Genomic DNA, 71684 nt, shown 5'->3' with positions numbered 1-71684 from the left:
CTGTATCACCCCCTCTCTCTCCCCTTGTCTCTGTATCAACCCCTCTCTCCCCCCTTGTCTCTTTATCAACCCATCTCTCCCCCCTTGTCTCTGTATCAACCCCTCTCTCCCCCTTGTCTCTTTATCAACCCCTCTCTCCCCCCTTGTCTCTTTATCAACCCCTCTCTCCCCCTTGTCTCTTTATCAACCCCTCTCTCCTCCCTTGTCTCTTTATCAACCCCTCTCTCCTCCCTTGTCTCTTTATCAACCCCTCTCTCCTCCCTTGTCTCTTTATCAACCCCTCTCTCCCCCCTTGTCTCTTTATCAACCCCTCTCTCCTCCCTTGTCTCTTTATCAACCCCTCTCTCCTCCCTTGTCTCTTTATCAACCCCTCTCTCCCCCTTGTCTCTTTATCAACCCCTCTCTCCTCCCTTGTCTCTTTATCAACCCCTCTCTATCCCCTTGTCTCTTTATCAACGCCTCTCTCCCCCTTGTCTCTGTATCAACCCCTCTCTCCCCCCTTGTCTCTGTATCAACCCCTCTCTCCCCCCTTGTCTCTTTATCAACCCCTCTCTCCCCCTTGTCTCTTTATCAACCCCTCTCTCCCCCCTTGTCTCTTTATCAACCCCTCTCTCCCCCTTGTCTCTTTATCAACCCCTCTCTCCCCCCTTGTCTCTTTATCAACCCCTCTCTCCCCCTTGTCTCTTTATCAACCCCTCTCTCTCCCCTTGTCTCTGTATCAACCCCTCTCTCCCCCCTTGTCTCTTTATCAACCCCTCTCTCCCCCCTTGTCTCTGTATCAACCCCTCTCTCCCCCTTGTCTCTTTATCAACCCCTCTCTCCCCCTTGTCTCTGTATCAACCCCTCTCTCCCCCCTTGTCTCTTTATCAACCCCTCTCTCCCCTTGTCTCTTTATCAACCCCTCTCTCCTCCCTTGTCTCTTTATCAACCCCTCTCTCCTCCCTTGTCTCTGTATCAACCCCTCTCTCCCCCTTGTCTCTGTATCAACCCCTCTCTCCCCCTTGTCTCTTTATCAACCTCTCTCTCCCCCTTGTCTCTTTATCAACCCCTCTCTCCCCTTGTCTCTGTATCAACCCCTCTCTCCCCTTGTCTCTTTATCAACCCCTCTCTCCTCCCTTGTCTCTGTATCAACCCCTCTCTCCCCCCTTGTCTCTTTATCAACCCCTCTCTCTCCCCTTGTCTCTGTATCACCCCCTCTCTCTCCCCTTGTCTCTGTATCAACCCCTCTCTCCCCCCTTGTCTCTTTATCAACCCATCTCTCCCCCCTTGTCTCTGTATCAACCCCTCTCTCCCCCTTGTCTCTTTATCAACCCCTCTCTCCCCCCTTGTCTCTTTATCAACCCCTCTCTCCCCCTTGTCTCTTTATCAACCCCTCTCTCCTCCCTTGTCTCTTTATCAACCCCTCTCTCCTCCCTTGTCTCTTTATCAACCCCTCTCTCCTCCCTTGTCTCTTTATCAACCCCTCTCTCCCCCCTTGTCTCTTTATCAACCCCTCTCTCCTCCCTTGTCTCTTTATCAACCCCTCTCTCCTCCCTTGTCTCTTTATCAACCCCTCTCTCCCCCCTTGTCTCTGTATCAACCCCTCTCTCCCCCTTGTCTCTGTATCAACCCCTCTCTTCTTCTTTTTCTCTTTCTCTTCATGCATTACAGTACGTTTGTAGAGTACATGGAATGTGTAAAAAAAAACATTTTAAGATAAATCGATTTTGGTGTGTATAACTTACTGTATGTAACCGATGTGAAATGGCTAGCTAGTTAGCGGTGGTGCGCGCTAATAGCGTTTCAATCGGGTGACGTCACTCGCTCTGAGACCTGAAGTAGTTGTTCCCCTTGCTCTGCAAGAGCCGCGGATTTTGTGGCGCGGTGGGTAACGATGCTTTGTGGGTGACTGTTGTCTGTGTGCAGAGGGTCCCTGGTTCGAGCCCAGCAGAGGGTCCCTGGTTCGAGCCCAGCAGAGGGTCCCTGGTTCGAGCCCAGATAGGGGCGGAAGCTGTTACATGTACAGTACCAGCAATTATGCTGGATAAATAAATCAAATGAAAATCCAGGCCTATCGTCATGGTTTCTCTCAGTAAATCCAGGCCTATCGTCATGGTTTCTCTCAGTAAATCCAGGCCTATCGTCATGGTTTCTCTCAGTAAATCCAGGCCTATCGTCATGGTTTCTCTCAGTAAATCCAGGCCTATCGTCATGGTTTCTCTCAGTAAATCCAGGTCTATCGTCATGGTTTCTCTCAGTAAATCCTGTCAGGACCCGGTGCGAGAAACAGTCACTAAATCGGCAGAACCCAGAAGATGAGGCAGACACAGCAGTACTAGAGATGGTGGTTTAATAAAAAAATAGATATCTTCCAAAATACAAAGAAAATCCACAAAGTGGTAAAAACAGCAAGGGAAAAACAAACCTCAAAAGACTAATACAAAATACAAAAGAACAAAACCAGAGAACCTCTGGAAAATCCAACAAGAGAAAAATATATGTTCACAACAAGGCTTGGCCTGGGGCTGGGTGCTAACATACAAACACTGAGCAAGGAACTGAGGAACACACAGGGATTAAATACTAACAAGGGAACGACATACAGGTGCAAACAATAATTAGAGCAAGGGAAAAACAAAAGGTACAAAAAAGGTGCAATGGGGACATCTAGTGACAAAAAACCAGAACAGTCCTGGCCAAAACCTGACAGAATCCCCCTCCTAGGAACGGCTCCTGACGTTCCTACCAGCCTTCTCAGGGTGGAGGGCCCTGAACTGACGAATGAGGTCAGGGTCCAGTATGTCCTTGGCAGGAACCCAGGAGCGCTCCTCGGGACCGTAGCCTTCCCAGTCCACCAGATACTGCCAGGACTGCTGCACCCGGCGGGAGTCCAGTATCCGGTGGACGGTGTAAGCCGACTGGCCTCCGATGACACGGGGCGGAGGGGGAGGTCTGCCTGCCGGAATAAGGGGAGAAAAAACAACAGGTTTTAATAAAGAAATGTGAAATGTGGGATTGATTTTAAGGGATCTGGGTAAGTGCAGGCGAAAAGTAACGGGATTGACTCTCCTGGCAATCTTAAAGGGTCCGATGAATCTCTGGGACAGCTTGCGAGACTCCACCCGTAGCGGTAAGTTTTTTGTTGAGAGCCATACTCTCTGGCCGGGGTACAGGGTAGGACCGGGACGGCGACGTCTGTTGGCTTGTCGTTGGTACTGCTGTGAGGAACGCAGAAGATTAAGACGGGCCTTCTTCCACGTAAGCCGACAGCGTCTGATGAACCTCGAGGCTGAAGGCACTCTGACTTCTGCCTCCTGGTCCGGGAACAATAGAGGAGCATAGCCAAACTGACACTCGTGCGGGGATATACCAGTGGAGGAGGAGCACAAGGTGTTGTGCGCGTACTCGGCCCAAACAATGAAGGATGACCATGTGGATGGGTTGTTGGAAACCATACATCTGAGGGTGGTTTCCAGCTCCTGATTCATCCTCTCAGTTTGGCCGTTGGACTCCGGATGGTACCCTGAAGATAAACTGGCCGTGGCCCCTATGAGTTGGCAGAAGACCTTCCAAAACCTTGAGGCGAACTGGGGACCTCTGTCGGAAACCATATCTTGCGGGATGCCAAAGACTCGGAACACATGGTTAATCACCAACTCAGCTGTTTCCTTGGCAGAAGGTAATTTGGTCAAGGGAACAAACCTGGCCGCCTTAGAAAACCTGTCGATGATGACTAGGATCGTAGTATTACCATGGGACGGAGGAAGGCCAGTAATAAAGTCCAGCGAGATATGGGACCAGGGTCGGTGGGGAATAGATAAAGGGTGAAGGAGTCCTTGAGGGCGGAGGTGAGAAGATTTGCCCTGGCAGCACACGGAACAGGCCTTGACGAAAGTGGCAACGTCTTCTTTTATGGTGGGCCACCAGAACTTACGCTGGATGAACTCCAAGGTGCGACCTACGCCCGGGTGACAGGTGAGGCGAGAGGAGTGCCCCCACAGAAGGACTTGGGACCTTGCTGCCTTGGGAACAAACAACCGATTAGCAGGACCTCCTCCAGGGCCCGGTTCGATGGCTTGAGCTTGTTTCACGGTATCCTCCACTTGCCACGAGATCGGAGCCACGATCTTAGCGGCAGGAAGAACAGTCATGTCAGTATCTTCTCGAATGGCAGGAGAGTAGACTCGTGACAAGGCATCCGGTTTGAGATTCTTCGACCCGGGTCTATAGGTGAGAATAAACTGGAATCGGCTGAAGAAAAGAGACCATCGAGCTTGTCTGGAGTTCAACCGCTTCGCCTGCTGGATATACTCCAGATTTTTGTGGTCCGTAAGCACTTGAAACGGTTGAGAAGCCCCCTCGAGCCAGTGTCTCCATTCCTTCAATGCCATCTTAACCGCTAGGAGTTCACGATCCCCCACATCGTAATTCCTCTCGGCCGGGGTAAGCCGGTGAGAGAAGAAGGCGCAAGGATGAAGCCTCTTGTCTTCACCCCTCTGAGACAGGACAGCTCCAACACCAACCTCTGATGCGTCTACCTCCACCACAAAAGGTTCATCCGCCGTCGGTAGTGTCAGGATGGGAGCAGAGAGGATGCGCTGCTTGAGCCCTTGGAAGGCCGTCTCAGCTTCTCTTCCCCACAGAAACCTTGTGTTGCCACCCTTGGTTAAAGCTGAGAGAGGGGCTGCCACCGAGCTGAAGTTCTTGATGAACTTGCGGTAGAAGTTAGTGAAGCCCAGGAAACGCTGAACTTCCTTAACGGACTTGGGGGTGGGCCAATCTGCTACCGCCCCTACCTTCTTGGGGTCCATCTGGACTCGACCGGGTTCCACTACAAATCCCAGGAACTGTACTCGAGAGGAATGGAATTCACACTTTTCCGGCTTAACGTACAAATGGCTGTCTAGGAGGCGTTTGAGCACTTGTCTGACATGCTTAGTGTGTTCTTGAAGGGAGCTCGAAAAGATGAGGATGTCATCCAAGTAAACAAACACGAAAATGTTAAGCATATCCCTAAGCACATCGTTTATGAGCGCTTGGAACACAGCCGGGGCGTTGGTCAGGCCGAAGGGCATCACCAAGTATTCGTAGTGACCAGTAGGCGTGTTGAAAGCGGTCTTCCACTCGTCACCGGGTTTGATCCGCACAAGATGGTATGCGTTCCGCAGGTCAAGCTTAGTGAAGACCACTGCTTCCTGGAGCAGCTCAAAGGCTGTGGCCATAAGGGGTAGCGGGTAGCAGTTACGGACGGTTATGGCATTAAGTCCCCGGTAGTCAATGCAAGGACGTAATCCCCCGTCTTTTTTGGCCACAAAGAAAAACCCTGCTCCCGCCGGCGAGGTGGATGGACGCATGAGGCCTGCTGCCAGAGCGTCCTTGATGTAGGTATCCATAGCAGCTCGTTCGGGAGGAGATAGGGAAAAGATCCGACCCCTGGGGGGGCAGGTGCCCGGAAACAGGTCGATGGGGCAATCGTAAGGTCTATGGGGTGGTAGTTTGGTGGCCCTCTGTTTGCTAAATACCGGTTTGAGGTCATGGTAACACTCGGGAACTCGGGACAGGTCGATGGATTCTAGAGACTCGGGAGGGGAACTCGGGGAACTTGGGAAGATACAAGTGGCTTGGCACGTAGGACCCCACTGCTTGATAGTGCCCACAGACCAGTCGATGTGAGGGTTATGGCTGTGAAGCCAGGGGTATCCAAGGACGAGAGGGAACTCGGAACACGAGGTCAGATGAAAGTTCATCACTTCCTGGTGTTGGGAAACTGAAAGACGCAAGGGGGTAGTGACACGAGTGACAAGTCCAGATCCCAAAGGGCTTCCATCCAACGTAGTAACCCTTATGGGGTCACTTAGAGGTTCAGAGGGAACGCCATTCTCCTTCGCCCAGACACCATCCATGAAGTTACCTGCAGCTCCAGAGTCTACCAAGGCTTGAAGGGGAAGCTCGTGGTTGTCCCAGGAAAGGGTAACTGGAATGAGCAGGCGGGAGTTGGATGGATGAGAGGAGGTTATGTTTCCCGTTACCGTCCTCCCAGGCCTGCACGGGAGAGTGCGTTTTCCCTGGAGCCCGGGACACGTGGAGAGGAAATGGCCCGGTTTGCCGCAATATAGACAGCATCGCTCCCTCATCCGGCGGTCTCTCTCAGCCTGGGAGATGCGTCCAACCTGCATGGGTTCCGGTGGAGTCAGCGGGGATAAAGGTGGAGACTCGGAGCTGGGACCGATAGGAGCTAGGGTGAGAGATCTACGGTTGAGCTCTCTCTCTCTCAGACGCTGGTCTATGCGTGAAGCCAACTTGATCAGGGACTCGAGGTTGTCCGGTGGTTCCCGAGTGGCCAGTTCATCTTGGATGGTGTCGGAAAGACCCTTCAAAAAGCACACTGTGAGCGCCTCGTCATTCCAGCCACTCGCTGCTGCCACCGTGCGGAACTGGATGGCATAGTCCGTCACGCTGCGCCGACCTTGGCGGAGAGTCAGGAGCTGTTTGGCTGAGTCAGGACCGCTGGTAGGACCTTGAAACACTCGCTTGAATTCTTCAGCAAAGGTAGAGTAGCTGGCACAGCAGGGACTTTGGGCATCCCACACAGCAGTAGCCCAGGCTAGGGCTTTTTCCGACAGCAGGGTGATGATATATGCTATCTTGGACCGGTCGGTGGGAAATGACGAGGGTTGCAGCTCGAAGGAGAGAGAACATTGGGTGAAAAACCCCTTACAACCACTCGGATCACCTGAGAACCGTTGGGGAGGCGGCAGACGAGGTTCAGCCAGGGGGTTAACTGCCACGGGCACTTGAATCTGATGAACTGGAGCAGAAGCGGTTGCAGGAGAAAGTTGATCAGAAATCTGCTTTATGGAAGTCATCATCTCCAACAGAAGTTGAGAATGTCCAGCCATTAAGGCCTCTTGCTGAACCAGAGCAGCTTCGTGACGTTGGACAGTCCCCTCGTGGTGGGACAGCATGGGGAAAAAGTCCTGGGTACTGGCTGCCTCTGGGTTCATTTTAAGGGCTCAGTGTTTCTGTCAGGACCCGGTGCGAGAAACAGTCACTAAATCGGCAGAACCCAGAAGATGAGGCAGACACAGCAGTACTAGAGATGGTGGTTTAATAAAAAAATAGATATCTTCCAAAATACAAAGAAAATCCACAAAGTGGTAAAAACAGCAAGGGAAAAACAAACCTCAAAAGACTAATACAAAATACAAAAGAACAAAACCAGAGAACCTCTGGAAAATCCAACAAGAGAAAAATATATGTTCACAACAAGGCTTGGCCTGGGGCTGGGTGCTAACATACAAACACTGAGCAAGGAACTGAGGAACACACAGGGATTAAATACTAACAAGGGAACGACATACAGGTGCAAACAATAATTAGAGCAAGGGAAAAACAAAAGGTACAAAAAAGGTGCAATGGGGACATCTAGTGACAAAAAACCAGAACAGTCCTGGCCAAAACCTGACAAAATCCAGGCCTATCGTCATGGTTTCTCTCAGTAAATCCAGGCCTATCGTCATGGTTTCTCACAGTAAATCCAGGCCTATCGTCATGGTTTCTCTCAGTAAATCCAGGTCTATCGTCATGGTTTCTCTCAGTAAATCCAGGCCTATCGTCATGGTTTCTCTCAGTAAATCCAGGCCTATCGTCATGGTTTCTCTCAGTAAATCCAGGCCTATCGTCATGGTTTCTCTCCAGATAATCATTTCTATGTATTAGTACGATGACCCACATCCACTCTCATTAATATGTGTCACACAGGCTGTAAATGTGTGTGTGTGTGTGTGTGTGAGAGAGACACAGAGAGAGAGACAGAGAGAGAGAGAGAGAGACAGAGAGAACCAGAGAGAGAGAGACAGAGAGAGAGACAGAGAGAGACAGAGAGAGATCTTTATGCACACTTTATGCACATTATGACAATGCCAAGCGTATACGCAAGGGGGAGAGAGGGGTTGTTAAAGATTCATTGTGCTTTAACAAGGGGGAGAGAGGGGTTGTTAAAGATTCATTGTGCTTTAACAAGGGGGAGAGAGGGGTTGTTAAAGATTCATTGTGCTTTATCAAGGGGGAGAGAGGGGTTGTTAAGGATTCGCTGTGCTTTAACAAGGGGGAGAGAGGGGTTGTTAAAGATTCATTGTGCTTTAACAAGGGGGAGAGAGGGGTTGTTAAAGATTCATTGTGCTTTAACAAGGAGGAGAGAGGGGTTGTTAAAGATTCATTGTGCTTTAACAAGGGGGAGAGAGGGGTTGTTAAAGATTCATTGTGCTTTATCAAGGGGGAGAGAGGGGTTGTTAAAGATTCATTGTGCTTTAACAAGGGGGAGAGAGGGGTTGTTAAAGATTCATTGTGCTTTAACAAGGGGGAGGGGTTGTTAAAGATTCATTGTGCTTTAACAAGGGGGAGAGAGGGGTTGTTAAAGATTCATTGTGCTTTAACAAGGGGGAGAGAGGGGTTGTTAAAGATTCATTGTGCTTTAACAAGGGGGAGAGAGGGGTTGTTAAAGATTCATTGTGCTTTAACAAGGGGGAGAGAGGGGTTGTTAAAGATTCATTGTGCTTTAACAAGGGGGAGAGAGGGGATGTTAAAGATTCGTTGTGCTTTAACAAGGGGGAGAGAGGGGTTGTTAAAGATTCATTGTGCTTTAACAAGGGGGAGAGAGGGGTTGTTAAAGATTCATTGTGCTTTAACAAGGGGGAGAGAGGGGATGTTAAAGATTCGTTGTGCTTTAACAAGGGGGAGAGAGGGGATGTTAAAGATTCGTTGTGCTTTAACAAGGGGGAGAGAGGGGTTGTTAAAGATTCATTGTGCTTTAGCGGACGTACCAATGAATAACATGTCAGTTCCAGTATCCTGGGTTATTATTTAATGAACAATCTCTCCTTTACGGTTAAGACGTCATATTGATTCTAGATTATTATTGTTCATCTCAGCAGGAAATGTGTTGTTTTTCTACTGTATCAGTAAACTTCATGTTTTTTTTAAAACTAATACTCCACGCCACAAACTGATACAAACATCTGTGCTAGTATTGCAGTAGGGTCTATAAAGCAATTTATTCAGTTTCATTGCATTTTCTTCCAGTGTAATGCACAAACCGTGGCATAAGGAAGTGAAACAATTACTTGACGTCCCACAATTTTATGTTAATTACAGACTATTACAATTAACATTTAAATGTTTTTTAAAATGTAAATACATCATCCAATAAACAGGCCTTGTGACTCGTACACAGGCTTTTCTCTCTCGGAGTCCTGTGCTATTATCAGTCATTCACATGGCAGAGTACAACACACAGAGAATGGTACTTCCTGTTCATTTAGAGAAGAGTGAATAAAGACCTGAGGAACTATAGCCTGCCGTCATCCGTCCACAGTCTAACGGGCCCTATCTGGCTTCGTATTTCAAACATGCCTTCTGTCCATTTTCTTTCCAATTGTACATATTCTAAAACGATGCAGCCTCTCTCTGCTTGCAGTATGTCTAACGGTATAGTTAACTACGGACCTCCTAAGGCATATAGTGAGAGTTATGCAGCTGTCTAACTGGCTGTAGGCCTATGAAGAGGAAGTAATCAATAGGCCAAAGGGAATTAAAAGAGGCAGAATCTACCCTAAAGAAAGCCTACAGAAATGTTCTGAAAATAGAGATCCCTAAAACAGAGGTTATTCAACTCTTACCTTACGAGGTCTGGAGCACTGCTGTTTTTTCTGTTCTACCTGATAATTAATTTCACACACCTGGTGTCCCAGGTCTAAATCAGTCCCTGATTAGAGGGGAACGATGAGAAAAGAAATGCAGTGGAACTGGCGTGGATGTCCACAGTTGTGTTCGAGGGGTCTAGAAGGTAGAAAGTTCAACGTTTAATTTTCTTTCCACCTCAGTTCATAGAAAGTACATTGTCTCTGACTATACTGTGATGTGTTAGTAAGCTGAGTCTTGAGCGTGCATACAACTGCATACAACTCTATCACTCTCACTTCCATTTTCACTATGACAGTAGAGGAATTCCAAAGAGCTCTTTAATGTGTTAATAGGAAGTGTCTGTGAGACTAGCGGCTAAACTGTGACACTTCTGTGTCAGGGATTTTCTACTGATAATCACCTTGACTTCCCCCTCAGAAAGTCAAATAAAAAAAAAAAAACGACTTGTATTACTTTGAGGTAAATGTGTGGATGAAAGGATGTATTGTCTATCTAGTCTGAACCCATGTTTGGTACCCACACAAGGCTTTAAACAGCATGTCGTTTACAGAGAGCAGATATATTTTGTGATATGTATGATATTTATGTCACATCAGCTGCTGCAGGAAGAAAACCGGTGTGTGACACAGGAAGAGTGTTCGTCTGTAGCCTGCTGGGTGCGTCTCACAGACGCAGCCTAGCGATTCAGCCTAGCGATTCAGCCTAGTGATTCAGCCTAGCGGAACCTAGTAGTGGAACCTAGCTTTCAGAGGCCATCTTCACATCAGTGTGACAAGCACACTGACAGCTGGAACAGAGAGCAGAGGAAGAGAGGAGAGGAAGAGAGCAGAGAAACAAGAGGAGAGAAAGAGAGGGGAAGAGGGGAGAGGAAGAGAGGAGAGGAAGAGAGGAGAGAAACGAGAGGGGAAGAGGGGAGAGATGAGAAGAAGAAGAGACAAGAGAAGAGACGAAGAGAGGAGAGAGATAGGATAACAGAGGAGGAGAGAGGAAAGAGCAAGGATGATAGAGGAGGAGAGAGGGGGACAAAGAGAGGGTAGACAGAGAGAGAGGGTATTCAGAGAGGGTTGACAGAGAGAGAGGGTAGACAGGGTGAGGGTAGACAGAGAGGGTTGACAGAGAGAGAGGGTAGAAAGAGAGAAGGGAAGACAGAGAGAGAGGGTAGACAAAGAGAGATGGTAGACAGAGAGAGGGTAGATAGAGAGAGAGAGGGTAGGCAAAGAGAGAGGGTAGACAGAGAGAGAGGGTAGACAGAGAGGGTAGACAAAGAGAGAGGGTAGACAGAGAGGGTAGACAGAGAGAGAGGGTAGACAGAGAGAGAGGGTAGACAGAGAGAGAGGGTAGACAAAGAGAGAGGGTAGACAGAGAGAGAGGGTAGACAAAGAGAGAGGGGTAGACAAAGAGAGAGGGTAGACAAAGAGAGAGGGTAGACAGAGAGAGAGGGTAGACAGAGAGAGAGGGTAGACAGAGAGAGAGGGTAGACAGAGAGAGGGTAGACAGAGAGAGAGGGTAGACAAAGAGAGAGGGTAGACAGAGAGAGAACGTGAGATGGAAGATGGAGAGAGAAAGAGAGTAGTTGACAGTAATATTAGAGCCTTCAGAAGGGAAGACTGATATCAATTGAATTCAATTCCATTTTAGGGCTTTATTGTCATGGGAAACATATGTTTACATTACCAAAGCAAGTGAAATAGATAATAAACAAAAGTGATCAGAAATTAACAGTAAACATTACATTCAGAAAAGTTTCAAAGGTCATATTATGGCAATGTACAGTGTTGTAACAATATCTCACAAAAAGGATCTTTCATTTTCTTACACATGAAGGAAACAGACTCTCAATTAGCATTAGTAGAAAATGTTTATTGAGGGTTATAGAGAAAAGGCAATGCCTTTAGGACGACATGGGTCCCATTATGCCTGGTGAAAACATAACACTGCATTCCGCAGTAAAAACCTCATACCAACGGTCCAGCATGGTGGTGGCAGTGTGATGGTTTGGGGTCATCATGGTGGTGGCAGTGTGATGGTTTGGGGTCATCATGGTGGTGGCAGTGTGATGGTTTGGGGTCATCATGGTGGTGGCAGTGTGATGGTTTGGGGTCATCATGGTGGTGGCAGTGTGATGGTTTGGGGTCAGCATGGTGGTGGTAGTGTGATGGTTTGGGGTCATCATGGTGGTGGTAGTGTGATGGTTTGGGGTCAGCATGGTGGTGGCAGTGTGATGGTTTGGGGTCAGCATGGTGGTGGCAGTGTGATGGTTTGGGGTCATCATGGTGGTGGTAGTGTGATGGTTTGGGGTCAGCATGGTGGTGGCAGTGTGATGGTTTGGGGTCATCATGGTGGTGGCAGTGTGATGGTTTGGGGTCAGCATGGTGGTGGCAGTGTGATGGTTTGGGGTCATCATGGTGGTGGTAGTGTGATGGTTTGGGGTCAGCATGGTGGTGGCAGTGTGATGGTTTGGGGTCAGCATGGTGGTGGCAGTGTGATGGTTTGGGGTCATCATGGTGGTGGTAGTGTGATGGTTTGGGGTCAGCATGGTGGTGGCAGTGTGATGGTTTGGGGTCATCATGGTGGTGGTAGTGTGATGGTTTGGGGTCAGCATGGTGGTGGCAGTGTGATGGTTTGGGGTCAGCATGGTGGTGGTAGTGTGATGGTTTGGGGTCAGCATGGTGGTGGCAGTGTGATGGTTTGGGGTCAGCATGGTGGTGGTAGTGTGATGGTTTGGGGTCAGCATGGTGGTGGCAGTGGGATGGTTTGGGGTCATCATGGTGGTGGCAGTGTGATGGTTTGTGGTCAGCATGGTGGTGGCAGTGTGATGGTTTGGGGTCAGCATGGTGGTGGCAGTGTGATGGTTTGGGGTCATCATGGTGGTGGTAGTGTGATGGTTTGTGGTCAGCATGGTGGTGGCAGTGTGATGGTTTGGGGTCAGCATGGTGGTGGCAGTGTGATGGTTTGGGGTCATCATGGTGGTGGCAGTGTGATGGTTTGGGGTCATCATGGTGGTGGTAGTGTGATGGTTTGGGGTCAGCATGGTGGTGGTAGTGTGATGGTTTGGGGTCAGCATGGTGGTGGTAGTGTGATGGTTAGGGGTCAGCATGGTGGTGGTAGTGTGATGGTTTGGGGTCATCATGGTGGTGGTAGTGTGATGGTTTGGGGTCAGCATGGTGGTGGCAGTGTGATGGTTTGGGGTCAGCATGGTGGTGGTAGTGTGATGGTTTGGGGTCAGCATGGTGGTGGCAGTGTGATGGTTTGGGGTCATCATGGTGGTGGTAGTGTGATGGTTTGTGGTCAGCATGGTGGTGGCAGTGTGATGGTTTGGGGTCAGCATGGTGGTGGTAGTGTGATGGTTTGGGGACAGCATGGTGGTGGTAGTGTGATGGTTTGGGGTCAGCATGGTGGTGGTGGTAGTGTGATGGTTTGGGGTCAGCATGGTGGTGGCAGTGTGATGGTTTGGGGTCATCATGGTGGTGGCAGTGTGATGGTTTGGGGTCATCATGGTGGTGGTAGTGTGATGGTTTGGGGTCAGCATGGTGGTGGTAGTGTGATGGTTTGGGGTCAGCATGGTGGTGGTAGTGTGATGGTTAGGGGTCAGCATGGTGGTGGTAGTGTGATGGTTTGGGGTCATCATGGTGGTGGTAGTGTGATGGTTTGGGGTCAGCATGGTGGTGGCAGTGTGATGGTTTGGGGTCAGCATGGTGGTGGTAGTGTGATGGTTTGGGGTCAGCATGGTGGTGGCAGTGTGATGGTTTGGGGTCATCATGGTGGTGGTAGTGTGATGGTTTGTGGTCAGCATGGTGGTGGCAGTGTGATGGTTTGGGGTCAGCATGGTGGTGGTAGTGTGATGGTTTGGGGACAGCATGGTGGTGGTAGTGTGATGGTTTGGGGTCAGCATGGTGGTGGTGGTAGTGTGATGGTTTGGGGTCAGCATGGTGGTGGCAGTGTGATGGTTTGGGGTCATCATGGTGGTGGCAGTGTGATGGTTTGGGGTCATCATGGTGGTGGTAGTGTGATGGTTTGGGGTCAGCATGGTGGTGGTAGTGTGATGGTTTGGGGTCAGCATGGTGGTGGTAGTGTGATGGTTTGGGGTCATCATGGTGGTGGCAGTGTGATGGTTTGGGGTCATCATGGTGGTGGCAGTGTGATGGTTTGGGGTCATCATGGTGGTGGCAGTGTGATGGTTTGGGGTCATCATGGTGGTGGCAGTGTGATGGTTTGTGGTCAGCATGGTGGTGGCAGTGTGATGGTTTGGGGTCAGCATGGTGGTGGCAGTGTGATGGTTTCGGGTCAGCATGGTGGTGGTAGTGTGATGGTTTGGGGTCAGCATGGTGGTGGCAGTGTGATGGTTTGGGGTCAGCATGGTGGTGGTAGTGTGATGGTTTGGGGACAGCATGGTGGTGGTAGTGTGATGGTTTGGGGTCAGCATGGTGGTGGTAGTGTGATGGTTTGGGGACAGCATGGTGGTGGTAGTGTGATGGTTTGGGGTCAGCATGGTGGTGGTAGTGTGATGGTTTGGGGTCATCATGGTGGTGATAGTGTGATGGTTTGGGGTCAGCATGGTGGTGGTAGTGTGATGGTTTGGGGTCAGCATGGTGGTGGTAGTGTGATGGTTTGGGGTCAGCATGGTGGTGGTAGTGTGATGGTTTGGGGTCAGCATGGTGGTGGTAGTGTGATGGTTTGGGGTCAGCATGGTGGTGGTAGTGTGATGGTTTGGGGTCATCATGGTGGTGGTAGTGTGATGGTTTGGGGTCAGCATGGTGGTGGTAGTGTGATGGTTTGGGGTCAGCATGGTGGTGGTAGTGTGATGGTTTGGGGTCATCATGGTGGTGGTAGTGTGATGGTTTGGGGTCAGCATGGTGGTGGTAGTGTGATGCTTTGGGGTCAGCATGGTGGTGGTAGTGTGATGGTTTGGGGTCAGCATGGTGGTGGTAGTGTGATGGTTTGGGGTCAGCATGGTGGTGGTAGTGTGATGGTTTGGGGTCAGCATGGTGGTGGTAGTGTGATGGTTTGGGGTCAGCATGGTGGTGGTAGTGTGATGGTTTGGGGACAGCATGGTGGTGGTAGTGTGATGGTTTGGGGACAGCATGGTGGTGGTAGTGTGATGGTTTGGGGTCAGCATGGTGGTGGTAGTGTGATGGTTTGGGGACAGCATGGTGGTGGTAGTGTGATGGTTTGGGGTCAGCATGGTGGTGGTGGTAGTGTGATGGTTTGGGGTCAGCATGGTGGTGGCAGTGTGATGGTTTGGGGTCAGCATGGTGGTGGTAGTGTGATGGTTTGGGGACAGCATGGTGATGGTAGTGTGATGGTTTGGGGACAGCATGGTGGTGGCAGTGTGATGGTTTGGGGTCAGCATGGTGGTGGTAGTGTGATGGTTTGGGGTCAGCATGGTGGTGGTAGTGTGATGGTTTGGGGTCAGCATGGTGGTGGTAGTGTGATGGTTAGGGGTCAGCATGGTGGTGGTAGTGTGATGGTTTGGGGACAGCATGGTGGTGGTAGTGTGATGGTTTGGGGACAGCATGGTGGTGGTAGTGTGATGGTTTGGGGTCAGCATGGTGGTGTCAGTGTGATGGTTTGGGGTCAGCATGGTGGTGGTGGTAGTGTGATGGTTTGGGGACAGCATGGTGGTGGTAGTGTGATGGTTTGGGGACAGCATGGTGGTGGTAGTGTGATGGTTTGGGGTCAGCATCGTGGTGGTAGTGTGATGGTTTGGGGTCAGCATGGTGGTGGTAGTGTGGTGGTTTGGGGACAGCATGGTGGTGGTAGTGTGATGGTTTGGGGACAGCATGGTGGTGGTAGTGTGATGGTTTGGGGTCAGCATGGTGGTGGCAGTGTGATGGTTTAGGGTCAGCATGGTGGTGGTGGTAGTGTGATGGTTTGGGGACAGCATGGTGGTGGTAGTGTGATGGTTTGGGGACAGCATGGTGGTGGTAGTGTGATGGTTTGGGGTCAGCATGGTGTTGGTAGTGTGATGGTTTGGGGTCAGCATGGTGGTGGTAGTGTGATGGTTTGGGGTCAGCATGGTGGTGGCAGTGTGATGGTTTGGGGACAGCATGGTGGTGGTAGTGTGATGGTTTGGGGTCAGCATGGTGGTGGTAGTGTGATGGTTTGGGGTCAGCATGGTGGTGGTAGTGTGATGGTTTGGGGTCAGCATGGTGGTGGTAGTGTGATGGTTTGGGGTCAGCATGGTGGTGGTAGTGTGATGGTTTGGGGTCAGCATCGTGGTGGTAGTGTGATGGTTTGGGGTCAGCATGGTGGTGGTAGTGTGATGGTTTGGGGTCAGCATGGTGGTGGTAGTGTGATGGTTAGGGGTCAGCATGGTGGTGGTAGTGTGATGGTTTGGGGTCAGCATGGTGGTGGTAGTGTGATGGTTAGGGGTCAGCATGGTGGTGGTAGTGTGATGGTTTGGGGTCAGCATGGTGGTGGTAGTGTGATGGTTTGGGGTCAGCATGGTGGTGGTAGTGTGATGGTTTGGGGTCAGCATGGTGGTGGTAGTGTGATGGTTTGGGGATATTTTGCTGCCTCAGGACCTGGACGACTTGCCCTAATAGAAGGAACCATGAATCCTGTTCTGTATCAGATAATTCTACAGGAGAATGTCAGGCCATCCGTCTGTGAGCTGAAACTGAAGAGTAGCTGGGTCATGCAGAAAGACAATAATACAAAACACACAGTCTACATGGAAATGGCTAAGAAGCAAAAATGCTGGAGTTTTGGAATGGCCTAGTCAAAGTCCAGACCTAATCCCAATTGAGATGTTGTGGCAGGACCTGAAACGAGCAGTTCATGCTTGAAAACCCACAAATGTCGCTGAGATAAAGCAGTTCTGCATGGGAGAGTGGGACAGAATTCCTCCACAGCGATGTGAGAGACTGATCAACAACTACAGGAAGTGTTTGGTTGGAGTCATTGCAGCTAAAAGGTGGTACAACCAGTTATTGAGTGTAAAGGGGGAATTCCTTTTTCACACAGGGGCATTGGGTGTTGCATAATGAAATACATTAAATAAGTATGTAATTGTTTTCTTATTTGTTAACTCAGGTTCCCTTTATCTAATGTTCGATTTTGGTTAAGATCTGTTTCAACATTCAATATCAAATACAATATATGCAGAAGTAGAGAAAATTAGAAAGGGAGCAAATACTTTTTCACTGCATTGTATGTGTCTTACATATACTGTAGCTCCCCCTATGTAAACAGAGCTCCTCTCCACCCTCCCCCCTCTGGCCTCCACCCTTCCCCCTCCAGCCGCCACCCTCCCCCCTCCCCATTCCTCCTCCACCCTCCAGCCGCCACACTTCCTCCTCCCCCCTCCCCATTCCTCCTCCACCCTTCCCCCTCCAGCCTTCCCTCCTCCACCCCCCAGCCTTCCCCCTCCACCTCCTCTCCTCATTGATCTCCAGCAGATGACATGTCCCTCTCAGCTTATCTCTGAAAGGGGCTTTCCCACTGGACACAGACGTCAATGAATTGAAATGACCAGCGTTGATTCAACCAGTGTGTTATGATGGAACCATCTGAAATTCCACACCCTAGGGTCCCCTCGATCCTAGGGTCCCCTCGATCCTAGGGTCCCCTCGATCCTAGGGTCCCCTCGATCCCAGGGTCCCCTCGATCCCAGGGTCCCCTCGATGTAACAACCACACCGGCAAGTCAAACAAAGGGAGGCAGTGGAAGGTTGAATTTGTATTTACATAGAAGTAAAAAGGAATCTCTATTGTCATGGCTCTGTGATGTGGCACAAAATGGCTGCCGTGGTGGGTGAATGAGGTGGACTAGCTAACCCAATGCATGTAAAGGGCTTGGACATGGAGTGAAAAAGCTTTATAAGTACAATCCATTATCAAATTGATTACATGAAAAGCAATATCAGTCCACATTAAATAGAAGAGTGATGTCTCTCATCCTCCCTTCCTCCTTCTCCTACATCCCCCCCTCGCTCCGTCCCTCCTAGTCTATCTTCTCTCCTCCCTCCTACCCCCGTCCATCAGTCCCTTCCTCCCCCTTCTCCCCCCTGCCCCCCGGCCTCCTGTCCTCATCCATAAAGCCCTAGTGCTTACCCCTCAGACAGCCCCGGGACAGGGCGGGAGGGAGGGACTGATGGAGGGGTAAGCAAAAAAGTGTTAAACAAATGAAAATACATTTTATATTTGAGATTCTTCAAAGTAGCCACTCACAGCTTGGCATTCCCTCAACCAGCTTCACCTGGAATTCTTTTTGAAGTCTTGAAGGAGTTTCAACATATGCTGAGCACTTGTTGGCTGCTTTTTCTTCACTCTGTGGTCCAACTCATCCCAAACCATCTCAATTGGGTTGAGGTCGGGTGATTGTGGAGGCCAGGTCATCTGATGCAGCACTCCATCACTCTCCTTCTTGGTCAAATAGCCCTTACACAGCCTGGAGGTGTGTTGGGTCAATGTCCTGTTGAAAAACAAATGATAGTCCCACTAAGTGCAAACCAGATGGGATGGCGTATTGCTGCAGAATGTTGTGGTTGCCATGCTGGTTAAGTGTGCCTTGAATTCTAAATAAATCACTGACAGTGTCACCAGCAAAGCACCTCCACACCATCACAACTCCTCCATGCTTCACAGTGGGAATCACACATGCGAAGATCATCAGTTTACCTACTCTGCATCTCACAAAGACACAGCGGTTGGAACCAAAAATCTCAAATTTGCACTCGTGTTCGTGTTCCTTGGCCCATGTAAGTCTCTTCTTATTATTGGGGTCCTTTAGTAGTGGTTTCTTTGCAGCATTTCGACCATGAAGGCCTGATTCACACAGTCTCCTCTGAACAGTTGATATTGAGATGTGTCTGTTACTTGAACTCTGTGAAGTATTTATTTGGGCTGCAATTTCTGAGGCTGGTAACTCTAATGAACGTATCCTCTGCAGCAGAGGTAACTCTGGGTCTTCCTTTCCTGTGTCAGTCCTCATGAGAGCCAGTTTCATCATAGCGCTTGATGGTTTTTTGCACTTGAAACTTTCAAAGTTCTTGAAATTTTCAGTATTGACTGACCTTCATGTCTTAAAGTAATGATGGGCTGTCGTTTCTCTTTGCTTATTTAAGCTGTTCTTGCCATAATATGGACTGCCTTCCTGAAGACAAACAACGTATACGAAATGCTTCAGTCTTGTTTTAGACCCCACCATAGCACTGAGACTGCACTCGTGAAGGTGGTAAATTACCTTTTAATGGCGTCAGACCAAGGCTCTGCATCTGTCCTCGTGCTGCTAGATCTTAGAGTTGCTTTTGATACCATCAATCACCACATTATTTTGGAGAGATTGGAAACCCAAATTGGTCTACATGGACAAGTTCTGGCCTGGTTTAGATCTTATCTGTCAGAAAGATATCAGTTTCTCTGTGTGGATGGTTTGTCTTCTGACAAATCAACTGTACATTTCCGTGTTCCTCAAGGCTCCGTTTTAGGACCACTATTGTTTTCACTATATATTTTACCTCTTGGTGATGTCATTCAGAAACATAGGACTGGCCACCCCTCAGAGCCATAGGGAAACATGTTAACTTTCACTGCTATGCAGACGACACACAGCTGTACATTTCGATAAAACATGGTGAAGCCCCAAAATTGCCCTCCCTGGAAGCCTGTGTTTCAGACATAAGGAAGTGGATGGCGGCAAATTTTTTACTTTTAAACTCGGACAAAGCAGAGATGCTAGTTCTAGTTCTCAAGAAACAAAGAGATCTGCTGTTGGATCTGACAATTAATCTTGATGGTTGTACAGTCCTCACAAATAAAACTGTGAAGGACCATGGCGTTACTCTGGACCCTGATCTCTCTTTTGACGAACATACCAAGAATATTTCAAGGACAGCTTTTTTCCCATCTTCATAACATTGCAAAAATCTGAAATTTCATGTCTAAAAATTAATCCATGCTTTTGTCACTTCTAGGTTAGACTACAGCAATGCTCTACTTTCCGGCTACCCGGATAAAGCACAAAATAACCTTCAGTTAGTGCTAAACATGGCTGCTAGAATCTTGACTAGAACCCAAAAATTTGATCATATTACTCCAGTGCTAGCCTCCCTCTGATTTCAAGGTTTGACTGCTAACCTAAAAAGCATTACATGGGCTTGCTCCTACCTATATTTCCGATTTGGTCCTGCCGTACATACCTACACGTATGCTACGGTCACAAGACGCAGGCCTCCTTACTGTACCTAGAATTTCTAAGCAAACAGCTGGAGGCAGGGCTTTCTCCTATAGAGCTCAATTTTGATGGAATGGTCTGCCTATCCATGTGAGAGACGCAGACTCTGTCTCGACTTTTAAGTCTTTACTGAAGACTCATCTCTTCAGTGGGTCATATGATTGAGTGTAGTCTGGCCCAGGAGTGTGAAAGTGAACGGAAAGGCTCTGGAGCAACGAACCGCCCTTGCTGTCTCTGCCTGGCCGGTTCCCCTCTCTCCACTGGGATTCTCTGCCTAAACCCTATTACAGGGGCTGAGTCACTGGCTTACTGGTGCTCTTCCATGCCGTCCCTAGGAGGGGTGCATCACTTGAGTGGGTTGAGTCACTGACGTGATCTTCCTGTCCGTGTTGGCGCCCCCCCCAGGGTTCGTGCCGTGGGGAAGGTCTTCGTGGGCTATACTCGGCCTTGTCTCAGGATAGTAGGTTGGTGGTTGAAGATATCCCTCTAGTGGTGTGGGGGCTGTGCCTTGGCAAAATGGGTGGTGTTATATCCTGCCTGTTTGGCCCTGTCCGGGGGTATTGTTGGACGGGGCCACAGTGTCTCCCGACCCCTCCTGTCTCAGCCTCCAGTATTTATGCTGCAATAGTTTGTGTGTCGGGGGGCTAGGGTCAGTCTGTTATATCTGGAGTATTTTTTTCTCTCACTCTCTCTCTCATATGACCTGAGCCCTAAGACCATGCCTCAGGACTACCAGACCTGCTGTTTTCAACTCTCTCTCTACCGCACCTGCTGTCTCTAACTATGAATGATCGGCCATGAAAAGCCAACTGACATTTACTCCTGAGGTGCTGACTTGCTGCACCCTCGAAACTACTGTGATTATTATTATTTGACCATGCTGGTCATTTATGAACATTTGAACATCTTGGCCATGTTCTATTATAATCTCCACCCGGCACAGCCAGAAGAGGACTGGCCACCCCTCAGAGCCTGGTTCCTCTCTAGGTTTCTTCCTAGGTTCTGGCCTTTCTAGGGAGTTTTTCCTTGCCACCGTGCTTCTACATCTGTATTGCTTGCTGTTTGGGGTTTTAGGCTGGGTTTCTGTACAGCACTTTGTGACATCAGCTGATGTAAGAAGGGCTATATAAATAAATTTGATGATTTGAACGATTGACTTGGTCTTTTATCCAAATAAGGCTATCTTCTGTATACCACCCCTACCTTGTCACAACACAACTGAATGGCTCAAACGCATTAAGAACGAAATAAATTCCACAAATTAACTTTTAACAAGGCACACCTGTTAATTGAATTGCATTCCAAGTGACCACCTAATGAAGCTAGATGAAAGAATGACAAGAGTGTGCAAAGCTGTCATCAAGGCAAAGGGTTGCTACTTTGAAGAATCTCAAATATAAAATATATTTTGATTTGTTTAACACTTTTTTGGTTACTACATGATTTTCATGTGTTTTTTTATAGTTTCGATGTCTTCAGTATTATTTTACAACAGTAAAAATAAAGAAAAACCCTTGAATGAGTAGGTGTGTCCAAACTTTGGACTGATACTGTGTGTATATATATATACACACACTACAGTTCAAATGTTTGGGGTCACTTAGAAATGTCCTTGTTTTCCATGAAAACATACATGAAATGAGTTACAAAATGAATAAGAAATATAGTCAAGACGTTAATGATTGTTAATTGAAATAATAATTGTGTCTTTTCAAACTTTCATCAAAGAATCCTCCATTTGTAGCAATTACAGCCTTGCGGACCTTTGGCCTTCTAGTTGTCAATTTGTTGAGGTAACCTGACGAGATTTCACCCCATGCTTCCTAAAGCACCTCCCACAAGTTGGATTGTCTTGATGGGCACTTCTTACGTACCATACGGTCAAGCTGCTCCCACAACAGTTCAATAGGGTTGAGATCCGGTGACTGTGCTGGCCACTCCATTATAGACAGAACACCAGCTGACTGCTTCTTCCCTAAATAGTTCTTGCATAGTTTGGAGATGTGCTTTGGGTCATTGTACTGTTGTAGGAGGAAATTGGCTCCAATTAAGCACCGTCCACAGGGTATAGCATGGCGTTGCAAAATGGAGTGATAGTCTTCCTTAGATTTGTCTGTCCATAACAGACAAATGTTCTTTTGCCCATCTTAATCTTTTATTTTTATTGGCCAGTCTGAGATTTGGCTTTTTCTTTGCAACTCTGCCTAGAAGGCCAGTATCCCGGAGTCGCCTCTTCACTGTCAACGTTGAGACTGGTGTTTTGTGGGTACTATTTAATGAAGCTGCCAGTTGAGGACTTGTGAGGTGTGTGTTTCTCAAACTAGACACTCTAATGTACTTGTCCTCTTGCTCAGTTGTGCACCGGGGCCTCCCACTCCTCTTTCTATTCTGGTTAGAGCCAGTATGCGCTGTTCTGTGAAGGGAGTAGTACACAGCGTTGTACGAGATCTTCAGTTTCTTGGCAATTTCTCACGTGGAATAGCCTTCATTTCTAAGAACAAGAATAGACTGACAAGTTTCAGAAGAAAGTTATTTGTTTCTGGCCATTTTGAGCCTGTAATCGAACCCACAAATGCTGACGCTCCAGATACCCAACTAGTCTAAAGAAGGCCAGTTTTATTGCTTCTTTAATCAGAACAACAGTTTTCAGCTGTGCTAACATAATTGCAAAAGGGTTTTCTAATGATCAATTAGCCTTTTAAAATTATAAACTTCGATTAGCTAACACAACGTACCATTGGAACACAGGAGTGATGGTTGCTGATAATGGGCCTCTGTACGCCTATGTAGATATTCCATTAAAAATCAGCCGTTTCCAGCTGCAATAGTCATTTACAACATTAACAATGCCTACACTGTATTTCTGATCAACTTGATGTTCTTTTAATGGATAAAAAATGTGTTTTTTCTTTCAAAAACAAGGACATTTCTAAGTGACCCCAAAAGTTTTGAACGATAGTGTGTGTATATATATATATATATATATCTCAATGCATTATGGAATACATGCTGAAGGCAAGGAGGGTCATGTGACTTGTTCCCCAAGTGGGGGGGTGAACTGATTTGGTGCACCAGTTTCCACCCATCATACACCAGCAGAACAGCCAGAGGGCATTCTCTAGTCTAGATGGATGCCTTGAAAGTTTGAAAAAAAAAAATCCCTGAAGAATCTGTAAGCATTTTCCATAATGAGCAGAAATATATTGTATTGAGTATTTATATATTTTACAGAAGAGCTGTAAAACTAGCATTTCAGCGTGCACCCTTGACACAACATTGGAGTGTGCCCCCCTTCACGCTGATCCCAGACCTGTGCCTGCGGGGCAACTTCTATCCAGAACCATGTTTGCACATGCCTGGAGATCAAGAACGAGAGACACACAGGAGACACAGGGCTGTCCCAACAGATGTTTCACATTCAACACGTGCGGTGAGCGATAGCTGCAGCTGTATCCTTAAATCATGTATGCAAATATTCCCAAATGAAGTTCAAGAATGCAGCGAGGGTTCACCCAGAGTTTGTGACGATGTAGCGCCATAAAACATAAGTCAATGTTGCAAACACAGACATAAATCCATTTCTATAGTTTAATACGTTATTAGTTCCTTATTGGCCAAATGCCTCAAGTAACATGATGGAGGGATGCTTTCATTCACACAACACTGTACAAGAAACAGTGACATCAATCTGTATAAGTCCTGTGTAGTTCAGTTGGTAGCACTTGCAATGTCAGGGTTGTGGGTTCGATTCCCATGGTGGACCAGTATGAAAACGTAACTCGTTAAACTGTAAGTTGCTCTAGATCTGTGTGTCTGCTAAATGCGTATAATACATAGTTGTTTTAATTAACTTGCTTTCAATGTCTAAGATATATTATTATTATTGACAAAGACCTTTTGAAATGCATTGCCCACGTGTTCTTTTGGCAAAGGCCAACACTCCAAAAACATACTTCCTTTATTAGTCAAGAACATCAAAACCACAAAAAGCCACATTTGATGCCATTTGGCACACGCTCTCTCCTGACTGACTTCATCACTCTTATTATGTCTGTGTCTGTGGCGTTCAGGGTCTGTGTTGAATCGGGGAGATAGCCTTACCTTGTATGCCACCTGACAAAGCAGACACAACATGAGAGAATGGGGACTACAGTTAATAAAAACTGAGACGAAGAAGAAGGGGGGGGGCGGACCTTAATGAAATCTGTCAAATGTAAATGGAGAGAAGATGAGTCACAGAAAAGAGGGCGATAGGGACTAAAGGAGAGGTGTCAACAAACAATAAATATTCATGTTTGCTCACAGTACCTGTGTGCTGTATTTACATATTCAGGCTGAACCAATGCACACGGGAGAAACCATTAAGGGAGGAATAGAGGGGTGCAAGAAGGCTTAGGAATGTGCACCCATTGGCCAGTGGTGACCTTCGAATGCCTTCAGTATAGCAGAATAATGGTTCCCGAGTGGCGCAGCGGTCTAAGGCATTGCATCACAGTGCTAGAGGAGTCACTACAGACCCTGGTTCGATCCCGGGCTGTATCACAACCGGCCGTGATTGTGAGTCCCATAGGGCGTTGCACAATTGGCCCAGTGTCGTCCTGGTTAGGGTTTGGCTGGTGTAGGCCATCATTGTAAATAATAATTTGTTCTTAACTGACTTGCCTAGTTAAATAAAACGTTAGAAAAAAACATATGCTTGTTTCCCCTCTAATCAGGGACTGATTTAGACCGGGGACACCAGGTGGGTGCAATTAATTATCAGGTAGAATAGAAAAGCAGCAGTGCTCCAGACCTCGTAGGGTCAGAGTTAAATAGCCCTGACATACTGGTTCTCTACTGATGCATCAGGAACCACTGGTTGGTCAGAGCCAGTCCCTCTTGGGTCACGACTAAAGGAACATGGCTTAGTGTATCTATTGGGCCATTTAAGCCTGTGGGTCACTCATAATGCAAGAATTGTAGGCAGCTGCCAATGATATAAGCAACATCAGCACCTTATTACTAAATACCTCCAAACAGACATTCCTTCATTCCCCTCGTGATCACATTAGGTCAGCTCTCTCTCACCCTGCCGGCAGACATCTCATTCAGGCTGACTGTTCCCTGTGGCAGGTATACTGAAGCTCTTCTGTGGCGTACCAGGGACTCAGAGTTTAAGGATCTTTTGAGAAGAAACATGAGGCTGCAGATTATTCATTCACTCTGAACACGAATTCACATTCTATCATTCACAGTTCGCTCTGAATTGGAGCCAGACAGATATGATACTTCCTGAGGCCATGTCTATATAGGATGAAATACCTTATAAGCACTGAAGAACGGACAGAAAGAAGGGCCATCTTGGATCAAATAGCATCAGATGGAACATTTTTCATCCTGCAACTTTATTTCCAAATGGCCTGAGACATACTTGAGAATAATACCATAGAATAGACTCCATAAACTGTCTGTTGTTTCTCTGCTTTATGACATCAATCAATCAAATCAATCAAATGTATTTATAAATCCCTTCTTACATCAGCTGATGTCACAAAGTGCTGTACAGAAACCCAGCCTAAAACCCCAAACAGCAAGCAATGCAGATGTAGAAGCATGGTGGCTAGGAAAAACTCCCTAGAAAGGCAGGCACCTAGGAAGAAACCTAGAGAGGAACCAGGCTCTGAGGGGTGACTGTAGAAGGTAACCTTTGATGTGACGGTAGAAGGTAACCTTTGATGTGACCGTAGAAGGTGACCTTTGATGTGACCGTAGAAGGTAACCTTTGATGTGACCGTAGAAGGTGACCTTGGATGTGACCGTAGAAGGTGACCTTGGATGTGACCGTAGAAGGTGACCTTTGATGTGACCGTAGAAGGTGACCTTTGATGTGACGGTAGAAGGTGACCTTTGATGTGACGGTAGAAGGTGACCTTTGATGTGACTGTAGAAGGTGACCTTTGATGTGACCGTAGAAGGTGACCTTTGATGTGACCGTAGAAGGTGACCTTTGATGTGACCGTAGAAGGTGACCTTGGATGTGACCGTAGAAGGTGACCTTGGATGTGACCGTAGAAGGTGACCTTGGATGTGACCGTAGAAGGTGACCTTTGATGTGACCGTAGAAGGTGACCTTTGATGTGACGGTAGAAGGTGACCTTTGATGTGACGGTAGAAGGTGACCTTTGATGTGACTGTAGAAGGTGACCTTTGATGTGACCGTAGAAGGTGACCTTTGATGTGACCGTAGAAGGTGACCTTTGATGTGACCGTAGAAGGTGACCTTGGATGTGACCGTAGAAGGTGACCTTGGATGTGACCGTAGAAGGTAACCTTTGATGTGACGGTAGAAGGTAACCTTTGATGTGACCGTAGAAGGTGACCTTTGATGTGACTGTAGAAGGTGACCTTGGATGTGACCGTAGAAGGTAACCTTTGATGTGACCGTAGAAGGTGACCTTTGATGTGACCTTTGATGTGACTGTAGAAGATAACCATTTAAGCACTGTGAGTCTTTTATCCCTCTTCTTGTTCCTATCTAAATGATAGAGAGGAACAAATGTACCCTGCAGCCCTCTTCAGTTCAAATTATATACTGCAACCTCACGACCAAGCTGTTCACTCCTGCCCTTAAGCACAGATCTAGGATCAGCTTATCCTGTCCAGTCCCTAACCTTAACCACAAGGGAGACAAAATAAAAACTGACATTAGATCAGAGTCTAGGGGTAACGTCACCACACAGCCTCTTAGCATTCTCAGCCAGGAACATAAGTTTTAATGGTGACACTCATTTCAAACAAAGGGAATTGGAAAGGGTAACACACAGCCTCTCTCATCTCCTTCAGCACTTAGCGTCATTCTTGCTTCAGGATGCATTTCAGATTCGCATAGACCACGAAGAGTAAACCCCCCCCCCCCCCCATTTTTTTTAAATAATAATCCCAGGTCACATTTTTTCATTACTAATGAAAGAATAACAATATCGATGACAACAACAAAGTATCTTGAATGCAGCTCATAATTGAAGTCTGTATCAACAGAGTCTCTTGGCATTTGGTTTAATGGAGGTAGACTTCGTGCCCATTGAATACAGAGAACTCAAGCTAAAACAGTGATCTAAGAAACCCTTGGAAGTGAATATGGTACATTTATCAAACAGAATAATCACATTTCAAAGCAGACATAAGGTTAACTTTACACTCACAGATTAATTTATTTAATATTATTACATTTAACCTTTAATTTAACTAGGCAAGTCAGTTAAGAACCAAATTATTATTTACAATGACGGCCTACACCGGCGAAATCCTAACGACGCTGGGCCAATTGTGCGCTGCCCTATGGGACTCCCAATCACGGGCCCGGTTGTGATACAGCCTGGAATCTAACCAGGGTCTGTAGTGACGCCTCTATAGCACTGAGATGCAGTGCCTTAGACCGTTAAAATACTACCCTGCTCTTGTTAACCCTGATCAGACCCACACCAGTTGTCCTGTGGTACACAAGTCCTCATTTAGCCTGCTTCCTTCAGCTCTGTACAAAAATACCTCTATTGTGAGGACTCTCCCTGAACGTTTCCTGCAGGGTGTCTGGTTTGAGTCGGACACAGTAGAATCCACAGTGAGGTCCTGTAGTTTAGGAGAACACACAGGAAAGAGGTGGTTCAATATGATCTCTGCTTATAGGCATTGTGGTTTTTAAAGTCAGTTCCCTACTGAGCCGACATATGCAGCACAATCGTATTTATGGAAATGAAGGCTGTTCTGACTGGCATGGTTGTGGCTAGATATGTACCTGGGGCACACTTCCTCCTAGGTAGAACAGGAAGCAGTGGTTCATCAAAACAGCAGAGCAGACAGAGAGGTTGTGTTGGGCTGCTCACACACAGATCTCTGAACACACAACTTGGATAATGTTGCTACATCATTTATTGTGGATTGATCCAACTAAACCTACTCAAATCTGTCACATACTAGGTTTGGCACCCTATTCCAGAACGACCCTCATTGTCTTTCTCGGTTATCAGATGTACTGGGGGGAGAACCAGGTTGAAAACAGTTGCTGCGAGGTGAGCCTGGGGTAGCTGGGACGGACCACGTGAGTGAGGAACTGAACAAACCCACCAGTCAGCAACCAGGCCAGCACCATCCGTAATGAAACCTACTTTACCATAATGACCTGCACGCTCAGAAAGCAGGTTCATCTCTAGCTTGCTCACACACTAAGGAACAAGACCTCATGTACGACTTGCCTGCCTCTTGCCTGACCACCTGGTTGAAAAACAGATATGTGCTGCAGTGCATGAGTGATGACAGACAGAGAGGCTGGCTGCACCGGAGGTGATTACTGTACTCCGTAGAGACTGAAAAAAAAAAACATGTCACTAACGCACCACACAATTTTACAAAAGCACACAGTCATTTTTTTGGGAACACACACAACATACACAACACTCAGGAGAACATAGGCACTCACCACAAACACACACATTACATTTGAATCATTTAGAAGACACTCTTATCCAGAGCGACTTACCCCAGTATGAGTACATATATTTTGGTACTAATGTCATAAATGCCCTTAATACAGGTCCCTGGAAACCCACGTCTTTATCATGAGCAATTACTAAACGTCTTGTAACTCTATGACAACACAGGATCAAAATGGGCCACATGATAGAGCAGATCTGTCTTTAAGGTCTCTACCTGCTGTGTGGCCTAGTAAATAAAACACAAAACACATGTGTTCATATGGAGAAACACACTGAATGGTAAAACTGACCCGAGCACAGAGGAGCTTAATGACAGTGTAGAGTATATAGTTGACAGACGGAAGCATGTGTCCACACACACACACACACACACACACACACACACACACACACACACACACACACACACACACACACACACACACACACACACACACACACACACACACACACACACACACACACACACACACACACACACACACACACACACCAGAGAGGCTAAAGAGAGTACATAGAGATTCTAATGTAAAGCTAGCAGCATCTCCAGATTACCCTCAGAGCTGATAATCCTGTGTGTCCTTGCAGCCCTCTCAATGACACTGAGCACAGATGCAGTGTAAGCGTGCACACGCACACACACACACACACACACACACATAGCACATTTACCCTCAGCCATAGACAACCAGATGCTATGCCACACACACACACACACACACACACACACACACACACACACACACACACACACACACACACACACACACACACACACACACACACACACACACACACACACACACACACACACACACACACACACTCTCTCATTCGCTCTACCAGACACACAGACGCTCCAGCAGACAGTAGCTGATGTAATGGGGATACAGTCCAGACAGTGATTGTATATTGTATATTACATCTGCGTTACTGTGGTCGTACATAGTACGTACACCTATAAATGAGAGACGGGCAACCACGGTCAGAACACAGATCCTTTCCTGCATGTAGGCTACTGCACTCTGCTGCACACGCAGACAAGGACAGAATGAGAACACAGAACACAATATGGCGCTGTGTTAAAAACTGGAACATTGTAATAAGGCTCAAAGACTAGGACTGAAATAGCTGCTGCTGAGCCGGTAGGTGTGGTATCATGGCAACTAGAGGCTCAGGTTTGATGTCACAGCAGATCACCATGGCAACCGGCCCAGATCGCCTGTCACAGCGTGAGGTCAGTGTTTCTATGGAAACACACCAGCTGAGCAGTAAGCTGCTGCCCCCCCCCCCCCTCCCCTTTTGCTCTGAGTGAGCGAATGAACAGGAAAGGGGACAGGAAGAGAGTGAAAGAGGGGGGAGGGGGAGGGAGATAGAGAAAAGGGGAGGGAGAGACCAGAGAGGGAATGGGAGTGAAGAAGGGGAGGAAGAGAGGGGGAGGGGATAGGGAGTCAAGAAGGGAAGGGAGAGAGAGTAAGAGTAAGATGCATATTCAGAACTGCCTGTAGTCTACTCACAGGAACAGGCAGCCAGCAAACAGGCATCCAGCACACAGGAACAGGCAGCCAAGCACACAGGAATTGGCAGCCAACACACAGGCAGCCAGCACACAGGAACAGGCAGCCAGCACACAGGAACAGGCAGTCAGCACACAGGCAGCCAACACACAGGCAGTCAGCACACAAGAAGCCAACACACAGGCAGCCAGCACACAGGAACAGGCAGCCAGCGCACAGGAACAGGCAGCCAGCGCACAGGAACAGGCAGCCAGCGCACAGGAACAGGCAGTCAGCACACAGGCAGCCAACACACAGGCAGTCAGCACACAAGAAGCCAACACACAGGCAGCCAGCACACAGGAACAGGCAGCCAGCGCACAGGAACAGGCAGCCAGCGCACAGGAACAGGCAGCCAGCGCACAGGAATAGGCAGCCAGCGCACAGGAACAGGTGCTGCCTGTGGTCAAAACTAACCCATTAAACAGAGCATTACCTCTAAACCACTCCTGCATGCAGTACGTCTACAAGCATCCTGGCAAACACACATGCAGAAACATAACCTTCATTGCACACAGACTGCACACCACATAATCATTCACGGCAGTGCACATCCACAATACCTGCAGCAGCAGCATGACTTAAAAACCTGCATTGTTAAATTATGTCATAGGATTGCATGAAGCCCGAAAATTATTACATTATAAGATTTGATCAAATAACGGCCATGGCTTCTCTGCAGTGTCCCTAGATTATATCAAGGTTTAAGGAGTTCCATAGCTTTGCAAGGGGCGCCATCATGTGGGGAAAAGGTGGAACTACCTGGACACATTGGAACTGCACCACGTCATAGAGCCAGGACTTGTCGTTTGAGAACAAAATAAATTCCGATTTGAAATTTTTTTTTTTTGGGGGGGGGGGGGCAATTTTATAAATAGTTGTGTTTCGGAGGACGCACGACTCTCGGCCTTCGTCTGTTCTGAGTCCGTACGGGAGTTGCAACGACGAGACAAGACTAACTACCAATTGGATACCATGAAATTGGGGGAGAAAAAAAAGGGGCAAAAAAATATAGAATTATTACCCACCCCAATGTTCAGTTAGTTTTAGCATGTTGAGCAAAAGCAGACACCCTTCCAAAAATACCACTTCCCATGTTTTCCTTACGATTTACGCAGGTCATTGGTGCCCTTTAAAGAATGCAAATACAAAGAAACCAATGGGAGAGCTGTACGTGATTACATCTTGCTGGGGAACAGTAGAATGGATTGTGTCATAACGGAGTACTTTATCAAACCCCCCCCCCCCCCCCCCCCACCACTGACATGTTTGTTTTGCATTCCCCCCTAGTAGTAAAGATTAGAAATAGGGGAGGCCAGGGTAAGATGGTCCTAGATCTGTGCCTAAGGGAAACTTCTTATATCCAACATAAAGTAAATATACTATAGATGACTTCTCTCCCTGTGGGAGCACATAACCACAACCAGATTAATAGTGATGTTATTTTGGGCCACAGAGGAAGAACAGTGGGCCCAGATTCAGAGGCTGATGTTATTTTGGGCCACAGAGGAAGAACAGTGGGCCCAGATTCAGAGGCTGATGTTATTTTGGGCCACAGAGGAAGAACAGTGGGCCCAGATTCAGAGGCTGATGTTATTTTGGGCCACAGAGGAAGAACAGTGGGCCCAGATTCAGAGGCTGATGTTATTTTGGGCCACAGAGGAAGAACAGTGGGCCCAGATTCAGAGGCTGATGTTATTTTGGGCCACAGAGGAAGAACAGTGGGCCCAGATTCAGAGGCTGATGTTATTTAGGCCACAGAGGAAGAACAGTGGGCCCAGATTCAGAGGCTGATGTTATTTTGGGCCACAGAGGAAGAACAGTGGGCCCAGATTCAGAGGCTGATGTTATTTAGGCCACAGAGGAAAAGCAGTGGGCCCAGATCCAGAAGCTGAAAAACTTGAAATTGAGCTCAGGTGCATTCTGTTTCCATTGATCATCCTTAAGATGTTTCTACAACTTGTGGAGTCCACCTGTGGTAAATTCAATTGATTGAACATGTTTTGGAAAGCCACACACCTGTCCATATAAAAGGTCCCACAGTTGACAGTGGATGCCAGAGCAAAAACCAAGCCATGAGGTCGAAGGAATTGTCTGCAGCGCTCCGAGACAGGATTGCGTCGAGGCACAGATCTGGGGAAGGATACCAAAACATTTCTGCAGCATTGAAGGTCCCCAAAAACACAGTGGCCTACATCATTATTAAACGGAAGTAGTTTGGAACCACCAAGACTCTTACTAGCGGTGGCTGCCCACTCAAACTGAGCAATCAGGGGAGAAGGGCCTTGGTCAGGGAGGTGACCAAGAACTCGATTGTCACTCTGACAGAGCTCCAGAGTTCCTCTGTGGAGATGGGAGAACCGTCCAGACGGAAGCCACTCCTCAGTAAAAGGCACATGACAGCTCACTTGGAGTTTGCCAAAAGGCACCTAAAGGACTCTCAGACCATGAGAAACAAGATTCTCTGGTCTGATGAAACCAAGATTGAACTTTTTGGTCTGAATGCCAAGCGTCACGTCTGGAGGAAAGAAGGCACGGGTCATCATCTGGCCAATACCATCCCTACGGTGAAGCATGGTGGTGGCAGCATCATGCTGTGGGGATGTTTTTCAGCGGCAGGGACTGGGAGACTAGTCAGGATCGAGGGAAAGACGAACGGAGCAAAGGACAGAGAGATCCTTGATGAAAACCTGTTCCAGAGCGCTCAGGACCTCAGACTAGAGCGATGGTTCACCTTCCAACAGGACAACAACCCTTAGGACACAGCCAAGAGTGGCTTCGGGACAAGTCTCTGAATGTCCTTGAGAGGCTCAGCCAGAGCACGGACTTGAACCTGATCAAACATCTCTGGAGAGACCTGAAAATAGCTGTGCAGCGACGCTCCCCATCCAACCTGACAGAGCTTGAGAGGATCTGCAGAGAAGAATCGGAGAAACTCCCCAATACAGGTGTGCCAAGCTTGTAGCGTCATACCCAAGAAGCCTCGAGGCTGTAATCGCTGCCAAAGGTGCTTCAACAAAGTACTGTGTAAAGGGTCTGAATACTTACGTGATCAGTTTCACCGCTTCTCCACTTGGATTCTCTGCCTCAAACCCTTTTACAGGGGCTGAGTCACTTGCTTACTGGTGCTCTTCCATGCCGTCCCTAGGAGGGGTGCGTCACTTGAGTGGGTTGAGTCACTAACGTGATCTTCCTGTCCGGGTTGGTGCTGTGTGGGCTATACTCAGCCTCGTCTTAGGATAGTAAGTTGGTGGTTGAAGATATCCCTCTAGTGGTGTGGGGGCTGTGGGTTGGGTTATATCTTGCCTGTTTGGCCCTGTCCGGGGGTATCGTCGGACGGGGCCACGTCTCCCGACCCCTCCCAGCCTCCAGTAGTTATGCTGCAATAGTTTGTGTTGGGGGGGGGCTAGGGTCAGTCTATTAAATCTGGAGTATTTCTCCTGTCTTATCCGCTGTCCTGTGCGAATTTAAGTATGCTCTCTAATTTTCTTTCTCTCGGAGGACCTGAGCCCGAGGACCATGCCTCAGGACTACCTGGCCTGATGACTCCTCGCTGTCCCCAGTCCACCTGGTAGTGCTGTTGCTCCAGTTTGAACTGTTCTGCCTGTGGCTATGAGACCCTGACCTGTTCACCGGATGTGCTACCTGTCCCAGACCTGTTTTCAACTCTCTAGAGACAGCATGAGCGGTAGAGATACTCTGAATGATCGGCTATGAAAAGCCAGCTGACATTTTACTCCTGAGGTGCTGACCTATTGCACCCTCTACAACCACTGTGATTATTATTTGACCCTGCTGGTCATCTATGAACATTTGAGCAGCTTCGCCATGTTCTGTTATAATCTCCACCCGGCACAGCCAGAAGAGGACTGGCCAACCCTCATAGCCTGGTTCCTCTCTAGGTTTCAGCCTTTCTGAGTTTTTCCTAGCCACTGTGCTTCTACACCTGCACTGCTTGCTGTTTGGGGTTTTAGGCTGGGTTTCTGTACAGCACTTTGACATCAGCTGATGTAAGAAGGGCTTTATAAATACATTTGATTGAGTTTGTCTAAATATCTATTTATTTTTCCATTATGGGGTGTTGTGTAGACTGAAGGGGGAAAAAACAATTTAATCAATTTTAGAGTAAGGCTGTAAAGTACCAAAATGTGGATAAAGTAAATAGATGTGAATATTTTTCTAATGCTCTGTATATCCCATCTCAATATTATTTTTGCACCAGTTGGCTGAACATTGACCAGAACTCCAGTATTTTTCCTTCAGTTTGTTCTCCATCTTTTCAAATAGGAAGCCAATTCGTTTTCAGCACTTACTTCCATGACTAAACTAATTTCCTCATGGCTCCCTCGTCCCTCTGCAGCAGACATTCAGTAAGCAATAGGTTTGGAACATTGAATGGCAATAAAAAAAAAAGACACAGCATCAAAACACATTCAATCTATTAACGGAAAGTCATATAGCGGCTTTAACTCCACTGCAGATGTACAGCTAGAGCTCTCCCTAGTACAATAACAGGCTATACTGTTATCCAATACGTCTGTTTCAGTCATGGGATCATTTCATTTCTCGGAAAACCTGAATGTGGAGAATAGCAAGCAATTTTGTAATAGTACTTACATAAATGTGTTTTTTTCCAAAACAAACATGCACACACAAGAACATGTAAAAAGATTCTGAAATAAAACATACTGTGCCGTCCGTTTATTTTTAGTCACGTCAACAGTGAACAATGTAATAACACTTAGAAGGGAAAAGCCTTCTCGATCAGCTCCAAACTAGTGGATGGAATCATTTTGGCAGACCCTTGATCGCATGGAGGGGTAGTACTGTTCCACAGCAGAGGTGTAATCAGATAATATGGTTGTCATTTAACACAACGAGAGAGGGCAGCTAGTCCCAGCAGTAGTTTCATAGAAAAAAGAAAGGACTTAAAGTTATTAGTACACATCTGAGGCACCAAGGCTGAGTTCAGAACAGCAGCCCATTTCAGATATTTTGTCTACCAATTGGTCTTTTGACCAATCACACCAGCTTCTTTTCAGAGCTGATCTGATTAATCAAAAGACCAATTAGTAAATAAATAGATCAGAATTGGGCTGCCTGTCTAAACGCAGCCCAAGAGCCTAGTCCTGCTGTTCTCAACAACACATGTACACAAAAAGCATCTAGGGCTAGACAGAACAAGTAGGATTCCTACAGCATCATCTACACAGCTTATTGACAACAAAGCAGCTGATTATGTTGTTATAGGCTTGTGCCATTTTGGTTTGATTCCACAAAACACTATAGATTCCAAATCCCATTATGATGTCATCATCCCTGCAGGTTCCATCTGAACCAAGCCATGTCAGATACACACCACTAGTCCCATAGGTTTACTGTACAGAGACAGCCAACGCTTTAGAGTCCTCTTCAGCGAGATGGTAAACCACTTGGATACAATCAGATTACTAGGCAGGTGGACAGACAGGTCTTAGCAGTAGATGTAGCCTCAGACAGGTGGAATGCTAGAGGCTTTCTCAAAAGCCTACTTCTTTCCCAGTGATAGACTGAAACGGAAGCAGAGAGGGGGGGTTGCCCGTGTTAATGATACATACATAGTATTCTTTATAGTCCTTTTCTAAAAACAAAAAGAGGATTCACAATAAGGCAATCATAAGGGGAAAACATAACAGCAATAAAAAATGTAAAAAAGGAAGATTTGGATAAAATGTTATTTTAAAGTGCTCTAAGTGTTTGATGACACAAAATGGTGACATGAGATTTAGTCATGAGCGAGAAAAAGAAAATCAAATTTTTCACCATTTCTTCAAGGCTTTGACAAGACACTAACTTCAGTAAACATCAACACACATGATGGACAGGGTTGCAGACATGTTCCTGAATATATCTCATTATGTTTGTCTTGCCATTATTGTCAACTGTATAATAATATAACATGTATATGAGTTATGAATGAGAGGTGTTCTTGCACCAGGCTGTGTCTCCGTTTCTGTGAACAGCTACACATGGACACTAAAGATCCTTGGCAGCGTTAAGATAAGAGGAGAAATACTTCAGTGTGGCACAGACCAGAGTCATTCTCATTCTAGTGACCAGGCAAAGCAGTGAGATGGAGCGTAAAGACCAGGGTCATTCTCATTCTAGTGACCAGGCAAAGCAGTGAGATGGAGCGTAAAGACCAGGGTCATTCTCATTCTAGTGACCAGGCAAAGCAGTGAGATGGAGCGTAAAGACCAGGGTCATTCTCATTCTAGTGACCAGGCAAAGCAGTGAGATGGAGCGTAAAGACCAGAGTCGTGTTCAATTAGCGCACACCGTAACAAAACATGTTCTGTAAGGAAAACTAGCGTTTCTCGTTGGATAGTCCTTCCCTGTTTTCAGCCTGTTGTCTTCAAATTGTCGTGCCTAATGAACGCTCCTGGTGGTCATAGGTCAAAGCTGTGAAAATGACTCGACATGCACACTGGAGGGAACGTGAGAAGAGCAGTCATGCCCGGCATGGTTTTGCTAAAAATCATGTTCTCTTTGAGCTAGTATGGAGCCGCTTCACAAAACAATCCAGACCATCTTCAGGAAATTTCTACTTTCCCCCACAGGCAATGTGATAGAGAAGGAATGTCTTCCCCCCCCCAATATTGCCATTGACTTTCCCCAGCACCTGTAATGCACTACACAGTGTGCAAAATTGTGGATGTGAACACTCATGTGAGAGCTAACCCTGCTTGAGGCAACTACAACAAACCATCTGGGTAGTGTTGAGCCATGCAAGAAAAGGACAGAGCCAGACTAGGACATGATGTTGCGAAAGTGAAGCTAAGAGAGAGTGAAGCTAAGAGAGAGTGAAGCTAAGAGAGAGTGAAGCTAAGAGAAACATACTTGTTAAAAGAATCGTCTTGAAGGTTGAGGACCAGGTTGTCGGCGGAAAGGTACACCTTGTTCTGGGACGTTGCCACCTGAGACAACATAACAGACAAAACACCCAGTTGAAAACACAGTATCACAGAGTTAGTCTTGTAGCAGCTCATAGCAGAAGGGTAAACAACCCTCCTTCAGTCCTATTGGCTCAGAAAATAATGGAAGATACCGATATAACCAGCTAACTGCACGGTGGGTTACCATGGCAATGAGAACCAAACAGCCACAACAAGAACAGGCTGCTAAAATGAATGACACCATTCTGACTGGAACAATAACATCAAAGGTCGAGTAACGATTTCCTCCTAAATGAATGACACCATTCTGACTGGAACAATAACATCAAAGGTCGAGTAACGATTTCCTCCTAAATGAATGACACCATTCTGACTGGAACAATAACATCAAAGGTCGAGTAACGATTTCCTCCTAAATGAATGAATAAAGTAGTTATGAGAACATAACGCCATTGATCTCCAATTCCTTTATACAGGAACGAGGACAAGATTACAACTCACCGTCTTAGCAATGGCCTGGGCAGCTCGGATTCGTCGAAGCTTCAGGTATCCAGGATTCTTTGTCACTGCTTGCCCCAACTACAACACAAACACATAAGAGCCATAATGAAGGAATACTTAATGAAATTCACATATGTCATTAGTATTACAATGGCAATTAACTTTTAATCCGTCTGTCTGCATATTTCAAGACATGGCATATGACGGTGCAGTGAGATACCCGATGGATTGGACGATACTTTTCGACAATCATCTTGGGAAAACATGTATACTTAAGTGGAAATCAATCAATCCTCCGTCGTTAACGCAACGGAAAGGTCACATGCTTTATTATCTAAATGTTGAAAGTGTGTGGGTGACGGGAGACACAAAATGGTGCAGTTTGAGGTCATGTGGTGGAGAGTGACGCGGGAGCTGGAGATTGTGGTGTGAGCAGGTGGGTCTGGGCAGGGGTGATGTAGTTGATGGAGGGGGTGTGAGCAGGTGGGTCTGGGCAGGTGGGTCTGGGCAGGGGTGATGTAGTTGATGGAGGGGGTGTGAGCAGGTGGGTCTGGGCAGGTGTTATGTAGTTTGGGTAACTTAGTAAAAAAAAAGGGAATTCATATAACACGTTAGGAGTCAATAAAAAAAACTATTGTAGACCAGAATAATCCGGTTTTGAAGTCATGTGAGGAGAAGGGCGCAGATTGTCTAGAGGTTGTGGTGAGGTTAATGTGTTACCATCTTGGCAGGTTGTGGTGAAGTTAATGTGTTACCATCTTGGCAGGTTGTGGTGAGGTTAATGTGTTACCATCTTGGCAGGTTGTGGTGAAGTTAATGTGTTACCATCTTGGCAGGTTGTGGTGAAGTTAATGTGTTACCATCTTGGCAGGTTGTGGTGAAGTTAATGTGTTACTATCTTGGCAGGTTGTGGTGAAGTTAATGTGTTACTATCTTGACAGGTTGTGGTGAAGTTAATGTGTTACCATCTTGGCAGCCTCTGCCTCTCCCTCCGCCTGAATAATCTTTTGTCTCTGGTCCTGCTTGGCTTTCTCCACGTAGAACTGGGCTCTCTGGGCCTCCTGTTGGGCTGTAAAAAACACAGGCTGTGTTTAAACCCAATGCATGTTCTCACACACGTTAGCGTACTGAGAACCCCCCCACACACATATGCAGACAACCTAACACAAGCAAGTACACATCCACAGACAGCCATATACACCCCCCCCCCCCCCCCACAATGGGTACCTACCAACTTGTTTGGCCTCTACGGCAGCAGTGTACTCCCTGCTGAAGCTCAGCTCTGTGATGGCCACATCGTCCAGGATGATGTTGAAGTCTTTGGCTCTCTCAAACAGCTCCCGGCGAATCAACAAGGACACCTACAGTAGACCCAGGAACACGGCAGACTCATAAAACACCTTCAGGGAAAAGGCTAAATATATGCAGGAGTTCACGTGTCAATCTAATGCATGTCCATTTTTTAAGCAGAGACCGGCAAAGTACACAACCATGGTCCCATATAATCCATAACTTCTGTGTGGCAGTACCTGTGCTCTGAGATGAACTGTAAGCTACCTGTGTGGCAGTACCTGTGTGGCAGTACCTGTGCTCTCTGAGATGAACTGTAGGCTACCTGTGTGGCAGTACCTGTGCTCTCTGAGATGAACTGTAGTCTACCTGTGTGGCAGTACCTGTGCCGTACCTGTGCTCTCTGAGTAATGAGCTGTGAGGCATTGAACTTGGCCACCACGCTCTTTAGCACCTCGTTGACGATGGAGGGTAGTACTCTCTCGTCATAGTCTTTCCCCAGCTGCTGGTACATGGCGGGCAGGTTGGCGGCCACGGGACGAGACAGCACACGCAGCCCAATGTTTATCATCTGCAGATCTAGACCAGGGGAAACAGAGACAGGGGAAACAGAGACAGGGGAAACAGAGACAGGGGAAACAGAGACAGGGGAAACAGAGACAGGGGAGTCACGGGGCTGTATCACAACTGGCCGTGATTGGGAGTCCCATAAGACGGCGCACAATTGGCCCAGCGTCGTCCGGTATAGACCGTCATTGTAAATAAGAACTTGTTCTTAACTGACTTGCCTATTTAAATAAAAGGTTGTTTTTGTTTTAAAGAAGAAAAATAAATCACATCTTTACTGATCTGCTGGACATAATGTAATGGTCTGCATGTGTCCATCCCTCCATTTCTGCCATCATGTACCTTTACTTCCAGTTAGTGAAGCGATCTTCCTGGGCCTGGCTCTGATGTCATAGATGATTGGGTACTGGATCCATGGTAACCTGAAGAACAAAAACTGTCCAGTTGCAATATGGTCATGGGAATTCAGTTTTGTTTCAAGTTGGAGCCTACCGAACATGACGACCCTGGCTTTATGATAAACCCCCCGAGACAGAGTACGACAGTGTACCTGAAGTGCAGTCCCTCAGCCAGCACTGTGTCCATCTGCATCCCCCCAATTCTGTTGAAGATGATCGCTCTCTGACCTCCATCCACTGGGAACAAACCATTTCACACAACATTAGAGGGGTGCACTCATGATTGTGATAAGTGTTACCCATTCCACTACCAGAGGTTAAGCATACCTGTGAATGTAGCCTCTTTGACACCATAGGCCAGAGCTCCAGCACCAATGAGCAGCTTGATACCTATCCCTGCTCCCTTGCCCCCCGCACCAGACATACGACCGGCCAGGTCCCGCAGATGTGTCAGGAAGCTCTGGGAATGACAGAACAAGGACGTCATGTTAAGTATCTGACAGAGACCCTTTCTCCACAAATTACTACATGGCTTCCTCTGCAGTTGTTCATTTATTATGCCAGTAATACATTGAGCGATTTGAAGGGCTTCTTGTGATGGTCCAGCTTTTTAACACAACTCCCCCATCTGGTGGTCTTGAGGGGTACTTGTCCAAGACAATGCCTGCCATTCATATTCACCTCGAATATTCTTGACCATTTATAACAGAACTGGATTGTGTAGGTCAATGAGTAATGAACGTGCATGTAAACTAGTCACGTTTACGTTTAAGCAGCACTTAAATCCATGTATTCCACGTAGAAACGGGTAGGCAAATTACCTGCATGTGTGATGACATTGAATGAATGACTTGGAATGTGTTGGTTCTGCTAACTAGTTCTATTTTGGTAACTGCCCGTTAGGCTCGTCTGTTATTCCAAATACCAATATTTGCACATAAACATAGCTAACTAGCTTTCTGAAGTAACTAACTAGCAAATATTATCAAAGACAAGTTAGCTAGCTAATTAGCATCTGATGTAACGTGAGACCTGGCCTGTTACTAGCTGGTTAGAGAACTGTTTAGCTAAATTGGCATTGGCAAACTTTAGTTTCCATATGGAATCTAAAAAAATACTTGCTATATTTGATAGCTAGTTGTCAAGCATTGCAGAGGATATGAGTCTTAACTACCAGCGTAGCTAGCCAGTTAACCATAACTAGCTAACGTTAACGTTAGTTATTAGCTAACCTGTGCTAGTTATTTCTTTCTCCTCTCAAGCATAGCATGTAAGTCATAATATATAACACACGTGTCTGAAATACAAACGGCGTCTACAAGCTGACAATATAACAAGTATTTCTTCCCTATGTATATAGTAAGTATGGTTGGTAGTTATTTTAAATACTCACGTTGGGCTCTTTATTCGCCATGCTTGCAGTGCAGTAGATATCCAAGGTCGTCACAGACAACTTTACTCAATCAGGCGAAAGGCTTTCTGGGACTTGAAGTTCACTGCAGCTAAACTTATATAGCTGACCTGTGGTGGGCTAGGCTAGTCTGTATTTTAGGAAACCGGCTTGCATTCAATGGAGTACAATCAAAGTTAACTGCCCACGGGTTTATTGAAGTGTTGAGTGGCTTAGTCAAAATATGCATGAATATTTAGTTCTAATTTGCATACAGGTGCCCCATGCCTCATACACTAACCAATTTTGGGGTCCTAGGAGACAAAATATCTTGCATGAACCACTCATTCTGTTGCACTTAAACTTAATCAACTACAAAAAAAAATGTAGTGAACATATTTTAATCCATAATTCGTGTAGTAATAAACACAGGCTATTTTACAAGATTAGTAACAGCTAAAAAAAAAAAAATCCAAACAATAACAATATCAGCAACCACAACAAGAATTGAAAGCAAACATCAAAAACACAAGGTGACAATGGAGCAGTTGTAACAGTATAACTTTAAACCGTCCCCTCGCCCCGACATCCGTTACACAGTGTACCTCGCAGGTTGTAACTGTATAACTTTAAACCGTCCCCTCGCCCCGACATCCGTTACACAGTGTACCTCGCAGGTTGTAACTGTATAACTTTAAACCGTCCCCTCGCCCCGACATCCGTTACACAGTGTACCTCGCAGGTTGTAACTGTATAACTTTAAACCGTCCCCTCGCCCCGACATCCGTTACACAGTGTACCTCGCAGGTTGTAACTGTATAACTTTAAACCGTCCCCTCGCCCCGACATCCGTTACACAGTGTACCTCGCAGGGTGTAACAGTATAACTTTAAACCGTCCCCTCGCCCCGACATCCGTTACACAGTGTACATCGCAGGGTGTAACAGTATAACTTTAAACCGTCCCCTCGCCCCGACATCCGTTACACAGTGTACCTCGCAGGTTGTAACTGTATAACTTTAAACCGTCCCCTCGCCCCGACATCCGTTACACAGTGTACATCGCAGGTTGTAACAGTATAACTTTAAACCGTCCCCTCGCCCCGACATCCGTTACACAGTGTACCTCGCAGGTTGTAACAGTATAACTTTAAACCGTCCCCTCGCCCCGACATCCGTTACACAGTGTACCTCGCAGGTTGTAACAGTATAACTTTAAACCGTCCCCTCGCCCCGACATCCGTTACACAGTGTACATCGCAGGGTGTAACAGTATAACTTTAAACCGCCCCCTCGCCCCGACATCCGTTACACAGTGTACATCGCAGGGTGTAACAGTATAACTTTAAACCGTCCCCTCGCCCCGACATCCGTTACACAGTGTACATCGCAGGGTGTAACAGTATAACTTTAAACCGTCCCCTCGCCCCGACATCCGTTACACAGTGTACATCGCAGGGTGTAACAGTATAACTTTAAACCGCCCCCTCGCCCCGACATCCGTTACACAGTGTACATCGCAGGGTGACATTTCTGGAATGACAAGGGAAAAAATGAATGTACAAATAAAATAATTTACATGGTTTCTTGCCATGAGCATCATCTTTGCCCAAATATATATATATATTTACATACAAAAAGTCTTGTCTGCCAAGAAGCCAGTGTGATCTTGATGACTTGGTTGGATGTCGGTTTCTTCCTGCATTGTTCCCTTTAGTGCTGCGGTCACCCGTCACTGTAAAGAGAAATGCACTCCGTCGAACTTGGCTTCCAGTGACCATTGGATAACAACAACAGTTGTGTATGCATGGTCCTGTTTTTTTCCCCCCACACCCTCTCACTTCAAGGATTAATAGAAAATAAAAAAGTAAGTTGTTCGTTCTTCTTCAGACATAGAAAAGTCGTACTCGGGAGGTGCTGACGTGAAGATCGTCATCAAAGAACTTGGTCTCTATAACAACATTTCCACTGCAAGGGAGAGAAACGAAGAAACATTACAACTCAGCAAACACTCATCTCTAGCTGATATAATACGAGACAAAGCCGCCACCATAACAAGGACATTGCAGTTTACAGGAAGTTTGGTGTAGAATAGATAAAGTGTGAAGGAATATTTGGCTGTAGCCTCATTACTTATTCAAGATGCAGCCTAGTGAGTGACAGTTCTATATTACCTACAAAACAATTGCACAACCCAAATGTAGCACAATGACCAAAATACCCAACAACACATGCAGATGAATGCAAAAGGCTGAAATAGTTTATCAAAAATATATATTAACTCTTACGTTAAAACATTTGCGGGCATCATCTGCGACTCTGGAGCCGCCTCTATCAAAGACTGCCATGTGTTTGTGGAGTTGGGAATCACGAAGCCGAACTCAAAGAACCATTCTGCAGGTAGAGGAGAGAGCCATCCAAAATACATTCAATGAGTGTTTCTTCACTATGCACGGATATTGTATTCTTTAGTACATACAGGCAGAAAGGAAGAGGCGAAGCGAGAGGGATAACCGAGCCCAAAATCTGTCTTCTTCAGCAGGTGGGTGGCGTTTAAAAAATGTTTTTTTGCTCACCAAGCAAAGAGTTTTTGATTGGAGGTCAATTAGTGTCGAATTTGGTTTAACAAAACATTTAATGGCTTATTTACTATGCGTGGCTCATTAGACCGAATATACGTTTCGTAATGTTTAGGTTGTTACGAGTGTACTGATATAAGTAGGACACGTGAAATCTCGGCAACTTAAAAAAAACATTGGAGGTATGCCTGGTTGACACTAGTTACCACAGCCACAAAGTCATAAACCCTGCCTATTTCTAAAATGTGATTTTAAACCTAACATTACTCACACTGCTAACCTTATACCTTACACTAATCTTAAATAATCTTTCACGATATAGCCAATTTTGACTTTGTATCTGTGGTAACCGTTGTGCCTGTTGTTCACACGCGTATCTGCCCTCTCATTGGCTAGAACGGTCCAACCGGCTCTTGCCTCCTCCGCCTCCCATTTTTGAAGACATTTCTTTTACTTGTTAGAGCGGCCACTGCAGTATCAGGTCAATAAAATAGATAATCTGTGATACAGGTAACTGCCAAAATAAAGGAAAAACTTGAGTAAATGAGGCATACAAAGTATATTGAACAAAAATGTAAAACGCAACATGTAAGTTGTTGTTCCCGTGTTTCAAGAGCTGAAATAAAAGATCCCAGAAATGTTCCATAAGCACAAAAAGCTTTACATCCTTGTTACTGAGCATTTCTCCTTTGCAAAGATAATCCATGTCTCAAGTTGAGGGAGCGTGCAATTGTCATGCTGACTGCAGGAATGTCCAAAAGAGCTGTTGCCAGAAATAATTAATGTTAATTTCTCTACCATAAGCCGCCTCCAACATCATTTTAGAGAATTTGGCAGTACGTCCAACCGGTCTCAAAACCGCAGACCACGTGTAACCACGCCAGCCCAGGACCTCCACGGCTTCTTTACCTACGGGATTGTCTGGGGGTGGTGGGGATGCTGAGGAGTATTTCTGTCTGTAATGGATGTGTGTGTGTCTCTGTCACCAGATCTCAACCCAATTAAACACTTATGGGAGATTCTGTAGCGGTGCCTGAGACAACGTTTTCCACCACCATCAACAAAACACCACATTTTTATTCATTTATTGTGGACGAATGGTGTCGTATCCCTCCAACAGAGTTCCAGACACTTCTAGAATCTATGCCAAGGCGCATTGAATATGTTCTGGCGGGTCGTGGTGTTCCAATACCCTATTAAGACACTATGTTGGTGCTTCCTTTATTTTGGCTGTTACCTGTATATAAAAAGCATGATCATTGAAACAGATAAAAGAGACTAGTACCTTCTAAGCACTGGCCTTTGAAGAAAACCTTCTGCTCAAGGCGGAACTTTTCCAGTTTTTCTGACGAAGAGAAATTTAGCTCTCTGGACACAGCTTTGCACTTGAGAATTTTCTTGGGGACTCGAGCTGCAAGAAAATTTAAAAAATGGACGGTCAAACTACTAATTAGGAGAGAAGAAATGCAGTCACAACACAAACAACATCCTGGGGCCTCATTTATAAACCGTACGTACATACAAAATATACCACAAAATGTGTGTGTGCCAGCCAGTTCACGCCAAAAGTTGGCATTTATAAAAAATAAATATGACTTAATGTGAGAATGTGCTCACATCCCTGCCAACTTTAGACCATCTGTAAGCACATCTGCTTGTGATTGAAATATTGTATTGCAAGTTGGCAAGTAAGTAATTTGTGCAAATCGCAGATATGCATATTCATAAAAATAAAAAAACAGTAAAAAAAATAATGCAGCCATTTACCATTACTGAGAGATCCATTTTTCTTTTAGAATCTAAAATAATTTGAAATAGGAAATATTTTTCCTATATATTTTATAACCCAGAATATATTCATTACCTTTTCTGGCCTTGATTGGGTTTATATTCCTGAAGGAGCCATACAACAAGTTACCACGTGTTATATGTGGTATATATGTATTTCACGTTTTGTAATATCATAGGCAGCGCGGTTTATAATACCATTATGCAGTCGAATTTAACAGGTAAACCGTTGATCTTTTACATTGATTTAGGCCATAGTAAGTTACTGGAATTCCATTATTTCTGTAGCCTGCCTTAGACAATGTTTCACAATTCGCAGGCAGTCCATATTTAGGTTGGGGGAAAAGTCAATGCAAAACATTGTTGAATTCAAATGTTCTGCAGACATGTCCACAACAATTTGCCTTTTTTAATTTTTTTTATCTTTCAGAAACTGACAGTCCTTTTCCAGATACAGCATAAATTACTGCAAAAGATTCAAAAATCCTGCTCACACAGTAAATAGACCGGTAGCTTTATATAAAATATTTGACCGTTTGGGTAAACTTAGGCTACAGTATTGCTGTGTGATAGGTGGTGACATCAATGCCCATTTAAGCTCATAGTCTATACCAAGGTAGGACATATAAACCCAATAATATATTGATGAACTAAATATTGAATGTCTTTTGCATGCTGTGGCCTAATGCCAATAGTTCCTCAAATAAAAAGGGCGTTATTGTCACCACAAAAGGAGAACGGAGAGCATTTTTCAGGTGGAGCACACTTTATTTATTTATTTAACTAGGCAAGCCAGTTAAGAACAAATTATTATTTTCAATGACAGCCTAGGAACAGCCTTGTTCAGGAGCAGAATGACAGATTTTTACCTCGGGGGTTCGATCTTGCAACCTTTCGGTTCCAAGTCCAACACTCTGACCACTAGGCTACCTGCCACCCCACTAATGCACGTTCACGCACACAGTTTTATGACAGGTTTGATTTATAACGAGAAACATGCTTATGTATGGCGTGCGCCAAGTTTATAAATCTCTCTATTTTTATACATGCGCACTTTTCAGAAATGGTGAATTAAGAAATTATAAGATTTATAAATTAGGCCCTTAATGTTTACCTTAGCTAGGCTACTTTCTCACATAAAATACATGTTCCCTTTTCTATTGATTATGATATACACAACTTTGAACATGGCACAACATGATATAACTATGTTTAGAGGTAAATTGCTAATTATCATTTGGGGTATTTTGACATTGGTTGAGCGGTTCAAGGTCTTAAGGAAAAACTGACTGCAGGGATGGTTAGAACCGAGTGGTCATCTTGGTAGTGGTTGGAATATACGGCCTAAAAATCCAGGTTTACTCCAGGAGGGAAGCAAGATGACAGTAAACCAGCCAGTACCTTCATGTTCGACCCCAGGAAGAGACAGATCCTCCGTTCCCTGCCACAGCACCTTCCCGGTCTCAGCATCACGCAGGTTCATCCAGTTTCTGGCAGAGGGAGTCGAGGAACACTACGGACACAGCCATGTACTTCCATCAGGTAACAGTAGCCTTGTCTAGGTTCTGGTTTCTGGTCTGTACTGTTTGTGTCTGCAGCTCGTGGCAAACCTTAGAATTTTCCCTCAGAGCCAGGGATCAATTAAGTAACGCCAATATTCCTCAAGCTGGCACCCAGGACAACAGGAAACCCATCAAGTTACAATAGTTTAGTGGAAGCCAACTGACAGACAATTCAAACAGTAGCCAAGCCCAATCAAAAGGAGATAAATACACAACGATATAGAACCTTTGATCTCTCGGGAACCAACAGGTAATCCAGAAGTATACAACAGATGTTCAACTCAGTCTCTGACAAAAAAAGCTAACCAATGGACACAGGTCTTGTTGATAATTCAACTAGTGGGTACGAGTTAAAGCCAGAAAATAAACTGTTTAGGTCTATTTTTATACTTCCAAAACTCTTAAGAGAGCTGACGTTTGTGGCTCTAGTTATTTACACCAGCTCTCACACAATGTTATTTTATTGGAGTGGCCAATAAAGCCGCCCATGATTATGTAGCTACTACTAGCTAACGTCTTCTAATAGGTCAAGTGGTGCAAGCCGAGGCAAGTGTGTCACGTAACAGTTCTCCAGCTGGTGCTAACAGAACAAAGAGTTTCTGACTCGGCTCTGGAAGCCGACCTGAAGATGTGGCTCGTGTGTCAACTAGAGGGTACTCCATGTCAGAAGCACCTGAACCCCTGTGTCAAGACCATCTGTTCCACCTCCCCTCCCCCCCAACAGGGTGTCAGCACCAGCCTGCACGGCGCCAGCCCTCCTCAGGACACAATGCCATTCAGTTGACATGACTATTTCATGACTAAAGGCTTCAAACAGCGAAACGGAAATTAAATCAAGAGGAGCAAAGTGTCTGTCGAGCCACGGGATCAATTCTTTCAAACTAATAATAAGAGTCTAAATATAGAATGACCAAACTTCAAAAAACAGCAGGTAGGAAAATAACAGTTGATGTCAAGTGAAAACAGAAACATGACGCAACCAACTCCAACACTGAGCTTAGCTAGCTGCTGTGGAGCTAGGACTGTCTTAGCGAGATGAAACGTGTGGTGCTTAGAATCATTTAATCCTTTCAAAATCTGACAGACTGCAGCCCAGCAACATTGGGTCAGCTCAGTCACCAGCTCAGTCACAAACCTCCCAGCAGCTTCCCACATCCTCCTAGACTGAAACTCAAGTCTACAGTACGTGGCTCTGTCATCTCAATAGAAACTTCCTCAGAAAACATAGGCTTACTACCTAAGGTTTACTAGCCCCGCAAGCCACCCTGATCTCGCAAGCTTACATGAATGCTTTGCTGAGCAGCGGTAATCAGTCTGGTATACACGAGGCTACAGTTTTACCCCTTCATTCAAACTCTGTACATGACTGGGATGCTTTGTGTGAAGCGGGTTTGTTAGGTAATATTTTGGCTGTGGACTTTGTGCCGTCTGTCTCCTACATCATTTAATTGATTTGAACACAATTGTCAGTCCTGCCGGACAATGACTGGGGGACAAAGCAACTTAGCAGCGTCTACCCATCTAACGTTTTATGAATGGATTAGAATACGATCTGTCCTGCTGCTGCTTCACTGTGAATTATATATATATATATATTTTTTAAAGTTAAGCTCATTAACTGGCTGCAGAGAACAATTCTGTAAAATGTTTCCAGTACATTCTAAGGTCATAGACTAGGGCCTAGACAACACAAAGTTCTTCATAATAGGCCCGGATAGAGATGTCAGCTCAACGCAGTTCTATTAGGCCCGGTGGGGAAACAGGTGACAGATGTCTCCAGGATCACACCTACTGAGATCCCTGGCTCTAAGTAGAGAAGATCCGCAGGGGGGATAGACCCTTGTTCCCCAACATACTCAAGCAGGCTTTTAATTAGCCCCTAGAGGCATGCTAGCCTCACTTAAGCCCCATCCATTTTTAAAGAGTAGCTTTAAAAATGGTCCATGTAGACTTTTGTCCCCCCCTTCTTCTCAATATCATATTTGTTCTGGGTAACAATTAAGTACCTTACTGTGATTGTGTTTTAATTAAAATGGTCAAAAAGAAACAAAAGTAACTTCTTAGCAAAAAAGCAATTTTTTAAAGAACAATTTTGCTAAGACTGTCCGGGAGTGGCCTGAGTGAGGGGCATAATTGGAGGAGCCTAATGTGAGGGATATGTAACCTGAAAACTAGCTATTAATGGAGGGCAAACTCTCTTTGTTATGGTCTATTAAACAAATGAATCCAAGGTCATACCGTAACAAGCTCACATAGTTGCTGTCAAACTCTACACAGTTGTCACTGACTAGTTGGATATTAATTTCCCACAGAGCAAACCATTTCTGTATTTACAGCATTCAAAAATGCATTTTTAATCAGACATTTTAGTTGTTGAGATTTGTCAATAAAACTCATGAATGCAACTGTTTATGTCAAATTGTTCTACTTGGAGCCCTGGTTGTCCTGAACAGAACATGGTAAAACGGTTCTACTTGGAACCAAAAAGGGTTCTCCTATGGGGACAGCGGAATAACTCCTTTAGGATATTCTTTCTAAGAGTGTAGTAATGGTGCATTTTTTTTAAATTTTAACTAAGTAAACACCATAATAATTGATTAACCTACAATTTTTTATCAATGCTAATCTTGCATGGATATCTGATGAGTCAATCTACTCAATATTTAAGACCCAATTTGCTTCATAGCACATTATGATTGCATCAACTTGTGCTGAAAAGAACATGGTAAAACACTTCATTGTGAGGCTAAATATAAAGGCTGGACTTAAATGAAAAGCCGATTTTCGCTGGTGTCTCGGGACTGACAGGGTTAACTTGTGTCACCTGGTGATGTAGCCAAGTGGTCCGAAGAACCCACCCATGCAAACAAGCTGACATTTAAAAAATAATCGGTCTTTTCAAACAGATCTTAGACTATCAGAGTATTATTCCCAACTCATAGTAGGAATATAAAAGACAGGAAAATCACATTTGACTGCACATGCAATAAACACAAGACATAAAAGTCATGACGCATGCAATATTGCATAAACTGTCAAATGAAACCATTGCAAATGAATACATTTCAAAAAACTATTTTTTTAACATACATCTTCAGAAATGTAATTGAGACAGTTTTACTTTTCTGAAGTCTTAAAGCTCAAATATCCCTACCAACTAGACCAACTCAAGACTTTCACTGTGAGGTTAGCCAGTCATTGTGTTCACACAGTTCTGTGAATCAGTTTGTTACAGGGACAGATTAAAATGCAAGTCAGGTCTACTCAGGGGAAGCTGGCTACAGTGCACACTGCATTCTCCTCCGAGGTCAGCCTTTCCTTAGGGACATAACAGAGGCGATGTAGAAGCTGTGCTCCTGTACAAAGCCAGGAAGTCCAATGCAGCAGCAGCATCATACATATAGTCAGTCATGTAGCCTGTAGATTTTTAGTCTGAGATGTACATTTGTCTAATTAACCAAAATTGCAGAGAGGTTTTTCAATACAATGAACTACTGTAGGGCGGCTTAATGAAATACTGTGAGTGTTCTATGGAAAGGCAGGATTCTCAGCACGACTTGGGTAATCGGCTATAGCCTAGGCCTAAGGCACACAGTACTGGGTTATTCATGGATGCAAGGCAGTTCCCAGGAATCAAAGTATCAAATAATAATCTGATTAGGCAGCACAAGGGAAAAGCACACAAATCACACTTTCATAATTTCAGGTTATACCTACATTCATTACAGAATGTGAATATTATGCTAGACTTAGAAACTGTAATAACTGAAAGCAATTACGATATTCTCGTCGTCAAAAGTCTGCAAACAAGCAAATTGGTGATGAAGCTGAGTTGTAGCACGTCTTGTGCCTTCTTTGAATTCTCCCTGCTGTGATACAAGTTCTAGTGCTTTCTATAAATATCCTCATTGCATAAGACAATGACCTACAGGTCAAAAACCTGGTCATGCTGGGGAAGACTTCCTAACCTCCTCAACCTGATAGTCACCACACGGCACACAAAGCGATACACAGAACACTCTGATCAGCACACATCAAATAAATACACCACTTATAGATTAATTTGATGAAAAAACCTTGAGAAATCTGTGTGAATGTAGCCTGCTTCTTGATGATGTTGTAATCACGATTAATCTGATGCTCGTTACGTACATTTTTAAGGAGGGGGGAAGGAAGGAGTTTTTGGTTTTAGTTCAAAGATGGACAATTCCTCAGAGTACAGATTGATTGCTTGGTCTCAGGAGGATCAGCTTAAACTTGAAACAGCTTGACTATCCTCTGTATAATTTTAATTTTAAAAAAAAAGTAACCTTTATTTAACTAGGCAAGTCAGTTGAGAACAAATTCTTATTTACAACGACGGCCTAACCGGGACAACGCTAGGCCAATTGTGCGCCACCTTATGGGACTCCCAATCAGAGCCTGGATTCAAACCAGGGACTTTAGTGATGCTTCTTGCACTGAGATGCAGTGCCTTAGATCGCTGCGCCACTCGGGATTCTCTCGCAATCCACAACAAAACAAAACTCAAAAGGCTAACCTCTTTTGCCTTGGTTCTAAAATCCCATAAAACCTAGCGGTCAAACACGGAAATGGTTCCTACATTTTTAAACCACCTGTGTTTCACGTAGGCCTGTGTAGGCCTATGTAGGTCTGTGTTTCATGTAGGCTTTCCCCTGGCATGACGTTTTGATAACCATGTAAATCTCTCTAGGACAAGGTGACTTTTATCAATACAGTCGGCTCCACTTACTTTCAAATTTGAAAATGCTAATTACCATCAACGTACACATCATGCTAGACTATACATTCCTGCAAGCCATCTCTAGCGGACACCTTTGCTGTCAGCTAGCTAGCTACCTTGAAACAAAACAAAATATTTTGATTTACTGATCTATATTTTATTTAAATAATATTTGTTGGCTTATTTATGCATTTGGTCTTGTACACAATACTATCAGTCAGATATTTACATTCTGCCATGAATACTAGGCTATATATAATTTTTTTTGCAAAGACGCTAGCTAGCTAACCTACCTAGATGATATTAGCAACATACCCTTATTTTACCAGATCCTCTTCTCCTTTAGCTGGTGGTCTACATTTAATCCCTTATCATTTCTGCCAAATATATGAACGAGGTGATACCTATTTCAATTAAATGGTGTCAGAATGCACTACTGTATTAAAGCGATTCAGAACTAACTTGACACATTCTGTTGCAGATTCAAAGCCAGAATAATTCATAATATAATTTAACAGGTCATGAATGAATAAGCATATTTATTTGACAAGAACGCACCTAGTCATCCATCAAGCAAGTCAAACACCTTAACTCCAACAATTACATTGTTTTAAAGAAATCTAAATAGTAAACAATGCATACATAAAATAAACATCTGACTTGAAGTAAAGCTTAAATTATTTATTAATCTGAAAGCGCACAGATTCTTCTGCTTTTCCATGATAGGAATTTGACCAGCATAAATAAAACAAAATGTAAAACGGCATATTGTGATTTGGTGGGTGAGTTACAAATGGAGAAATAACTGGATGTTGAAGGTAGGCTTAAAACACACCGAACAAAAATATATATTAAAAAAATCTCAATATTTAGCCATTTTAGCAGATACTGTAAATTGCTCTGGATAAGAGTATGAGTGTATACATTTCCATACTTTTTGCACAGGTCCCCCGTGGGAATAGAACCCACAACCTTGGCATTGCAAGCACCATGCTCTACCAACTGAGCCAAACGGAACTGTGTCGATCCCATGTTTTATTCGCTGAAATAATAGATCCACAAAATGTTCCAAACGCACAAAAAAACGTATTTCTCTCAAATTTTGTGCACAAATTTGTTTACATGCCTATTAGTGAGTGTTTCTCCTTTGCCAATATCATCCATCCACCTGACAGGTGTGGCAAATCAAAACGCTGATTAAACAGCATGATCATTACACAGGTGTACCTTGTGCTGGGGGACAATAACAATGCCACAGATGTCTCAAGTTGAGGGAGCATGCAATTAGCATGTTGACTGCAGGAATGCCCAACAAAGCCAGATCATTTTATGTTAATTTCTCTACCGTGAGCCGCCTCCAACGTACGGCGCTGTGTGGGGTGAGCGGATTGCTGATGTCAACGTTGTGAACAGAGTGCCCCATGGTGGCAGTGGGGTTACAGTATGGGAAGGCATAAGAGACGGACAACGCACACAATTGCATTTCATCGATGGAAATTTGAATGCAAAGATATACTGTGACGAGATCCTGAAGCCCAAGGTATCTGTGAACAACAGTTGCATATCTGTATTTACAGTCATGTAAAATCCATAGAATAGGGCCTAGTGAATTTGATTTCCTCAAATTTTATTTAACTAGGCAAGTCAGTTATGAACAAATTCTTATTTACAATAACGGCCTACCAAAAGGCCTCCTGCGGGGACAAGGGCTGTGATTATTTAAAATAACAACACACACACACACACCAAGGCAAGAGAGACACCAAAAAAATACCTAAGACAACAACATAGCATGGCAGCAACACATGACAACACAGCATGGTAGCAAAAAATAAATAAAAATGACAACATGGTAGCAACACATGAACTCAGAAAATATTTGAAGTGATCGCATGTTGTGTTCATATTTTTGTTCAGTATAAAATACTAGGTAGACTCCAGCAGAATGAGAAATAATTAAGACAAAAAAATATATATAAGGAACCCATGCCTAAATACAGCTTCGTCAGGAAGTATTCATACCCTTTGACTTCTTCCACATTTTGATGTGTTACAAAGTGGGATTAAATTGGATGTCCCTTTTTTTTGTAAAAATCTACAAAGTGTCAAAGTGGAAGAATAATTAAATGGAAAATAACACATTTTTGATTAGAGAAGTTCCCAAAGTTGACAACTGATAAACCAAGAAATACGAGAAACTACTACACATACAGTGCATTCAGAAAGTATTCAGACTCCTTCCCTTGTTACGTTACAGCCTTATTCTAAAATTGATTAAATATTTCAGTCGTGGCCAAAAGTTGAGAATGACACATTAATTTTCATAAAGTCTGCTGCCTCCGTTTGTATGATGGCAATTTGCATATTCTCCAGAATGTTATGAAGAGCGATCAGATGAATTGCAATTCTTCGCCATGCAAATGAACTGAATCCCTCCAAAAAACATTTCCACTGCATTTCAGCCCTGCCACAAAAGGACCAGCTGACATGTCAGTGATTATCTCGTTAACACAGGTGTGAGTGTTGATGAGGACAAGGCTGGAGATCACTCCGTCATGCTGATTGAGTTCGAATAACAGACCGGAAGCTTCAAAAGGAGGGTGGTGCTTGGAATCATTGTTCTTCCTCTGTCAACCATGGTTACCTGCAAGGAAACACGTGTGTCATCATTGCTTTGCACAAAAACGGCTTCACAGGCAAGGATATTGTTGCCAGTAAGATTGCACCTAAATCAACCATTTATCGGATTATCAAGAACTTCAAGGAGAGCGGTTCAATTGTTGTGAAGAAGGCTTCAGGTCACCCAAGAAAGTCCAGCAAGCGCCAGGACTGTCTCCTAAAGTTGATTCAGCTGCGGGATCGGGGCACCACCGGTACAGAGCTTGCTCAGGAATGGCAGCAGGCAGGTGTGAGTGCATCTGCACGCACAGTGAAGCAAAGACTTTGAGGATGGCCTGGGGCATCCGGAAAAAAGCTTGTCCGGAGAAGACAAGTTGAGCGCTACCATCAGTCCTGTGTCATGCCAACAGTAAAGCATCCTGAGACCATTCATGTGTGGGGTTGCTTCTCAGCCAAGGGAGTGGGCTCACTCACAATTTGCCTAAGAACACAGCCATGAATAAAGAATGGTACCAACACATCCTCCGAGAGCAACTTCTCCCAATATCAATATTTTGGGTCCATGGCCAGGAAACTCCCCAGACCTTAATCCCATTGAGAACTTGTGGTCAATCCTCAAGAGGCGGGTGGACAAACAAAAACCCACAAATTCTGACAAACTCCAAGCATTGATTATGCAAGAATGGGCTGCCATCAGTCAGGATGTGGCCCAGAAGTTAATTGACAGCATGCCAGGGCGGATTGCAGAGGTCTTGAAAAAGAGGGTCAACACTGCAAATATTGACTCTTTGCATCAACTTCATGTAATTGTCAATAACAGCCTTTGACACTTATGAAGTGCTTGTAATTATACTTCAGTATTCCATTGTAACATCTGAAAAAATATCTAAAGACACTGAAGCAGCAAACTTTGTGGAAATTAATGTGTGTCATTCTCAACTTTTGGCCACACAATATCCCATAATGGACAAAACAATAACAGGTTTTTAGAAATGTTGGCAAATTGTTAAAAAAACAATAACAAATACCTTATTTACATAAGTATTCAGACCCTTTGCTATGAGACTCGAAATTGAGCTCAGGTGCATCCTGTTTCCATTTATCATCCTTGAGATTTCTACAACTTGATTGGAGTACACCTGTGGTAAATTAAATTGATTGGACATGATTTGGAAAGGCACACACCGGTCTATAGAAAAGGTCCCACAGTTGACAGTGCATGTCAGAGCAAAAACAAAGCCATGAGGTCGAAGGAATTGTCCGTAGAGCTCAAGCAGAGACAGGATTGTGTCGGGGCACAGATATGGGGATGGGTACCAAAATATTTCTGCAGCATTGAAGGTCCAAGAACACAGTGGCCTGAATCATTCTTAAATGGAAGAAGTTTGGAACCAAAAAGACTCTTCCTAGAGCAAATCGGGAGAATGGCCTTGGTCAGGGAAGTGACCAAGAACTCGGTCACTCTGACAGAGCTCCAAAGTTCCTGTGGAGATGGGAGAACCTTCCAGAAGGACAACCATTTCTGCAGCACTCCACCAATCAGGTGGAGTTTATGGTAGTGGCCAGACGGAAGCCACTAAAAGGAACATGAGAGCCCGCTTGGAATTTGCCAAAAGGCACCTAAAGGACTCAGAACATGAAACAAAAATCTCTGGTCTATTGAAACCAAGTTTGAACTATTTGGCCTGAATGCAAAGCATGACATCTGGAGGAAACCTGGCACCATCCCTACGGTGAAGCATGGTGGTGGCAGCTTCATTCTGTGTTGATGTTTTTCAGCGACAGGGACACTAGTCAGGATCGAGGGAAAGATGAACGGAGCAAAGTACAGAGATCCTTGATTAAAAACCTGCTCCAGAGCGCTCAGGACCTCAGACTGAAGGTTCACCTTCCATCAGCATAACAACCCTAAGCACACAGCCAAGACAATGCAGGAGTGGCATTGGGCCATGTCTCTGAGTGTCCTTGAGTGGCCCAGCCAGAGCCCGGGCTTGAACCCGATCGAACCTCTCGAGAGACCTGAAAATAGCTGTGCAGCGACACTCCCATCCAACCTGACAGAGCTTAAGAGGATCTGCAGAGAATGGGAGAAACTCTGCAAATACAGGTGTGCAAAGCTTGTAGCGTCATACCCAAGAAGACTCAAGGGTGTAATCACTACCAAAGTTGCTTCAACAAAGTACTGAGTAAAGGATCTGAATACTTATGTAAATGTGTTATTTCAGTTTTATTTTTAATGAAATTGCACAAATTTCTAAACCTGTTTTTGCTTTGTCATTATGGAGTATTGTGTTGATGAGGGGGGGGGGGGAAACAAATCAATTTTAGAATAAGGCTGTAACTTATCAAAATGTGGAAAAAGTTTCAGAAGGCAATGTATGAAAGACTGTTCATTAGCCTACACATAGAGAGGAACCTAAAGGCACATGCAGTACCAATCGATACTACTCATCTGACAGACAGGGCAGGTGTGGACCAATGATGCCTTCTAGTTGCAACTGCTCCCTTCTTAGCAGCCGCCAGCTTAGCATCAGTCAACAAGTTCAACTTGAGTGTGACATGCATTATATATAGCAATACCATCTAAATGAATCCCCCCCGCAAAAAATGTGTACCCATAGTACAGAATAATTACAGATCTGAACGGCAGGAGTATGTATAAGCTTTTGTTCCTGCCCAGCTCATATCGGAATACAAATCTTAGCTTACAACCGTGATTCATTATGTTGATTATTTAAGCCAGGTGTTAGAGCTGGGCTGGGACAAAACCCTTCATACACTCCAGCTCTTCAGGACTTCCTGCAACGACAAACAGACCAAAGCAGGAGAAAAGTGTTCCAGGTTGAAACAGCTTGCCTAGTTGAGAGGTGATGAGACTCCGGCACACCCATTGGTTCTGGAACAAAGCAAGTGCAAATAAGGTATACAATTAGGCATCAATAACATGACAGTAATTCTACCTCAAAAAGAAATGTGTGAATACCAATTACCATAAAACCCACCATAGCAGGTCTGACTAAATAAGGTTACATAACTTTGCCTACTAGTGTAAATACAGGCAAATGTATTGATAAAAGTCACCTTGTCCGGGGCCTCCTGAGTGGCACAGCGGTCTACGGCACTGCATCGCAGTGCTAAGGGTGTCACTACAGAGCCGGGTTCGATCCTGGACTGTATCACAACCAGCCATGAGCGGGAGTCCCATAGGGTGGCGCACAATAGGCCGAGTGTTGTCCGTGTTAGGCCGGGGGGCTTTACTTGGCTTATCACGCTCTAGCGACTCCTTGTGGAAGGCCAGGTGCCTGCAGGCTGACCTCGGTTGTCAGGTAAACGGTGTTTCGTCCGACACATTGTTGCGGCTGGCTTCCGGGTTACGTAGGCTGGTGTTAAGAAGCGCGGTTTGGCGGGTCATGTTTCGGAGGACGCATGACTCGACCTTCGTCTCTTCCGATGAGACAATATCGAAATTGGGGAGAAAAAAGTGGGCAAACAAAAGAAAAAGAAAAAAGTGGGACCTTATCCGAGAGAGATTTGCATGGTTATCAAAACATCACACCAGGGTAAGCCTACACAAAACAGACCTTCATTGAAGTGTTTCTATAATCCCCTACGGGACAAATTAACAGTGGAAAAACGATTGGAACCATTTCAGTGTTTGACTGCTAGGTTTTATGGGTATTATGACCTCGACTGTGGTACTCTAGGAGCATGCGGCCGGCCGTGACTCCATGCAGTGCCTGGTAACACGTTAAACTCAGTCACCAGGCCTGTTAGGAGAACCATAAGGCAGTAAATCCCTGTCCTTGCAAATCAAGGATTTAGGAATGAGAAGCCTAGAAAATGAAGCCTGCCTTGCATGTCATGAATACACAGTCTGCTACACGAGTCACGATCCCTTACCTATTCAACACTGAATAGGCCTACCCTCAGTGCTACCAAGTCATGTTTAATGTACAGGGAGTAATTACAGAACGATGGATCTTCAGTCTTGAAGCCGATGGCAGTAGCGTAGGTGTGATTAATCTCGTCCGCATTACCGTGCCTATTTTGGGACCGTTGGCTTGTGTTAGCCTATGTAAACCAGAATAAGGGCTTCTATCTGAGCTACAGTAGGAGAGATGCACAAAACATTACCCATGGAAGGTACATGGAAAGCTCCTAAAATGACCTCCTCCACTATGGTAGGATTAAAAATGTTACATAGGGCAGGCTGTTGTAACTCATACCTACCACTGCCCGCCCTCTCACCCAGACACCATTTGGACCGCACTGACAACCTGCACAGACTCTATGCCCATCCTCAGGTTTCTACCACACACACACCATAACACATATGGAATCATGAAGTAACAAAAAAAAAATTTTTTAAGGTGTTAAAACAATATATTTTGTAGTTTAGATTCTTCAAAGTTGCCACCATCTGCCTTGATGACAGCTTTGCACACTCTTGGCATTCTCTCAACCAGCTTCACCTGGAATGATTTTCCAACAGTCTTGAAGGAGTTCCCACATATGCTGAGCACTTGTTGGCTGCTTTTCCTTCACTCTGCAGTCCAACTCATCCCAAACCATCTCAATTGGGTTGAGGTCGGGTGATTGTGAAGGCCAGGACATCTGATGCAGCACTCCATCACTCTCCTTCTTGGTCAAATAGCCCTTACACAGCCTGGAGGTATGTTTTGGGTCATTGTCCTGTTGAAAAACAAAGGATAGTACCACCAAGCCCAGAATGCTGTGGTAGCCATGCTGGTTAAGTGTGCCTTGAATTCTAAATAAATCACTGACAGTGTCAACAGCAAAGCACCCCTACACCACCACACCTCCATGCTTCACGGTGGGAACGACACATGCGGAGATCTGTTCACCTACTCTGCGTCTCACAAAGACTCGGCAGTTGGAACCAAAAATCTCAAATGTGGACTCATCAGACCAAACGACAGATTTCCACAGGTCTAATGTCCATTGCTCGTGTTTCTTGGCCCAAGCAAGTCTCTTCTTATTGGTGTCCTTTAGTAGTGGTTTCTTTGCAGCAATTCAACCACGAAGGCCTGATTCACGCAGTCTCCTCTGAACAGTTGATATTGAGATGTGTCTGTTACTTGAACTCCGTGAAGCATTTATTTGGACTGCAATTTCTGAGGCTGGTAACTCTAATCAACTTATCCGCCGCAACAGAGGTCCGCTCCAGGAAAATGTCAAGAACTCTGAACGTTTCTTCATGGCAAAAAACATCAAGCGCTATGATGAAACTGGTTCTCATGAGGACTGCCACAGGAAAGGAAGACCCAGAGTTACCTCTGCTGCAGAGGATAAGTTCATTAGAGTTACCAGCCTTAAAAATTGCAGCCCAACTAAATGCTTCACAGAGTTCAAGTAACAGACAACAACTGTTCAGAGGTGACTACGTGAATCAGACTTCATGGTCAAATTGCTGCAAAGAAACCCCTACTAAAGGCTCCAGGCTGTGTAAGGGCTATTTGACTAAGAAGGAGAGTGATGGAGTGCCAATGAGTGTGCAAAGCTGTCATCAAGGCAAAGGGTGGCTACTTTGAAGAATCTCAAATATATTTTGATTTGTTTAACACTTATTTGGTTACTACATGATTCCATGTGTGTTATTTCATAGTTGATGTCTTCACTATTATTCTACAATGTAGAAAATAGTAAAAAATAAAGGAAAACCTTTGAATGAGTAGGTGTGTCCAAACTTTTGACTGGTACTGTATATATGAAAGGACAACGCCGTGGATCACGTGACACCATTCACTCCCATGTGAAGACTCAATAGCACATTGTCTCATGGAGACATGACATGCACACTTTGAGCTACTCCAGGAAGAGACGTTGATGCCCCCTCATTGAGTAACTCAAGTTTAAGGCTGACCAGGTTACTGCAAGCTGCCATTAGCAACTAAATTATCCTTATAACTTGCTGTGTGCGATTTAAAAGTAAATTGGTTCAAGGACATACATCTAGTGTATTAGAAAGCAATTATGATTGTCTTCTAAACTTTATTACATGAACACAGATTTTTCTCTTCCATTCACTATAATGGGGGGATCCTGCTTTCTGCTAATACACAATATTGCTGGAAGACCAAAGTGAAAGCAATCATAAAGTGACACTATGATAATCAATCATAGTTGAACTACAATTCGAACTATAGCTGAAATCTTTGTGAAATCTCGTCACAAGCACAGTATTCAGCAGGAGCAGGCTGTTGTGGAGTGGGTTGAGAACTTCAAGTTCCTTGTCGTCCACATCACTAAAGACTTAAAACGGTCCATACATACCCACGACGAGGGTACGGCTGCACCTCTTCTCCCTCAGGAGGCTGATAAGATTTAGCATGGGGCCCTCGGATCCTCAAAAGTTCTACAGCTGCACCATCGGGAGCATCTTGAATGGCTGCGTCGCCGCTTGGTATGGAAAATGCATCACCCTTGACCGCAAAACGCTACAGAGGGAGGTGCAGACAGCCCAGCACATCACTGGAGCCGAGTTCCCTGCCATCCAGTACATCTATATTATGCGATGTCAGAGGAAGGCCTGAAAAATTGCCAAAGACTCCAGCCACCCAAGCCATAGACTGTTCACTCTGCTACCGCCCGGCAAACAGTACCGGAACATTGGCTCTTGGACCAAAAGGCCCCGAGACAACAAACAAGACTGCTAAATAGTGAAGTAATGATACACAAACTATCTTGCACTGAGGCACACTCACTAAACTATACACTGAGTGTACAAAACATTAGGAACACCTTCCTAATATTGAGTTGCACACCCCCTTTGGCCTTCAGAACAGCGTCAATTCATCGGGGCATGGACTCTACAAGGTGTCGAAAGCGTTCCACAGGGATGCTGGACCACGTTGACTCCAATGCTTCCCCCAGTTGTGTCAAGTTGGCTGGCTATCCTTTGGGTGGTGGACCATTCTTGATACACACGGGAAACAGTGGAGAGTTTAAATAATACAATAAATAATGCCATTTAGAAGACGCTTTTATGAAGAAAACCCCCCCAGCAGTGTTGCAGTTCTTGACACAAATCCGTGCATCTGGTACCTACTACCGTACCATGCCATATTCAAAGACACGTAAATATTTTGTCTTGCTCATTCACCCTCTGAATGGCACATATACACAACTCATGTCTCAAAATACTTCCTCCCCTTCATCTACACTGATGTGGATTTAACAAGAGTTCGGGAAAACCCGCACCAAACCAACTTGGTGGGAAAGACCCCGAAAACTAGAAACTGATGCTGTAGGAAAAGATGCTCTTGCACAAGTAACAGGCAATGCATGACAATTGGCCAATACCGTTCTGTATGTTCGAACAGCTAACGCTACAGAGACTGAGCGGGAGCATCAGCAAACGACTACCCAAGTTTAGTGCCAGTCAGAACCAGTCAGCTAACTAGCGACGGCAACAATTCAGCTAACACCTATGTTTGCATGTTCAATTAAACGCATATCTAAATAGCTTCTCATTGTCCAATGTAACTGCTCCTAATCAACTTATCCGAAGTAATTGGCTAAAGTTAACCACCACATCTATGAGTTGAGTATATAACATAACGAGGCCTGTTACTGTTAGCTAACGTTAAGCTAACTTGAGAGCAAACTAACGTTAGATTCAGAGCATGGCCAAGAAAGACACTAGCAACACTAACGTTACCAGCTAGTAACCATCAACAGACTGAAAATATTATCTAACTTCGCTAACGTTACCTAGACTGGCCATCAACGAACTAGCTAACGACGTAACGGTAGCCAGCGTGGTACAGCAAGGACAGGTAGCTAGCTAAGCCAGTTGCGTTAACTGAAGACTATAGCCAAATAGCTAGCTAAACAACCAAGCAAACCTCAATTAATTGAAAAGGATACAGCTTAAACCCCTTCAGAATCTCCTTGGCTCTGTCTTCAGTTGAAGACATTATGTCGGAGTCGGACATCTTCAATTTCGTGAGCGTAGAAAAAAACTGAGGTTGCTTGAGATGTTACTGTACAGTAGCTAGCTAGTTAGCTTTACCAAGCTAATGTAAATGCACCTGAAAATGGCATAAAGTCCAAGGACTCTTGCAATATCCCATTAACCTCTAGCAGACCCAGAATTAATCTCACTGGGAACTGCTACAGTACTGATCCCTTAATCAACCTACCCTAAATATATTTGGTCGGAGATTGACAGCTAATTCGTCCGAACACCTTGCGCGGTAGCAAAGCAACACACAAAACAACAAATGAAACCGGGCGTCTAGGGAGGGATTTGGTTGGGGGAGACGCGTCACCAGTGGCAACGCCAAAGGCGGAGGCAACGCCCACTTTCCGCCCCTTTTTCTTGCATGAGTGCCACAGGCAGAATCTATACAAGATAAATCATACAGAGATATTTGAAGAGCACCGCTCAATTTGCAGACACAAAGGCTATGCATCTAGTGTAGGGGCTGTTGCACCTGTGCTTTTAAATCAAATTGTCTAGATAGAACCATGAACAAATAGTATGATTACACAATCCTGAGTTTGCTTTTTATCTGATAATTGTATTCTTAATATAAACCAATCAGGTTTTAGGCCTGGGCATAGTACTACCAGAGCAACCATGCTAGTTGTTAATGATCTTGTCAATGCCTTGGATGCTAAAAAGAGCTGTGCTGCCTTGTTCATTGACCTGTCAAAGGCGTTCGACACTGTTGATCATTCTGTTTTGCTGAAGAAATTATCAAGAGTAGGCCTGGGATATACAGCCTGTTAATTGTTTCAGAATGATCTTAGCGACAGAACTCAGGCCATCTGGATAGATGGGGTTAAATCTGAATTTCTTGAGATTCAAAAAGGTGTTCCTCAGGGTTCGATGTTGGGTCCATTATTGTTCACTTTGTATATTAATGACATAGGAAACACTGTTAATACTTGTACCATTCATCTCTATGCAGATGACACAGTGTTGTATTCCTGTGCCACCTCAGTGCAGCAGGCCATTCGTGAACTGCAGCATGACTTTGATTCAATAAATAAAACAGAATGCAGCTTTCTTCTTACAGACAGAGAGGTTCATCCCACATTTTAGTACAGACTACAATGATGAGTCCCAAAATTGTCCCCTGTGATAAAACGTGTTGCTGAATGGTAGACTGCCTCCAATATTTTTTATATTTTTATATCAAAATAAATCATGCCTTAGTATTAAAAATAAGAGAAAGATTGTTCAAACAACGCTTCTCTCTGTATTTGATTTTGGTGATATTGTTAACATGCATGCGGCAACCTCTGTTTTAACGGACGCAGTCTACCATTCAGCAATACGTTTTATCAGAGGGGACAATTTTAGGACTCATCATTGTAGTCTGTATGAAATGTGGGATGGATCTCTCTGTCTGTAAGAAGAGAGCTGCATTCTCTTTTATTTTTTTTACAGAGCAATCTGACAGAAACTCCCTCTATATGTAACATCATTAATTAAGATAAGAATCATAAGTTATCAAACCCGTTCACAGGAGTGGATAACACTAGAGATCCCTTCAGTCTCCACAGATTTGGGGAAAATCTGCATTTTGTTTTTATGCTACAAATGTGTGGAACAATCTGCAGAGTTCACTGCAGTTAGATGTGCTGGTCCCACTCAGGCAGTTAGATGTGCTGGTGCCACTCAGGCAGTTAGATGTGCTGGTGCCACTCAGGCAGTTAGATGTGCTGGTGTCACTCAGGCAGTTAGATGTGCTGGTCCCACTCAGGCAGTTAGATGTGCTGGTGCCACTCAGGCAGTTAGATGTGCTGGTCCCACTCAGGCAGTTAGATGTGCTGGTGCCACTCAGGCAGTTAGATGTGCTGGTCCCACTCAGGCAGTTAGATGTGCTGGTGCCACTCAGGCAGTTAGATGTGCTGGTGCCACTCAGGCAGTTAGATGTGCTGGTGCCACTCAGGCAGTTAGATGTGCTGGTGTCACTCAGGCAGTTAGATGTGCTGGTCCCACTCAGGCAGTTAGATGTGCTGGTGCCACTCAGGCAGTTAGATGTGCTGGTCCCACTCAGGCAGTTAGATGTGCTGGTGCCACTCAGGCAGTTAGATGTGCTGGTGCCACTCAGGCAGTTAGATGTGGTGGTCCCACTCAGGCAGTTAGATGTGCTGGTGCCACTCAGGCAGTTAGATGTGCTGGTGCCACTCAGGCAGTTAGATGTGCTGGTCCCACTCAGGCAGTTAGATGTGCTGGTGCCACTCAGGCAGTTAGATGTGCTGGTGCCACTCAGGCAGTTAGATGTGCTGGTGCCACTCAGGCAGTTAGATGTGCTGGTGCCACTCAGGCAGTTAGATGTGCTGGTGTCACTCAGGCAGTTAGATGTGCTGGTCCCACTCAGGCAGTTAGATGTGCTGGTGCCACTCAGGCAGTTAGATGTGCTGGTCCCACTCAGGCAGTTAGATGTGCTGGTGCCACTCAGGCAGTTAGATGTGCTGGTGCCACTCAGGCAGTTAGATGTGGTGGTCCCACTCAGGCAGTTAGATGTGCTGGTGCCACTCAGGCAGTTAGATGTGCTGGTGCCACTCAGGCAGTTAGATGTGCTGGTCCCACTCAGGCAGTTAGATGTGCTGGTGCCACTCAGGCAGTTAGATGTGCTGGTGCCACTCAGGCAGTTAGATGTGCTGGTCCCACTCAGGCAGTTAGATGTGCTGGTGCCACTCAGGCAGTTAGATGTGCTGGTCCCACTCAGGCAGTTAGATGTGCTGGTGCCACTCAGGCAGTTAGATGTGCTGGTGCCACTCAGGCAGTTAGATGTGCTGGTCCCACTCAGGCAGTTAGATGTGCTGGTGCCACTCAGGCAGTTAGATGTGCTGGTGCCACTCAGGCAGTTAGATGTGCTGGTGCCACTCTGGCAGTTAGATGTGCTGGTGTCACTCAGGCAGTTAGATGTGCTGGTCCCACTCAGGCAGTTAGATGTGCTGGTGCCACTCAGGCAGTTAGATGTGCTGGTCCCACTCAGGCAGTTAGATGTGCTGGTGCCACTCAGGCAGTTAGATGTGCTGGTGCCACTCAGGCAGTTAGATGTGGTGGTCCCACTCAGGCAGTTAGATGTGCTGGTGCCACTCAGGCAGTTAGATGTGCTGGTGCCACTCAGGCAGTTAGATGTGCTGGTCCCACTCAGGCAGTTAGATGTGCTGGTGCCACTCAGGCAGTTAGATGTGCTGGTGCCACTCAGGCAGTTAGATGTGCTGGTGCCACTCAGGCAGTTAGATGTGCTGGTGCCACTCAGGCAGTTAGATGTGCTGGTGTCACTCAGGCAGTTAGATGTGCTGGTCCCACTCAGGCAGTTAGATGTGCTGGTGCCACTCAGGCAGTTAGATGTGCTGGTCCCACTCAGGCAGTTAGATGTGCTGGTGCCACTCAGGCAGTTAGATGTGCTGGTGCCACTCAGGCAGTTAGATGTGGTGGTCCCACTCAGGCAGTTAGATGTGCTGGTGCCACTCAGGCAGTTAGATGTGCTGGTGCCACTCAGGCAGTTAGATGTGCTGGTCCCACTCAGGCAGTTAGATGTGCTGGTGCCACTCAGGCAGTTAGATGTGCTGGTCCCACTCAGGCAGTTAGATGTGCTGGTGCCACTCAGGCAGTTAGATGTGCTGGTCCCACTCAGGCAGTTAGATGTGCTGGTGCCACTCAGGCAGTTAGATGTGCTGGTCCCACTCAGGCAGTTAGATGTGCTGGTGCCAATCAGGCAGTTAGATGTGCTGGTGCCACTCAGGCAGTTAGATGTGCTGGTCCCACTCAGGCAGTTAGATGTGCTGGTGCCACTCAGGCAGTTAGATGTGCTGGTGCCACTCAGGCAGTTAGATGTGCTGGTGCCACTCAGGCAGTTAGATGTGCTGGTCCCACTCAGGCAGTTAGATGTGCTGGTGCCACTCAGGCAGTTAGATGTGCTGGTCCCACTCAGGCAGTTAGATGTGCTGGTCCCACTCAGGCAGTTAGATGTGCTGGTGCCACTCAGGCAGTTAGATGTGCTGGTCCCACTCAGGCAGTTAGATGTGCTGGTCCCACTCAGGCAGTTAGATGTGCTGGTGCCACTCAGGCAGTTAGATGTGCTGGTCCCACTCAGGCAGTTAGATGTGCTGGTCCCACTCAGACAGTTAGATGTGCTGGTCCCACTCAGGCAGTTAGATGTGCTGGTCCCACTCAGGCAGTTAGATGTGCTGGTGCCACTCAGGCAGTTTACATTATTGATTGAGGACCTCTATGTGTTGAATGTGATTGCTTTTCTTAAATGTTATATACAGTGGGGAGAACAAGTATTTGATACACTGCCAATTTTGCAGGTTTTCCTACTTACAAAGCATGTAGAGGTCTGTAATTTTTATCATAGGTACACTTCAACTGTGAGAGACGGAATCTAAAACAAAAATCCAGAAAATCACATTGTATGATTTTTAAGTAATTCATTTGCATTTTATTGCATGACATAAGTATTTGATCACCTACCAACCAGTAAGAATTCCGGCTCTCACAGACCTGTTCGTTTTTCTTTAAGAAGCCCTCCTGTTCTCCACTCATTACCTGTATTAACTGCACCTGTTTGAACTCGTTACCTGTATAAAAGACACCTGTCCACACACTCAATCAAACAGACTCCAACCTCTCCACAATGGCCAAGACAAGAGAGCTGTGTAAGGACATCAGGGATAAAATTGTAGACCTGCACAAGGCTGGGATGGGCTACAGGACAATAGGCAAGCAGCTTGGTGAGAAGGCAGCAACTGTTGGCGCAATTATTAGAAAATGGAAGAAGTTCAGGATGACGGTCAATCACCCTCGGTCTGGGGCTCCATGCAAGATCTCACCTCGTGGGGCATCAATGATCATGAGGAAGTTGAGGGATCAGCCCAGAACTACACGGCAAGACCTGGTCAATGACCTGAAGAGAGCTGGGACCACCGTTTCAAAGAAAACCATTAGTAACACACTACGCCGTCATGGATTAAAATCCTGCAGCGCACGCAAGGTCCCCCTGCTCAAGCCAGCGCATGTCCAGGCCCGTCTGAAGTTTGCCAATGACCATCTGGATGATCCAGAGGAGGAATGGGAGAAGGTCATGTGGTCTGATGAGACAAAAATAGAGCTTTTTGGTCTAAACTCCACTCGCCGTGTTTGGAGGAAGAAGAAGGATGAGTACAACCCCAAGAACACCATCCCAACCGTGAAGCATGGAGGTGGAAACATCATTCTTTGGGGATGCTTTTCTGCAAAGGGGACAGGACGACTGCACCGTATTGAGGGGAGGATGGATGGGGCCATGTATCGCGAGATCTTGGCCAACAACCTCCTTCCCTCAGTAAGAGCATTGAAGATGGGTCGTGGCTGGGTCTTCCAGCATGACAACGACCCGAAACACACAGCCAGGGCAACTAAGGAGTGGCTCCGTAAGAAGCATCTCAAGGTCCTGGAGTGGCCTAGCCAGTCTCCAGACCTGAACCCAAAAGAAAATCTTTGGAGGGAGCTGAAAGTCCGTATTGTCCAGCGACAGCCCCGAAACCTGAAGGATCTGGAGAAGGTCTGTATGGAGGAGTGGGCCAAAATCCCTGCTGCAGTGTGTGCAAACCTGGTCAAGAACTACAGGAAACGTATGATCTCTGTAATTGCAAACAAAGGTTTCTGTACCAAATATTAAGTTCTGCTTTTCTGATGTATCAAATACTTATGTCATGCAATAAAATGCAAATGAATTACTTAAAAATCATACAATGTGATTTTCTGGATTTTTGTTTTAGATTCCGTCTCTCACAGTTGAAGTGTACCTATGATAAAAATTACAGACCTCTACATGCTTTGTAAGTAGGAAAACCTGCAAAATCGGCAGTGTATCAAATACTTGTTCTCCCCACTGTATATATTTTATTTATATTTTTTATTGTGCTGAATTCTATTGTTTTATACACGTGTATGTTGTTTTAATATTATGTTTTTATTTGTAATGTGTACATGGCTCTCTTGTAAAATATATTTTAATCTCAATGTGACTCCCTGTTTAAATAAAGGTTAAATAAAATAATTTAATCAATAAAGATAAATGGATGTTTTTAGAGATGAGAATGTCTAGCAATTTAAAATGGATAGAGGCATGATCTTATACAGTTGGCCTAAATCATCACTCAGGGGCGCTCACACAGGCCTATGTCTGCAAACAGTGAACAATTGTAATTGCCCACATTTCCTGCTGTCTCTCCGATCACCTCTGGACTAGGATGATATATTATACAGCTGCTTCACACTGTCTATGTGTCGGAAGTCACCCAGCTGCTCATGGCAACGTCATAAATCTGCAAGGCCTCAAAACTGAAGGAATGGAACATATTAGCGTAGTGTAATTCCATCTAATTAGATGGTGCCAATCTTTCCCATTGATTAGGGATTGAGGCCCTTTATCCTAATATACACATGACAGGCTTACTACATGGTGACCCAACATGGTATGGGGAATATGGACACGAGTCAACTTCAGACCACTTACTCTGTATACATTGTAAAACATCTGACTAACCTTTTGGGGTAAACTCTCTCTTTGAGAATATATGCAGCAACCTGTCAGTCATCACAGTGCTGAATATTGGCTTGTTAGCAAGGTGTAATTCCCAACACAATCAAAGGTGACTACAACAGACAAAGGGACTGAGTATGTAGCTAATGAACTCAATCTTCAAGAGAATGGCCTTTGACTACTGCCATACAAGTAGTCAGTAAAATGTCCTTTAGTATTCACATAAGCCTCTCAGTGTGCTCCAGCTGAACTCCTCATCAACTAATTAATGAATGTCATTTATCCCCAGAGAGGAAAATTGTAGGCTTGTCAACAGCCGCAGACATAGATAGACAGTGCATTACAGAGACACACCGGTACACAGAACATAGAAAGGAACCAGGAAGAACACAGGTAAGAATGCTGTAACGGGACAACACCAGTTTGCGGGGCCACAGATGGCCATCTAGTGATTACAGAATGGACTCACACCTTCTGATGAGCATCAGATTAAAAGGGGAAAGGTCCTATTGAAACATTTTTGGGTACTCTGTCAAACATTCTTTCAATAAAACAGAATGTAATGCAGCACAGATAATGATGCAGATTATTTTAAATAAAAAGAAGACTGTTAGTGGAACTGTCTGTTTACCTCATAAGAAAGATATTCGGTTCTAATGTACTGTCTATGAGAAGGTAATATTGTATTTCAGTAAAATGTGTACATTTTCTTGTTTACTTAATAATGCTGGTGTGTCATTATACTGCGTTAACAGACAAGTGATACTGTGAGGTCAAGATTCTTACAGTACCCACAAGCTATAAAAAGGTGGAGCCATTCACCAAAAACAAAACACATACAGTATCTCCTGGGAATTAATGAATAACTAGGCCACCTCAGATATCCAAAGAATTAGGCAACCACTGAGAACATAAAGAGATTAAATAAAGAGAGTAAAAAAGAGAAATGTAGATCATGTCATACATTTGGCAAAGCATGCCAAATCAAATCAAATGTTATTTGTCACATGCACCGAATACAACAGTGAAATGCTTACTTACAAGCCTTTAACCAACAATGCAGTTAATAGAAATACTTAAACAAATAAGATATAAAAGTAACAAATAATTAAAGAGCAGCAGTAAAATAACAATAGCGAGGCTATATACAGGGGGTACCGGTACAGAGTCAATGTGCGGGGGCACGGGTTAGTCGAGGTAATTGAAACTAGACTTGGCGCTCCGGTACCGCTTGCCGTGCGGAAGCAGAGAGAACAGTCTATGACTAGGGTGGCTGGAGTCTTTGACAATGTTTAGGGCCTTCCTCTGACACCGCCTGGTACAGAGGTCCTGGATGGCAGGAAACTTGGCACCAGTGATGTACTGGGCCGTACTTACTACCCACTGTAGTGCCTTGCGGTCGGAGGCAGTGCAGTTGCCATACCAGACAGTGATGCAACCAGTCAGGATGCTCTTGATGGTGCAGCTGTAGAACCTTTTTGAGGATCTGAGGACCCATGCCAAATCTTTTGAGTACCCTGAGGGGGAATAGGTTTTGTCGTACACGCTTCACGACTGTCTTGGTGTGCTTGGACCATGTAAGTTTGTTGGTGATGTGGACACCAAGGAACTTGAACTCTCAACCTGCTCCTTTACAGCCCCGTCGATGAGAATGGGGGCGTCCTCGATCCTCCTTTTCTTGTAGTCCACAATCATCTCCTTTGTCTTGATCACGTTGAGGGAGAGGTTGTTGTCCTTGCACCACACGGCCAGTAGATAAGGATCTACACTGAGTGTACAAAACATTAGGAACACCTTCCTAATATTGAGTTCCAACCCCTTTGGCCTTCAGAACAGCCTCAAGTTGTCGGGGCACGGACTCTACAAGGTGTCAAAAGCATTCCACAGGGATGCTGGTCCATGTTGACTCAAATGATTCCCACAGTTGTGTCCAGTTGGCTGGATGTCCTTTGCGTGGTGGATCATTGTTGATACACACAGGAAACTGTTGAGCATGAAGAAAACCCAGCAGTGCTGCAGTTTTTGACACAATCAAGCCGGTGCGCCTGGCACCTACTGCCATACCCCGTTCAATGCTACTTAAATGTTTTGTCTTTCTTGCCCATTCACCCTCTGAATGGCACACATACACAGCCCATGTCTCAATTGTCTCAAATCTCAAGGCATAAAAATAATTCTTTAACCTGGCTCCTCCCCTTCATCTACACTGATTGAAGTGAATTTAACAGGTGACATCAATAAGGGACCATAGCTTTCACCTGGATTCACCTGGTCAGTCTGTCATGAAAAAGAGTAGGTGTTCCTAATGTTTTGTACACTCAGTGTACAATCCCAGTCCCTCTGTGTAGCCACTGGACCACATGTACAGTACATCCCATAGGATCTCACTGTCCTTGCCTGCACTGCAGTTGATGAAATGCATTCATGCAATAAAAATTGGTTGAAAAAGGCTGAGCAAAGCAGCTATACTGACTCATCTTGAATGTAAGTATACGGGTTGCTATTACAATGCTAGTATTTCGATTTGGGATGGATAGGCCTACAGTAAAAGTCAAAAGTTTGGACACACCTACTCATTCAAGGGTTTTTCATTATTTGTACTATTTTCTACATTGTAGAATAATAGTGCAGATAAAAAACAATGAAAAAACACATACGGAATCATGTAATAACAAAAAAAGTGTATATATTTTATATTTTTGATTCTTCAAAGTAGCCACCCTTTGCCTTGATGACAGCTTTGCACACTCTTGGGATTATCTCAATCAGCTTCACCTAGAATGCTTTTTGAACAGTCTTGAAGGAGCACTTGCACTTGCACTTGCTGAGCACTTGTTGGCTGCTTTTCCTTCACTCTGCGATCCAACTCATCACAAACCATCTCAATTGGGTTGAGGTCGGGTGATGCAGCA

At 45.3% G+C, this 71684-nt stretch overlaps 2 protein-coding genes and 1 long non-coding RNA gene across 6 annotated transcripts; all 3 read right to left on the bottom strand.

Moving 5' to 3' along the window:
- Positions 1–34567: 34567 nt before the first annotated feature.
- Positions 34568–41115, bottom strand: LOC139541603 (prohibitin-2-like). Of its 2 annotated transcripts, none has more exons than XM_071346418.1 (10): positions 40966–41115; positions 39900–40032; positions 39725–39809; positions 39517–39596; positions 39002–39186; positions 38549–38678; positions 38283–38386; positions 37318–37395; positions 36761–36837; positions 34568–35905 (listed from the first exon to the last, which is right to left on the bottom strand). In XM_071346418.1, exons 1-10 carry the CDS (start codon positions 40984–40986, stop codon positions 35884–35886), a joined length of 915 nt encoding a protein of 304 aa, XP_071202519.1. In that variant the 5' UTR covers positions 40987–41115; the 3' UTR covers positions 34568–35883. The 2 variants fall into 2 exon arrangements, with proteins under 2 accessions (XP_071202519.1, XP_071202518.1); XM_071346417.1 differs by having other exon boundaries at positions 34568–35430.
- A 232-nt stretch (positions 41116–41347) lies between these two features.
- pde6d (phosphodiesterase 6D, cGMP-specific, rod, delta) lies at positions 41348–62511 on the bottom strand. Of its 3 annotated transcripts, none has more exons than XM_071346419.1 (5): positions 62144–62511; positions 46730–46818; positions 44826–44951; positions 43250–43355; positions 41348–42929 (listed from the first exon to the last, which is right to left on the bottom strand). In XM_071346419.1, exons 1-5 carry the CDS (start codon positions 62209–62211, stop codon positions 42848–42850), a joined length of 471 nt encoding a protein of 156 aa, XP_071202520.1. In that variant the 5' UTR covers positions 62212–62511; the 3' UTR covers positions 41348–42847. The 3 variants fall into 3 exon arrangements, with proteins under 3 accessions (XP_071202520.1, XP_071202522.1, XP_071202521.1); XM_071346421.1 differs by having other exon boundaries at positions 46730–46841; positions 62419–62496; XM_071346420.1 differs by lacking the exon at positions 62144–62511 and adding an exon at positions 60548–62118 and having other exon boundaries at positions 46730–46841.
- On the bottom strand, positions 51189–60554 carry LOC139541605 (uncharacterized). Its single transcript, XR_011668370.1, has 2 exons — positions 57335–60554; positions 51189–57149 (listed from the first exon to the last, which is right to left on the bottom strand). It is a non-coding gene; the product is annotated as an uncharacterized lncRNA (long non-coding RNA).
- Positions 62512–71684: the final 9173 nt, after the last annotated feature.

This window comes from Salvelinus alpinus, chromosome 16, assembly GCF_045679555.1.
Source record: "Salvelinus alpinus chromosome 16, SLU_Salpinus.1, whole genome shotgun sequence".
Classification (NCBI taxonomy): Eukaryota; Metazoa; Chordata; class Actinopteri; order Salmoniformes; family Salmonidae; genus Salvelinus; species Salvelinus alpinus.
The sequence above is the reverse complement of the archived record's forward strand: the minus strand, read 5'-3'. Positions and strand labels throughout refer to the sequence as shown.

Bases quoted from the DNA above. Each gene is read 5' to 3' on its own strand.
- pde6d (XM_071346419.1), bottom strand. From the start codon at position 62,211: ATGTCCGACTCCGACATAATGTCTTCAACTGAAGACAGAGCCAAGGAG. The intron at 43,356-44,825 runs GTACTAGTCTCT...CTCTACCTGCAG, and splicing joins CAAAGGCCAGTGCTTAGAAG to AATGGTTCTTTGAGTTCGGC. The intron at 42,930-43,249 runs GTAAGAGTTAAT...TCTCCCTTGCAG, and splicing joins ATGCCCGCAAATGTTTTAAC to TGGAAATGTTGTTATAGAGA.
- LOC139541603 (XM_071346418.1), bottom strand. From the start codon at position 40,986: ATGGCGAATAAAGAGCCCAAC. The intron at 39,597-39,724 runs GTACACTGTCGT...TTTGTTCTTCAG, and splicing joins GCTGAGGGACTGCACTTCAG to GTTACCATGGATCCAGTACC. The intron at 38,679-39,001 runs GTACGGCACAGG...GGTCTACTGTAG, and splicing joins TCATTACTCAGAGAGCACAG to GTGTCCTTGTTGATTCGCCG.